This window comes from Medicago sativa, chromosome 6, assembly GCF_051527215.1.
Source record: "Medicago sativa cultivar Bolivia chromosome 6, Bolivia_mono, whole genome shotgun sequence".
Classification (NCBI taxonomy): domain Eukaryota; kingdom Viridiplantae; phylum Streptophyta; class Magnoliopsida; order Fabales; family Fabaceae; genus Medicago; species Medicago sativa.
Genome location: NC_140754.1, coordinates 44,849,010 through 44,916,131, shown reverse-complemented (window position 1 = coordinate 44,916,131; position 67,122 = coordinate 44,849,010). Strand labels below are relative to the sequence as shown.

The 67,122-nt window shown below is 35.7% G+C and overlaps 5 protein-coding genes, 1 long non-coding RNA gene, 1 other non-coding gene and 1 pseudogene across 10 annotated transcripts; 3 read left to right on the top strand and 5 right to left on the bottom strand.

The window, feature by feature from the left end:
• Positions 1–7,206: 7,206 nt before the first annotated feature.
• Positions 7,207–7,313, bottom strand: LOC146915437 (small nucleolar RNA R71). Its single transcript, XR_015017099.1, has one exon. It is a non-coding gene; the product is annotated as a small nucleolar RNA R71 (small nucleolar RNA).
• Positions 7,314–7,849: 536 nt separating this feature from the next.
• LOC146915436 (uncharacterized) lies at positions 7,850–8,572 on the top strand. The gene is made up of 2 exons (XM_085721350.1): positions 7,850–8,248; positions 8,429–8,572. Exons 1-2 carry the CDS (start codon positions 7,850–7,852, stop codon positions 8,570–8,572), a joined length of 543 nt encoding a protein of 180 aa, XP_085577476.1.
• Positions 8,573–34,668: 26,096 nt separating this feature from the next.
• On the bottom strand, positions 34,669–36,306 carry LOC146915435 (protein FAR1-RELATED SEQUENCE 3-like). Its single transcript, XM_085716416.1, has 2 exons — positions 35,108–36,306; positions 34,669–35,016 (listed from the first exon to the last, which is right to left on the bottom strand). The coding sequence occupies exons 1-2, from the start codon at positions 35,849–35,851 to the stop codon at positions 34,936–34,938; spliced, it is 825 nt and encodes a 274-aa protein (XP_085572542.1). The 5' UTR covers positions 35,852–36,306; the 3' UTR covers positions 34,669–34,935.
• A 1,288-nt stretch (positions 36,307–37,594) lies between these two features.
• LOC146915433 (uncharacterized) lies at positions 37,595–48,370 on the bottom strand (annotated as a pseudogene).
• On the top strand, positions 39,421–40,119 carry LOC146915434 (14-3-3-like protein C). Its single transcript, XM_085717773.1, has 3 exons — positions 39,421–39,459; positions 39,537–39,840; positions 39,948–40,119. Exons 2-3 carry the CDS (start codon positions 39,539–39,541, stop codon positions 40,117–40,119), a joined length of 474 nt encoding a protein of 157 aa, XP_085573899.1. The 5' UTR covers positions 39,421–39,459; positions 39,537–39,538.
• Positions 48,371–50,160: 1,790 nt separating the features above from the next.
• On the bottom strand, positions 50,161–53,670 carry LOC146915432 (uncharacterized). 4 transcript variants are annotated; one of them, XM_085717830.1, is made up of 6 exons: positions 53,384–53,670; positions 53,109–53,259; positions 52,515–52,911; positions 51,828–52,304; positions 50,789–50,834; positions 50,161–50,708 (listed from the first exon to the last, which is right to left on the bottom strand). In XM_085717830.1, exons 1-5 carry the CDS (start codon positions 53,415–53,417, stop codon positions 50,826–50,828), a joined length of 1,068 nt encoding a protein of 355 aa, XP_085573956.1. In that variant the 5' UTR covers positions 53,418–53,670; the 3' UTR covers positions 50,161–50,708; positions 50,789–50,825. The 4 variants fall into 4 exon arrangements, with proteins under 4 accessions (XP_085573956.1, XP_085573954.1, XP_085573955.1 ...); XM_085717831.1 differs by having other exon boundaries at positions 50,576–50,705; positions 53,384–53,567; XM_085717828.1 differs by lacking the exon at positions 50,789–50,834.
• Positions 53,671–53,955: 285 nt separating this feature from the next.
• On the top strand, positions 53,956–54,842 carry LOC146915431 (uncharacterized). Its single transcript, XR_015013332.1, has 2 exons — positions 53,956–54,303; positions 54,444–54,842. It is a non-coding gene; the product is annotated as an uncharacterized LOC146915431 (long non-coding RNA).
• A 323-nt stretch (positions 54,843–55,165) lies between these two features.
• On the bottom strand, positions 55,166–59,619 carry LOC146915430 (uncharacterized). The gene is made up of 4 exons (XM_085717827.1): positions 59,526–59,619; positions 56,857–59,197; positions 56,462–56,767; positions 55,166–56,376 (listed from the first exon to the last, which is right to left on the bottom strand). The coding sequence occupies exons 2-4, from the start codon at positions 59,193–59,195 to the stop codon at positions 55,539–55,541; spliced, it is 3,483 nt and encodes a 1,160-aa protein (XP_085573953.1). The 5' UTR covers positions 59,196–59,197; positions 59,526–59,619; the 3' UTR covers positions 55,166–55,538.
• Between the last annotated feature and the right edge of the window lie 7,503 nt (positions 59,620–67,122).

Here is a 67,122-nt window from a genome sequence, read left to right as displayed (position 1 = left end):
AGCCAAGTTATATAGGCAACTAAAGTGGGCACACAGCGGAACATCATCGCACCAACAATCACGCCAAAAATCAGTTTCAGCGCCATCACCCACCCCTCCTCCTAACACACGCCCCAAACCAGCCCTCTCCACCCTCACCTATCCCATCTCTAATCCTCACTATCTCCCCTCCACCAAGAAGAACAACTCCGACCCCCATCCTCCAAACCACCATCCGCCACACCATACCTAGCCACCAACATGTTACGCCACAAAGCTTCCCTATCTGTTAACAACCGCCAACACCACTTTCCCAACAAAGCTATGTTAAACCCTCTAAGCCTCCTAACACCCATACCACCATACTCTCTCACTCAACATTGAAATATCCTTACCATCTCCACACCAAAATATCCTTACGATCTCCAATCCTCCATCTACTTTCTTCTCTATGAATAAATTTGGATTTATAAATACTCTGCCACACATAGTTAGGTTTATAATGAAATGAGGAGTTAAGAAAGTTGAAACTCGGAAAATATTTGGCTTTATATATCTTTGATATAAGAAGATCATGATCTATCATGATTCTTTATTCAGGTTTTCCCAACATAGCCAAATCAAAAACAAATGAATTCTTAAAGCTCATACCTCCTACCTCTTTATGCATTCGAGTTTATCCTAAGAAAGCCAGTGTATGCCTCTATCTCGACCACCAGAGTGACCTCACATGAAAGAGTTCATCCTTTAATAAATATCAACGTAAAGAGATGATAGTAAAGTAAAGATTCTCATAAAATAAGTTGGGATAGATTGAAGCACATATTTTATTAGTACCTCTATCTCGATGATTGTTTCTTGTTTTTTCAAGCTAATGAGCAACAGGCGAATAGTATGAAGCAAATCTTGAATCAATATGAGGAAGCCCAGGTCAAGCTATTAGTCTTCCCAAGTCTGAAATTTTCTATAGCAGGAATGTTGAAGAACCGCTTCGACAATCTATAACTACGATTTTGGGAGTCAGAGCAGTTTTGGGGACTGGGAAATATCTTGGCCTACCTTCCATGGTAGGACGTAGCAAAAAAGCAACTTTTAGCTTCATTAAGGATAAAGTTTGGCAAAAGATTAGCAGTTGGAGTAGTAAATGTTTATCCAAAGCAGGTAGGGAAGTCATGATTAAATCGGTCCTACAAGCTATTCCTTCCTATGTTATGAGCATTTTCAGGTTACCGAACTCACTCCTGGATGAAATAGAAAAAATGATGAATGCTTTTTGGTGGGGTCATGGTGGTTCGAGTAATAGAGGGTTGAACTGGCTATCCTGGGAAAAATTATCCGTCCACAAAAATAGTGGAGGCATGGGATTTAAAGATTTAGCAGCTTTCAATGTGGCAATGCTTGGTAAACAAGGGTGGAAGTTACAAGTTAATTCAGATAGTCTCGTTTCAAGGATTTTTAAAGCCAGGTACTATCCTAATTGTTCTTATCTAGATGCAAAATTGGGGCATAATCCAAGTTTTGTTTGGATAAGTATTTTTGAAGCAAAAGTGGTAGTTAGAAAAGGAGCAAGATGGAAAATTGGTACAGGTTTTAATATCCCCATCATCAGCGAACCATGGATCGGTTCAGGTCTCATTATTCCACCAGTGGGGGATGATATGTTGGCTCTTCAACCTTTTTCGGTAGGACATCTTATTGATCAGGAAGTAAAAGCCTGGAATGAACCGTTGATTCGACATTTGTTTGCAAATGACACGGCACAAAGTATCCTAAATACTCCTCTACATAACCAAGTACAGATAGATAAGATGATCTGGAAAGCGGAGAGAAATGGGCAATATTCTGTGAAAAGTGCTTATCAGATTTGTATTGAAGAGGTTATAAATATTGATCACTTACGCAAGCCTGGGTTTTGGAGTGGCATCTGGCGTTTGAAAGTCCCTCCAAAAGTCAAGAATTTGGTTTGGAGGATTTGCAGAGACTGTTTTCCGACTCGAGTGAAGCTACGAAGTAGGGGTGTAAATTGCCCCTCAGATTGTGTCTGGTGCGACGATCCCCATGAAGATAGTTATCATATTCTGTTTCTTTGCCCGACAACGATTGAGGTCTGGCAAACAGCCAATCTTTGGCATCTGATTTCCCCATCCGTATCACAGCATGACAATGCTCCTGATATTATTTTTAACTTGCTGCATCGATTGACTGCATCACAAGTTGAGAAATTAGTGTCTTTAATTTGGAGTATTTGGAAAGCAAGGAATCTTAAACTTTGGCAACAGGTGTCAGACTCGACAGTTACTATTCTGGAAAGAGCAAGACATTTGCTAGAAGGATGGAGGAGTGCTAATAGCAAGCAAATTCTTAATCCGAGTTCCTCTCACAATAATGTGAATGTTAATTTAAGATGGAGGAAACCGAGTAGCGGAAGATATAAATGCAATATTGATGCATCTTTCCCACACAATTCTAATAGAATTGGGCTTGGAATGTGCATTCGTGACTCTGATGGGAATCATATCCGCTCTAAAACTATGTCTTTCACACCAGCTTGTTCTGTAGATGTTGGGGAAATTGGGCTTATATCATGCGATTCGGTGGATTCATGAACTTCAACTAACAAATGTTGATTTTGAGGTTGACTCTAAAAGGGTTGCTGATTATTTCAACAAAGGCCGTGGAGATGTCACCGAGTTTGGGTCTATTATGGATAGTAGTAGACACTTCTGTAACACTCACATAACAAACTCTCATGTCGAGTTTATTAGGAGGCAAGCAAATGAGGTTGCTCATACTTTAGCTAGGGTAGCCTCATCTAGTACTGGCTTCCAGATCTTTGATGATATTCCAACATGTATTGCTGATTTGATTCTTAATGAAATGATATAATTTATTTTCTCTCAAAAAAAAGAATTAATTTTTTTCCAAATTCGATCTTTGATGAAGCTAAGTGGACTTCTTACTTATTATTATCATCGAATGAAAACCCAAATACTTACTTGTTCCAATTTCAACTTGAACACTAAAAGTTGTGGAAGTATTTCTTTTTTGTTTGAGTATGTTGAACATTTCTATTACAAAGGATATTTGACTTCTGAAAGTTAATGGATTTCCCTAAAGTTTCTTCATAGGTATTGAGAATATTCTTCATTCTTATAGTGTCATTTAAGTTACCTCTAAAAAATAATATGTAAAATAGAAGTCCAATAAATTATATGAGCATTATTGCAAACCTTCACCACATGAGTATCACCACTTGATTCAGCTTTTTTGATTAAGGAATTAAGTCCTTCATCACAAACAATAAACATATATAGAGATAGTGGTTCTTCCTGACATAGTCCTCTAGCTGGAGTGATATGCTCGGGAACATTAATATTTGCTAGCACTGAGTAATCAATTTTTTCCACAAACAACATAATCAACTTAATCCACATTTTGCAAGAATTCCATTTTGACCATGATGCCACGTAAATATTTCCAATCAATTATATCATAAGCTTTGTTAATGTCCATCTTCAGAGCAATATCACTTAACTTTCTTTTCACTTGGGATTAAATATGGTGCACTATCTAAATACCTACCATTTCAATATCCAAAATAGACCACCCATAAACAAAATCTGACTAATTTTTAGAGAAACACTTATCAAAAATTATTTTATGATGGTTTGCAAGAACTTTTGCCACAAAATTATAGTAAACATTGCAAAGAAATATCGGATGCCAATCTTTCATTGTAGCCTGATTGTTCCCTTTTGGAATCAAAGCAATATTACTCATGTTCATAGAATAAGGAAAAACACCTGTAACAAGCCAATCACAACACTAATGGAAGATCTCATCACCACAAAGTGGACAAAAGTGTTGGGAACCTGGATTAAACCCATTAGTGTCTAGACATTTACCAAGTTTCATAGAAAAATTGCATGTTTGAATTCCTCAATTGTAAATGGGCTATAAAAGCAGGCCAATTGCACTAGGTTGCTCATGGAAATGCTCAGCTAAACTCATGAGCCACATTGCATAACTCGTCATTTTTATTGTCTGCGTTAAAGGAGTTGACATTGTATGCATCTACTTGAACTTGAAAACGAATTCTATCAAATTTCTTTATGACTTTAACAATTTCCCGTCGAGATGATGAAAATGATTCTTACTCTAGTCAGTAAGATCCAATGCACAAGCATCCAATTTATGAATACTTAGTTGATCTTCATAAGTAACCCATTTTTCGCAAACAAAGTTACCAAACCAGGATCGACAAGCCAAGCATTCTCAAACTTGAAGCAGGAATGTAGTCTCCTATTGCATGGTATTGGATCACATACTAGAAAAATAGGATAGTGATCGAACACATTTGACAATACGTTCTCCACCATAACATTAGGAAACATATTATACCAACTATCATATGTCAAAGCACGATCAAATTTTTCTTCAAAAACTCAGATTGTACCGAAACTCTTGAACCGTGTAAATGGATATGAATATCAACAAGATTAACATTCATAGCTGTTGCCTGAAATCCATCGATAAGATACAAAGATCTCTCTGAATCCTACCTTTCTTCTCAATAGGTGATATCATTGAAGTTTTCAGAAATACACCACAAATTGATTTGATAAGAAGAATATGTAAAAAACAAACATATGATGGATGTATAAATGTTAAATACAAATTTTTAATATAATTTTATTTTAGAAAAATTTACAAAACAAAATCATTTCATTCATTGGATTATTAGTACTCAATGACTTTTTATTTTTTTTATCGCGTTAAACTCAAATCACACATGAAATAAAGACAGAGCTAAAATGATCTTATAAAAGTGTCATGCTTCATCTTATAAATTGATTTGAATACTGCTCTTTACCCAACACATTTTGCTCGCGCCCAACTGAAATACTAAAAATACCCATACATGGGTTAACTCACGCATGTGTTAAAATCTGCGCATCTTAACATGCGTTGCGCAACTTAACTCTCGCTGGAATTAACACTTGCCTGAGTTAACTCACGCAGGGGTATTTTAGCAAGTTCAGTTGGGAGCGAGCAATAACTGTTGGGTAAAGAGCAGAATTCAATTGATTTTGTAAGGATGATTGTTATATAGTGCATCAAGCCCAACGACGATATTGGACGTGATTCACGTGAGGGGGTGTAATCAAAAAAAAATCTAAACCTTACATGGAATAAAAATAGAGTTGAAACGAGTTTATAAACAATATCACTTCTCATACCTTTTTTTGAAAAAGCTAAAATGGAATTTATTAAACTCACAATGAATCTTAACTAGCACAAGGAGTGCTAGGTTAGGAGTCTTAAAGTAGCAACATACAAAGGATAGATAAAGAGCCCATGATGAGTCAATGATGAGTCATTAATTAGTGTATTTTATTTAATATTTAAGTTTATTTTAATTAAATTCAATATGTTTTTATTTTCTTCAAGAACTATTTTACTTCAATTGCAAGTTATTATATTTCAGGAATGAATATTCAAAAGATTTTGTCTTGGAGCAAAAGAAAGGAGAATTGGAGCTTATTCATGCCAAAAATATGAAGATCTCATGCAAAAATATATTATGCAAGGATTCATGCCAAAAATATGAAGATCTCAAAAATATCCTGTGTAAAGAATTTGAAGATCCTTTACCAAAATATGAAGATTTGATGCAAAAATATGAAGCCAACCAATAGAAGCTTGGCACGCCTCCAATTTGCCTTTTGCTGCTTTTGCTTCTTCGACATGCTGCTTATTTTAGTTTATTTCTGACCTAAAGCCCATGGTTTCTTGTGCAACACTTTAGTGATTTATTTCTTAGGGCTTAAGTCATTGTTAGACTATAAATAGAGCAACCCTCAAACTTGTAATGCATCTTTTGTTCTTGGAATTCAATAGTGACAATTGTCTTTCTTAATAAAAGTTCTTCCTTTATTTTATTTTATGTTCTTCTTCTTCTCTTCTATGTCTATGATGAACATGAGTGAGTAGACTCTTCTTGTCTTGGGATTGTTGGATAAGTCTAATGACATAATCCTAATCAAACCAAGCCCTGAACCCTAATTTTGTATAAATCTACTTTCTAATCTAATTTCACCGTTTTTATAATGAATTAACAAATACCAAATTCATAAAGTGAACGCGGAGGGTTAGTATTTGTTAATTCATCATCACAAATATCAATTCATAAAGCGAACACGAAACTTTGATATTGGAACAAGTGAAATTAGACAAGGATTGTGAAGCATGAGAATAGTCTAGCAAACCTTGAGACACATAATGTTTCGTTCTTCAAGGATTCTAATAGCAATCAACCATGAGAATAGGCGTGGTTGCTAGAGGAACACACTCAATAACTTCGAGAGAAGCTTTGATACGCTTAAGAGAAACTTGTCTTTAGAAAGTAAGTCCAATATAAAGTTTAGGTTTAGGGTTTGTTTGTGAAGGGCTTGTCATTAAGATGAACCAATAATCCCAAGGCTCTTTTTATTATTATTTTCTTCCATTAAAAATCAAACCTTTTCAACTGAAATATCTTTCTAATCATCAATTAAAACTAATCAAATTAAACAACTCCTTGTTGGAACAATACTCTCTTTTTTACTACTTCGGTAGAACCGTGCACTTGCGGTTTTACTCATCAAGTTTTTGGTGCCGCTACCGGGGAGTTAACTAATTTGATTAACTTTTTCTTAGTGATTAGAATTTTTCCTTTTCTTTTTCTTCTTTCTTTCTGTCCGTTACCATTCACTTCTTGGGTTTTTATTCTTTTATGCGTAGAAGCAAAAGTCTTGGTGTATTCGTTCTCGAGATCGAAAGATTCTTACATAAAAGGAAAAGAGAGGCACAAAATAATATCGCTATGGCTGAACGCACTCTTAAAGAGTATGCGACGCCGTGTATGGATGAGCCACATGCTATTATTGTGTACCCAACGGTCGAGGGTGACAATTTTGAAATCAAACCTGCACTACTTAATTTGGTGCAGCAAAATCAGTTTTCTGGATCACCCACTGAGGATCCAAACCTGCATATTTCAACTTTTCTAAGATTCAGTGGAACCTTGAAAGAGAACCAAGAAGCCGTAAGGCTGCACCTTTTTCCTTTTTCCTTAAGGGATAGAGCTAGTGCTTGGTTCCATTCACTAGAAGTTGGTTCCATAACTTCATGGGATCAAATGAGGCGAGCATTCTTTACCCGATTCTTTCCCCTTCTAAAACTGCTAAATCAAGAGACCAAATCACACGGTTCAATCAAAAAGATGGGGAATCTCTTTATGATGCGTGGGAGCGTTTCAAGGAAATGCTTAGACTTTGTCCCCACCATGGTTTAGAGAAGTGGCTTATAGTCCACACTTTTTATAATGGCTTATCTTATACCACAAAAATGATTGTTGATGCAGCTGCAGGTGGAGCTTTAATGAACAAGAACTATACAGCAGCATATGCCTTGATCGAGGACATGGCTCAGAATCACTATCAATGGACTAACGAAAGGGTCATCACTACTTCTTCACCCTCTAAAAAGAAGGCATGTATCTACGAAGTCTCTCCTATTGATCATCTTGCTGTTAAAGTTGACACACTCACACTAAAATTTGATAAAAATAAATACTAGTGTTGTCACACCTTCATCTTATGTATCTCCTCCTTATGAAATTTGTGGTGTTTTTTTGGTCATATTGGTGTTGATTGTCAGCTAAGTGGTGCTATTGAAGATGTTGAGCAAATGAACTATGCTCAATACAACCAAAGGAATGAGGCAAAATCAAAACTTTTATAAAAATCAAAATTCCTATGGACAAGTAGCACCACGTGGTTATGCAATCAACCAGAGAACCCATCAGAGATCTAGTTTGGAAATTTTAATGGAAAGCTATGTCATGAATCAATCTAAACAACTCCAAGAGCTTAAAAACCAAACCAGACTTTTGAATGATTCTCTTGCCAAACTTAATACTAAAGTAGACTCTATTGCTACTCATACTAAAATGCTTGAAACTCAAATCTCCCAAGTGGCCCAGCAAGTGGCTACTACTTCTCAAACACCGGGAATCTTTCCTGGTCAAAACCAAGCCAACCCCAAAGCCCATGTTAATGCTATTTCTTTTGGGGGTAGTAAGTTAGAAGATACCATTGCTAAAACTAAAGACATTGAGGGAGAGAGTGTTAAGATTCTAGGTGAGAAAGCCATGATAGAGGGTGAGAAACCACTTGATAAAACCAAAGTCCCCTTCCCAATAAGGCTTGCTAAGCCTAACTTGGAGGCACAATTTAATAAATTTGTTAATATACTTAAGAAAATTTGCATTAATATTCCCCTTGCTGAACCTTTGTCTCGGATGCCTCTATATGCTACGTTTTTAAAGGAAATTTTTTCAAAGAAAAGGACAATAGAGCATAATGAGACAATAGCTTTGACTAAAGAAATTAGTGCAATCATTAAGAAATCGCCTCCTAAGCTTAGAGATCCTGGTAGTTTTGCCATCCCTTGTGTGATTGGGAGTGATACCAAAGATAGAGCCATGTGCGACTTAGGAGCTAGTGTTAGCTTGATGCCTTTGTCCCTCTTTAAGAGGATTGGGATATGAGAGTTGAAACCTACCGAGATGACCTTGAAGTTAGCTGATCGTTCTACTATCCAACCAGTTGGATTTGTTGAGGATATCCCCGTTAAGATAGAAGGGGTATACATCCCGGTTGATTTTATGGTTGTTGACATTGAAGAGGACCCTGATGTCCCTATGATTCTAGGAAGACCCTTCCTCGCTACTGCGGGAGCTATCATAGATGTTAATAATGGTAGGATTACTTTTCAACTGAGTGATGAGATGGTATGATTTGAGTTGGAAAATGTTATGAAGGTCCCGCTCTTTATTCTTGTTGCATGATTAAAGATCATGATGTGAAAGAACGATTCTTAGCGTCATCTACACAATATGATCTCTTTGATCCTTTCTAAGGACACTTTCTAACCGTCAAGCTAATGACTCTAAACGAGCGCTTCATGGGAGGCAACCCACGGATTTAATCGCTTTATTTTTCTTTGTTTTGTGTTGTTTTTATTTGTTTTGTAGGTTTTTGTCCGAATATGATGCGATAAAGGAGAAAATTTTTGACCCCCTTGACCAGTAAGACTGGCACGACCCGTGCCTGTTGTGGCATGGCCGTGCCAACCCCAGCCCTCCAAAAACCATAAAATGGCAGAAGTACAGGCACGGCCCGTTCTTGTAGAGGCACGGCCGTGCCTCTGTGATGCTCCCAAAACCCCATAAAACAATAGAAACTAGCGCACGGTCCATGCCTAGGGATGGCACGGCCGTGCGCGATAGCATGCCCCCTATACCTTCAATTTTTTTTTCTTTTCCTTCCCATTCTCTCACCACAACTCTTTCTCCTACCCAACTTCTCTCTAAAAACTCCATTAAAACCAAAACTCCAAACCTTCATAACTCCACCAAATCTCAACCAAATCCAACAATTTCTAACCCAATTCATCTCCAATATTCATTCCAAACATAAACCACCAATAAAAAACAACTTTCATCCATCCAAACCCCAAATTTCCCAAATTCCTAATCCATCAAAACCTAACCTAAAAACCACAAATTCTTCACCAATCTCCATCATTAAACCCATAAGCTTCACTTAAACCCCAACCCCATCACTAAACCAAACTTTACCACACAAAAACTTACCAAACCATAACTTCAACCCAAACTCACACCAAGTCAACTAAGGTCAATGGCACCCAAAAGGAAAGGAAAGGAGATTGAAAGCTCTGGAAGTGGTGCAGGGAAAAAGAAAGCAACAACCAAGAATCATGGCATCCATTTCAAAGATGACATGCAAATGAGTAGGTATAAATCTCTTATCTCTAGACCTATTTCTGCTTGTAGATATCCTGATGCTAATGCTATGAATAGACTAGGAATTGAAAATCATGTGATTAGGTTGTTGAATAACTTAGGGTTGGTCGAGATGTTGAAACCTATGAGGGGGTTTGAAAACTTCACCTATGAGTTCTTGAGCTCTCTTTCCTTTCTTAAGGATAGGTCAAAGACGGATAACCCCAACCATAGAGTTTCTTTCCGCCTTTTAAATATTGATTACGAGATGTCCTTGGAAGCTTTTTGTTTCGAACTTGGCTTCACAAATGCATATCCATGACTCTTGGGATCAACCTTTAAAACCGGCCGACTACGACCCTGTTGCCTTTTGGAAGAGCATAACCGGTTCCAACCAATATAATTCCCGCTCCAACAAGGCTAGTAACATTCACAACCCTGTGCTTAGGTACCTTCAAAGGGTTATGGCTTGCACCATCTGGGGTAGAAAAGAGGTAGGAATGATGAGGACTGATGAGTTATTTATGTTGTGGGCTATGCTTTATAACCATCCTATCACATTTTATTGAGGTAGGAATGATGAGAACTTGATTATCTTGGCTCTGTTGCTAACAAGAAACCGGATGATAAAAGTGACATAGTCGTAGGTGGTATCATAACCTTCATTGCTAGGAAGTTTGGAGTGAGTGAGAGCGAAAAAATCAATAAGATTGAGGGAAATATTTATCTATGTTTAGATACACTCACTTCTATGTTCTTTATTAAAACTCATGGTTATTCCCACAATTTCCAATATGAGTGGAAAGTCAATAGGGCTAATTGTTTGATTATTCTATCTAATCCGAACATAACTAACCCAGAGGTGGTGAAAAATTTGCTTTATGTTGGCAGTAACCCACAGGTACAAGATGATGGTGATGATGGTGGTGATGAAGAGGAGGAAGGTGCACACTTGCACCATGAACAAGAAGCTGGTGGGAACTATAATGATGAACGGTGGGCATGGATGCAAACCGAAGTTCAAAGAATAAGCACCGAGCAGCAAAGACAAGGTGTTGAATTGGCCGGGCTAAGAAATGATGTCCAAAAGGGCAATCGAATGACCGAAGAAAACAATCAAATGCTCCGGAACATGCTGCAACACCTTAACCTCCAAGGTCCACCATATGGACCTCAATAAAATGTGAGCTTTCCTCTTCCTCTACTCTTCTCTTCTTCTCCTTCTTCTTCTCCTTCTTCTCCTTCTTCTCCTTCTTCTCCTTCTTCTTCTTTTTCTTTTCTTTTTCAAATCATTGAGGACAATGCTTCTCCCAAGTGTGGGAGGGAGCCAATAAAGTGTCTTTTAATTAAGTGTCGTAGTGTTTCCAAACTCCCTTGAACTTTAATTCTTTTGTTTTGTTTTATTGCGAAAGGCATGTTAAGCAGCTTTTTTTTATTGTAAATTATGACATAAATTTTTTTGTTGTCTCTTCCCAAATGGTTGTTTCTTGTACATGAAAGTGACTTCTTGTGTTTTAAGTGTTCTTGCTAACCCACATCTTGTTTTATTGTGAAAATTCTCCAATGAGAAAAGCACAAAGTTGCAGCCCTTGAGCAAGTGTATGAATAGGTATTTTAAGGAACACATTCTAATTTTAGTGGTAAATTAACCCTTTAAAGTTTTCAGAGTAAAAGTATTATACGTTAGTGTGGGAAATAATAATCAAATTTAACGGGGGCGGAAGCAAATATATCTATAATGGGGACATCACTAACTCTGGGGGGAAAGGATACTCCCTCACTGACTTCCCACGTGAAGGTGGTGTTTTCCTTGACAAACAAAAGTCGCTTCCGTAACCCTTCCAAAAAATATGGCATCTAAAATATTAACCAAAGTAAATAAAGCAAATAATTGCTTTCCTTAAAACGAGGATGGTCACCTTACAACCAAAACGTGTTCAGATGCAATGGTGTATCGAGGGTAACCTCTTTACTAATGTATGCCCCACTCCCCGAATATTAAAAATAAATATGCCATAAAAATAAAGAATTCTCATCTCTCTTATATGAAATGAAGAAAGAACTTTTCTTGGTTGATTTAGTGTTAAGGTTAGAACCTGTTTCCTCATAATATCTATCTTATACAGGAGCAAGAAAAGGGCTGGACTACACACACACACACACACACACACACACACACACACACACTCACTTAAGACTTGTTGTTGGGTTGAATAGGTTCACAAGAAATGCTTGAAGTTGTGATTAATGTACACTTGAAATAAAGCCTTGGAGGAGACAAAAGTTTTTAATTGTGATTGTCATATGTTAATCTTGTTTATGATGCTATGTCTATGCCTTTTGCTTGAGGACAAGCAAATATTCAAGTGTGGGGGAGTTTGATGAATCAATAATGAGTCATTAATTAGTGTCTTTTATTTAATATTTAAGTTTATTTTAATTAAATTTAATATGTTTTTATTTCCTTCTAGAACTATTTTACTTCAATTGCAAGTTATTATATTTCAGGAACGAATATTCAAAAGATTTAGTCTTGGAACAAAAGAAAGGAGAATTGGAGCTTATTCATGCCAAAAATATGAAGATCTCATGCAAAAATATATTGTGTAAGGATTCATGCCAAAAATATAAAGATCTCATGCAAAAATATCTTGTGCAAAGAATTTGAAGATCCTTTACCAAAATATGAAGATTTGATGCAAAAATATGAAGCCAACCAATAGAAACTTGGCACGCCTCCAATTTGCCTTTTGCTGCTTTTGCTTATTTGACAAGCTGCTTATTTTAGTTTATTTCTGAACTAAAGCCCATGGTTTCTTGTGCAACACTTTAGTGATTTATTTCTTAGGGCTTAAGTCATTATTAAACTATAAATAGAGCAACCACCAAACTTGTAATGCATCTTTTGTTCTTGGAATTCAATAGTGACAATATTTTTTCTTAATAAAAGTTCTTCCTTTATTTTATTTTATGTTCTTCTTCTTCTCTTCTATGTCTACGATGAACATGAGTGAGTAGACTCTTCTTGTCTTGGGATTGTTGGATAAGTCTAATGACATAATCCTAATCAAACCAAGCCTTGAACCCTAATTTTATATAAATCTACTTTCTAATCTAATTTCACCGTTTTTATAATGAATTAATAAATACCAAATTCATAAAGTGAACATGGGGGGTTAGTATTTGTTAATTCATCATCACAAATATCAATTCATACAGTGAACGCGAAGCTTTGATATTGGAACAAGTGAAATTAGACAAGGATTGTGAAACAAGAGATTAGTCTAGCAAACCTTGAGACACATAAAGTTTCGTTCTTCAGGGATTCTAATAGCAATCAACCATAAGAATAGGCGTGGTTGCTAGAGGAACACACTCAATGACTTCGAGAGAAGCTTTGATACACTTAAGAGAAACTTGTCTTTAGAAAGTAAGCCCAATATAAAGTTTAGGTTTAGGGTTTGTTTATGAAGGGCTTGTCATTAAGATGAACCAATAATCACAAGGCTCTTTTTATTATTATTTTCTTCCGTTAAAAATCAAACCTTTTCAACTAAAATCTCTTTCTAATCATCAATTAAAACTAATCAAATTAAAAAACTCCCTGTTGGAACGATACTCTCTTTTTTACTACTTCGGTAGAACCGTGCACTTGCGGTTTTACTTATCAGCCCACAATGGAAAACCCATACACCCGTGAATTAAAGAAAAAAAATCCAAAAAATCTATAGGAACGCCTCCTAACAAAGGGCTATCTCCGAAACCAATAAATAGAAACACCAAAACAAAGCTAACACCACGATCAACGAAACAACATAAACAAAAGTTGTACCAAAATCCTCAAACATCGTCGCAACTGCCACAAAAACAACTTCCAACAGCCACATTCCGCTGCTCGCACACAACCCCCGAACAACAACTTAAAAATCTACACAACAACCATCAACCTTTGAAAAACAGTCGGGAATAAAACCCCAACACCACCATTAGCTCTCCCAAGCACCTTCATCCAAAACACACCTCACAAAGAACAGCAAAAGCCAAGCAAAAACCCTTGTACCATCATACATCAAGTAAAATACATAACAATCACTAACCACCACTATCCACCACAAACACCACCACAGAAATCAACACCACAACTGAAGGTGAGAAAGACACAAGAAGGGGGGGTTGAATTGTGTTAGCTTTTTCTTCGTTTTCTCCTAAGCTGAAATTACTGTTCAGAAGCAGATAGAGTTCAGCTTCTGAAGTAATGTTCAGGATCTAGTTGCAGCAGATAAAACACACACACACACACACACACACACACACACAGAGAGAGAGAGAGAGAGAGAGAGAGAGAGAGAGAGAGAGAGAGAGAGAGAAGAAAGACACAAAGCAATTATACAGGTTCCTTCCACAAACCGGAAGTATTCATGTCCCCCTTGCACTTCCAGGGAGAGTTCACTAAAATGTAATATCTGATTTTAACTGCTCACTGCTAAAACTAGCAAGAGACTTCGAACTACTCAAGCACAACTGCAAGAGATTTCCTATGCTCAAGAACAAAATCAAGCGACTTCCTATGCTCAAGCACACAAGCAAGAGACTTCTATTCAAACAAAAATACAATGAAATTTGTTTGAGGTTGAACACTTGATATACAATCAGTAGTGTTCACAATACAAATCAGATACTGACTCTTAGGACTCTAGAATTTCTAAGATATGAAAGTTGTTAAGAAATTCTAAATGAACTTTGATGTGGAACAATTTCAGCAGAGTTTTGGCACTAGTAAATTGTTGTAAGAGCCTTGTAATTCTTCAAGTTTTCACTCCTTTTGTGAGAGAGACGTTGTTGATTGCCAGCACATAAAAAAAAGTCGTTTGAAGCTTGATCAAATCACCAATGATCTTTTGCATGATTTGGTTATTGTCCTCTGAAGGATCAATTTCAAATCCATTCCAAGTTTGGAGGAACACTGGTGCAGGCATAGCTGTTGTTCTTGTCCTATTGAAGACACAAACCAGAGTAGTGGAGGTAGTGGTTGTACACTTCGTACAATTGTCCTTTTTCAACTCTCTCCAACGAATAAGCATCCAATGCCTTCAAATCCTTTTGAATTAGCCGTTGCTTCATGCTTCTAGACTTCTGCAATGTTAGGCGTGATTAAAATATATGAACAACCCTTGAAGCTTCAAATCTATCAGCTTCTGATGATCTTCCGCTCCTGACGATCTTCAGAACCTCTGATGACGTCAGCTTCTGGTGACCAGCTTCTGAGGAGAGTGCTTCTGATGACGTCAGCTTCTTCAGAACCTCTTGTCTTCAGAACCTCCTTTCTTCAAATGCTTCAAGCTTCCTTCTTGTTGATTCAATTGCTCTCGTTTGTTCTTCCAGAACCTATGCTTTAAAAAGACACTAAATTTTTTGTCTATGGTCCTGCACACTTGAACAAATATTAGCATATCCAATTGACAATTTTTAATGCCATGTTATCATCAAAACTCAAAGGGTAATGTTAAACACATTTTGTTCCAACAACTACCACCACCATCACAAAAACTGCCATTAACCACCACAAAAACCAACATTAACCCTCACCAAAGAGCAACATCAACCACCACGCGCAGTACCACCAAAAACCACCACGAGCACCACCACCAAAAATCACCAAGAGCCTCGCCACAAAAGACCCAAAATCATCACCACCATGAAAACCGCCATAAACCACCACAATCAAAGATCCATCGAAACAATAACAATTCATAAGCGAATCCAGATATGATCCATCACCACCATCGTGACCGATCCATCACCACCTATGTTGTGAGCAAACATAACCTCCACCACAACCAAGAGAGAAAAACGAATCAAATAGTCCGACATCTGCGAAAACTAAACAACCACCGGCAAGCATCTAGTAACACACCACGAAACCACCAACATCCCAACCAAACGAAACAAAAAAAAAACACCAAAAACACAAACCAACCTTGACAACGACAGCAACGCGCTCCTTCACCACCGGTGCAGATGGAAACCAATCTCAGACAACAAAAACCACCACAATCCTGTAAACGACGGCGATCCAATGTAACATTGATGTAATATTACATTATGTAATTTGATTATATATACATACACTTTTTTTTAAGGAATGTTATAGAGATAGCACTTGTGTGGCAACTTGAGACACCACCCACTAGTAAAAAAAAAAAAACTTGAGGCACCACCGTCTAAAAGGAAAAGTCGTAATGGAAGATGTTGCTCTTAATAATATATAGTTTGATAGTAGATTTTTTAATCAATTATATAAATATATATTTTTTCCACCACCGATTGAATGTCTATAGTTGTCAGTTTTGTCCCTCAAACATTTTTGTAACAAGAATTAAATTAAAAAAATGTTAAACAATTTAAAAATATTTTTTGAAGAAGTCAAACTAATCCATTAAATTAGTATGAAAAGAATTAAACTTCAGACGTGTACTAAAAAAAAATAAACTTCAAACTTTTTAAATAGCACATTCTAAAATCTCAAACCAACATCAACCATTTAAAATTATTTATAATATTTATATATTAGACAAACTTAATAAAGAGAGTGTGATTCATTAAAATAAAAAATGTCGTGATAATTTAGACATTATATTGCTGGTCTATTTTTGTATTTGTTTTATAGTTAACAAAAAGTAGTCTCTCAAATCTCAATGAGTTCATATCGATCACATGATATTGACAGGTCACGGTTATAATTTTTATTGATTTGCTTCCTTCCTCCCATATTTGTTTGTTTTGTTCCTTTTGATAGGTCACGATAATGCTTTGCTTCCTCCCATATTTGTTTGTTTTGTTCCATATTTAGCACAACCGCGTTTAGTTTTTATTTGGGGAGTTAGTCACTTTAGTTAGAATGGAATACTCACTTTAATCCATGAATGTAGAGAAATTGCAAAACAGTCTCTGAATGTAGATTCTGTTGGTCAATTTCATGAATTAAAGTGACTAACAGAGTCTACATTTAGAGACTAAATTGACTAACGGAGTCTATATTCAAGGACTAAATTGATTAACAGAGTCTGCATTGAAGGACTATTTTGCAATTTATCTGCATTTAAGAACTAAAATGACGATTCATTTCTTATTCTGAGACTAAATCTTCCGATTTATTTTTGATACACACTTAGTTTTGTTTATTTCTAAAAAGTTAGAAGAAAAGAAAACAATGATAACTAAAAGTGTAGCAAAGTACTTTATTTTACAGGTGGTATGTGTAGACACGGTAGCTGTAATTTATGGATCGCATATTTGGCTTTTTAAAAAGTTTTTAGTACCGTTTAACCGTGATTGGTCCACGACGTGAAATATGTAAAGAAAATTGTCTATCACACTTTACACAATGTTAAGAAACATTATGAAATGACAAATTTAACTTTAAATTTCATCAAAAATTAACGATCGTCGATTAAAATTCATCGGCAATTAACTTTCAATGAGGTTATATTGATAATTTCGTAGTGTTTCCTAACAACCTTTGATGTGAAAATATTAATTTTTATCTGTAAAATGCATGAGTAGGTTCAACATTTTCAATATTTTTTTTTTTGGATAAACAAGAATCATAGATCGCACCTCATACCAATACCGGCCAATTATTCTCAATAGTAGGGAGGTTTAAAACAAATTTTAATAAATGAGTGATTTTTTGTCTGGATATGTAACATTTTTGTTTGTAAAATCTAACATATTTAGGCCTAAAACAAGAATGTTAATAGCCATACTTTAATGGAACTTACTTTTGCCACCCTACGGCCTTCTCGCGCGCCCTGCGAAAATTCCAAATATACCCGTGGTCCGGATTATATACTCCGGACCAGATTGTTAGAGATTCCAGAAAACGAACTCCGGACCAGATGTTATGTGTTTTTTTGTGTCTTTCTTTGATGTGAAGAGTCTCTGTTGACCGTTATATGAACCCCACACAAGATGTGCATTGCAGGGTTCATAGGAACGGTCAACAATGACCATGACACCACAAACACTCCTACAAAACTTAAAATTTTTGAAGAGAATGGAAGAAAAGAGGTGAAGTGAAGAATGAAGGTATTTGTTGAAGATGGAAGCCTGTTTATAGCCTAAAACAAGTCCTAGGTCATTAATACAGTCAATGAAAACGTGTTAGTGGTTGTAACCGTCCAAACCCACATTAATGGCTCTCTTTCAAAAGTGCTGAATCATTCCGGATTATACATTCCGGAATGTCCTTAGCCCTACAAAGAAGTGCCAAGTTTCACCTCGTTCACCATAATCGCATTAATCCGAAAAATATAATCCGGAAACCAAAGGTGAATTCCGGATTGTATTTTTCGGACCGCGTCAGTGTCATGGCCGGTGGTCTGCACCACATGTTTTTTACAGTGGTCAAGTCAAAAAAAAACGTGTTTTACCATGTTTTTTGACTGCATTTATGGCTTCCCAACCATTTTTCACCCACCCCTCCCTATAAATACCCTTCCAAACCCCACCATTTCTCACACCATCCCTCTCCTCCTCTTCTTCCTTCTACAACCATGGTTTTCCATCGTTAGCCTTTCATAGATAAGGGCCTCGTTGAAAACTTTCAGGGTTTGTATGAACGGTCAAGGAGGATGGAACCGCGCTGCAAAGAAGGGCGGTTCATCTGAGGGTCATGTGGATCAGTGTGGTTCTTAGCTTCGCCGGTATGGGCGTAAGTCTGAGCACCCCCCACCTCCCTCAGGGGCATTGGTTTTTTCTTCCCGCCCTCCTCTTCCCCCCTCCTCCGGTTTTCCTCCAATAGCCAAGCTACTGCTATGTCCTATCACATAGCAGTGGTTAGGCTCTTAGGAGATTAGAATTAGGCTCTTAGGAGATTAGAAATAGATTTAGGATCTTATGTAATAAGCTTAAAAAGCTTGAAAATTATTGTAATGTATTGTTCATATATTAATAAAATGAGTTGTTTTTATGTTTGTGTCTTTTTATTTCTGTTTTTTATTTTATTCGCATTTTATTTTACGAATTGTAGAACTTAAAATTGCAAAAGTTCTGCTAAAATACTATTCCGGATTTTAAAATCCGGAAACATCTGAAGAATACTAACAATACGTTCCGGAATACGTAATCCGGACCAGGGGTAAAATTAGAAAAAAAAAATAGGGCGCGCGAGGAAAGGGATAGGGTGGGAAAAGTAATACTCTACTTTAATAGGTTTAAACTCATTACAACTTATCCAATTCATTAATGATATTATCATCTTTTAAACCATTTGTTGGGTTGAATATCTTTTGTACTATTTTTTTTTTTTGACAAAATCTTTTGTACTATTTAATTATTCATTTTTTTGCTTTTAAAAAGAAAAATGGAGTCTTTCTCTATATACACACTAAAAGAAAATTTGACAAAATCTTTTGTACTATTTAATTATTCATTTTTTTGCTTTTAAAAAGAAAAAATGGAGTCTTTCTCTATATACACACTAAAAGAAAATTACACATATACTTAATCGATATTTGTATAAAAAATAATGATAATATGAATGACAAAGTAGATCAATTTTCATGTTTGATCCAATTTGGCAATTTATGAGGTTATTTGAAGAAAATAAAAAGAAAAACTCTCACATATTTCAGCATAAGTAGGTTTCGGTCCTTTAACTTGTTGACAAAGTAAAACTTTTAATATTCTTATGGTTACACCACAATTCAAACTCTTCTTTCTTGTGATATTATTTATCTTCAAGGGCAGGAGAACTATGTTGGTTTTTTCAATTTTTTCTTAGTGTTTAAACTGGTTAAAGTCTGAAGTTTTAGTTCAGAGTCTGAAACTGAGTAATTAATGCAGCGGTCGAGAGAGAGAGAGAGAGAGAAAGAGAGAGAGAGAGAGATAGAGAGAGATAGAGAGAGAGAGAGAGAGATATTTATACAATTTCCTCTCACAATCTGAGAATAGTCTAGCCCCCTTGTATTTCCAAGGGATTTTCACTATAATCACTAAAAATTACAAATGCAAGAGACTTCTACAATCCAACTTAATCAAATAAAAGATTGTTTGAGTTTTACAATTGATATACAATCATATGTGTAATCAATGCAAATCAAATCATACTCTTAAGACTTAGGAATTTCTAAGATATAAAGTTTGTAAGAATTTTGTGATTTCGTGCATTAAGATTTTGATAGAGTAAGGACGTAGTTAAAATATGTAGTTTTATATATGTCTTCAAGTTTTCAACTCCTTATATAGGGAGAAATCTGAGAGACCTTGTAGAGGTGCCAATTCATTACTTTGAGTCCTTGAGAAGCTTAATCATATATGTTGGAGTGTTTTTTGATATGGTTAACATTGTTAAAATGTCATTTAAAATTCCTTTGCTTCAAAAGAAATTATTTGTTTCATTTCAATTATCCCCGAGTTCTTTGTTTGTGTCTACATGTGGTTAGAAAAAGACAAACAGTACTATCAGAGTCTAACAGCGGCCTATTCAAAAGATGATAAAACAGACCAGAGTCTTCTAATGTTGATGTGACCTTCATGAAGGTGAGAAAAACACAAGAAGGGGGGGGGGGGGGGTTAAATTGTGTTAGTTTTTACTTATTTTTAAAACTAATTTCAATGTTCAGAGTCTGATAGAGTTTAGAGTCTGGAACAGAGTTCAGAGTCTAATGCAGCGGATAATGTAAAAGGTGAGAGAGAGAATACAAAGACACAAAACAATTATACAGGTTCCTTCCACAATCCAGAAGTAGTCATGTCACCCTTGCACTTCCAAGGAGAGTTCACTAAAATCAATATCTGATTACAATTGCTCAAGCACAAAAGCAAGAGACTTCAAACTACTCAAGCACAAAAGCAAGAGGTTTCCTATGATCAAGCACACACGCAATAGACTTCCTATGCTCAAGCACAAAAGCAAGAGACTTATAAACAAACACAATTACACAGAAAAATGTTTGAGGTTGAACACTTGATATACAATCAGTGGTGTTCACAAATACAAATCAGATGCAGACTCTTAAGACTCTAGAATTTCTAAGATATGAAAGTTATTAAGAAATTCTAAGTGAACTTTGAAGTAGAACAATTTCAGCAGAGTTTTGGCACTTGTAAAACTGTTGTGAGTCTCTTACAATCTCGAAGTCTTCACTCCTTTATATATAGGTTTGAAAGAGACGTTGTTGATTTCCAGCACATCAAAAGAGTCGTTGTTGAAGCTTGATAATCATCAATTATCTGTTACTTGATTTGGATATTATCCTATGAGGGAACAATTTTAAATTCATTCCTTGAATAGAGAATAACCAGCGTAGACACAACTGTTATCATGTACTACTGCAGACATGAGGATTGAAGTAGTGGAGGTAGTGGTTGTACAATTGTACTATGTCCTTTTCCTGCACTCTTCAGTGGACAAACATTCAATGTCTTCTAATTCCTCTGAAATAGTTGTTGCTCCAGGCTTCCATTCCTTCTACAATCATGTGTATTCAGATTAACAAATTTTAACTAACTCCAACTTCCAGTCTTCAGACTCTGTTGAACTCCAGCTTTTGGGGCTCTTCAGACTCTCTGATGACGTCAGTTTCTGGCAGTCAGCTTCTGATGGTATTCAGAAGATGTTGTCTTTAGACTCTGTCTTCTAACTTGTAACACAAGCTTCTATTGTAGATTCCATTGTTCTCAGTGGAGGTAGTTGGTATACAATTGTACTATGTCCTTTTCCTGCGATCTTCAGTGGATAAGCATCTAACGCCTTCTAATTCCTCTGAAATAGTCGTTCCTCCAGGCTTATATTCCTCCTTCAATCATGTTTATTCAGAATAACTACTTTTAACTAACTTTAGCTTCCAGTCTTCAGACTTTCATGAACTCCAGCTTCTGGGGCTCTTCATACTCTCTGATGATGTCATCCTCTGGCAGTCAGCTTCTGATGGTCTTCAGACGTTGTTGTCTTAAGACTCTGTCTTCTAACTTGCACAACAAGCTTCTTTTGTAGATTTCATTGCTCTTATTTGTTCTTTCACAACCAATACTTGAGTTTAAGACTTATTAAATTTTTGTCTATTGTCTTGCACACTTGAACAAATATTAGCATATCTAATTGACATTTTTAATACCTTGTTATCATCAAAACTTAAGGTGGTAATGTTAAACACATTTTGTTCCAATAATTTTCTTACGCTCAGGCTTGGGCACCAGATAGCAGACATCATTTCTTTAAAATTGATTGAGTTCTTCTTGCATAGCTAGTATACAACCATCATTTGAAAGTGATTCATCCACAGTAGCAGGCTCTATCACTGATAACAATCCCAACACAGACTCTTCTTATCTGAAATATGATCTTGTTCTTCTGGGACTCTCTTTGTTTCCAATGATTAATTCCTCTGGATGTGAAGACTTGTACTTGTAAGTATTCTTGGATTGTGTAGCTTGCTAAGAACCATCTTGAGCTTCATAAGAAGCTTCTTCATTATGAGCGTCTGGAGTGGGTTCAACTTTTCATTAGACTCTGGAGTCTGGTCAGGTTCTGAAGTGGGTTCAGCTTTTCATTAGACACCTGTATATCTGCAAAACTTTTAACTAGCTCTGGAATTTCACTTCCAGGCTCTTTGTCATCAAATTTGATGTGCATTGATTCTTTAACATATTGTGTCTCTGAATTATACACTATGTATGCCTTTGACCTTTTAGAGAAACCTAGAAAGATTCCTATTTGGGCCTTGGCATCAAATTTCTTTCGGTAGACCTTGTTATTCAGAATGTAACATGTACATCCAAATTGATGAAAGTAAGAGATATTATGTTTTCTTCCTTTAAAGAGTTCATATGTTGTTTCTCCAATATAGGTCTGATATATATTCTATTTCATAACATGCTGTGTTTACTGCTTCTGCCCAGAAATGTTTAGCCAAATTATTTTCATGAATCAGGGTTCTAGCCATTTCTTGTAAAGTTTTGTTCTTTCTCTCTACAACTCCATTTTGTTGTGGAGTTCTACGAGAAGAGAATTCATGGACAATTCCATATTTTTCACAAAAAGTTTCAAATGGCTCATTTTCAAATTCTCCACTATGATCACTTCTGATTTTTAAAATTTTCATTTCTTTTTTAGACTGTATTTGAGTGCGGAAGTTGCTAAACACATCATATGCATCATCTTTAGTTCTAAGTAATTTAACCCAAGTCCATCTGCTATAATCATCAACAATGGCTAATCCATATTTACTTCCATAAATAGATGCAGTGTTAACTGGTCCAAATAAATCAATATGGAGTAGTTCTAAGGGTCTGGAGGTTGAAACAATGTCTTTAGATTTGAAAGATGATTTAACAATTTTTCCCTTCTAGCATGCACCACAAAGTGCATTTCAATGATGATCATTATCTAGTAAGCCTCTAACCAGTTGTAACTTACTAAGCTTAGAGATTAATCTCCAGTTAGCATGTCCCAACCTTCTGTGCCACAACCATTTCCTATCATTCACTGATAGAAGACAAACTACCTTCTGATCAACCAGTTCAGAAAAATTATTTTTATAGACAATATTTTTTCTCTTTCCCTTGAACACTATGGACTTATCATTTTTGTTGATTATTGTGCAGTTGGTCTTATCAAACATCACATCATAACCACTATCACAAAATTGACTAATGCTAAGTAGGTTATGTCTAAGTCCATCTACCAACCACACATTATTAATTGAGATAGAAGAGTTACCAATAGTTCTTGTACCAATGATCTTGTCATTCTGGTTTCCTCCAACTCCCACAGTTCCTCCCTCTTTCATTGTTAGGGTTAGGAACATAGAAATTTCTGATGTCATGTGTCGTGAGCAGCCACTGTCTAGGTACCATGACTTGTGATCTTCCATTACTCTTAGGCATATCTGCAGCATCAAGAATTTCAGACTTAGGTACCCATATCTTTATGGGTCCTTTAAGGTTAGTACTGAAAGTTTTATTCTTCTTCTTTTGTGCCTTGTGATTGAAGTTAAGTGGCTTTTGTTCATTCAATAATTTGGGTTTAACACCTTTTGGTTTTGAATCCCATGAAGCAATAATTGTGTCCATCCTCTGAAACTTAGGCTTTAAGACTACAGACTCTGAGTTCTTCAGAACCTGTGGTTTAGGTTCTGGTCTCTTCAGAATCTGAATCTTTGAAGTCTTAGATTCAGCGTTAGTCATAACCTTAGACTTAGAGTTCTTTGGCATTGAAACATTTACAATCTCAGAGCTAGAAGCTTCAGGTTCTGACTGGATTACAATCTCAGACTCAACATCTTCAGGCGCAAAGTAAGTTTTCAAACCTTCCTTAATGCTTTCACAACATTATTTAAGATTGATTCCATTAGGTTTCCCTTTTGAGAATACAACCCATTTACCATTGTTCTTATATATGCTATAAATCATCGAATCTACTTTGCTTCTGTCAATACCTGATATAATGAAATCTTCAAGAGCAATCTCCTGTTTACTTAAATATTTCCCTTTACACTTTTCTTGTAGTTTCTGACAAAGATACTTGAGTTTGTCTTCATAAGTTCTACAAATGAAGTCAAAACCTCTAAGTCCTTCCTCAGAAACTTTCAGATCCAATATAATCTTTTCTTGTTGTTTCATTAAATCAACATATTTTTTTTTTAAATCTTTCAACTCATTGGTTTTGTGTTCAAAGTGTGTGAATAGCTCTTTAAGTGATTCAATAAGTTCTTCTCTGGGAATTTTAGAATATACATCATTTTCATCCTAAGAGTCTGTTTCAAGTTTAACTTCTGAAGTCACTGTAGCTACTAATCCAACTGCCACATTTTCTTCGTCTCCAACTTCATCCTTGTCAGACCCTGACTCACTGTCCAAATCTTCCCAGGTGGCCATCAGACTCTGCTTGATCTGTCTTCTGCACTTGTTGGATTTGAAGGCTGATTTCTTGGATTTCTCCTTTGATTTCTCTTTCTGAAGATCAGGACAATCAACTATGAAGTGTCATGGCTTCTTGCAGTTGAAAAAACCTTTTTGATCTTCTTTTCTTGAGCCTTTGCAACCATTGCTTCTGCTGAAGAAATTCTTGTTCTTGCTAGCTAGCTAGATACTGAAATTTGTTGGAGAGCATATCCATTTTTTTAACAACAGCGGGATCTTCATCAGACACTCCAGTAGGAGATTCTTCTTCAGACTCATTATCTTTGAGAGCTTTTGTAGACTTCCCTTTAGATGTTAGAGCAATAATCTTTGGTTTCTTAGAAAATTCACGCTCATTTAGACCAATCCATGAACCTTGAGAGAGCTTATAAGATCTTCAACACTTAGAGTGTTTAAATCCTTAGCTTCCTCAATAGCAGTAACTTTAGGTCTCCAACTAGCAGGTAAACTCCTTAAAATCTTGTTCACAGATCAAAAGCTACATAGCTTTTCTTCAGAATTTGAAGTCCAGAGACTAATGTCTGAAACCTTGAGTACATAACTTCAATGCTTTCATCATCTTTCATCCTGAACAACTCATACTGATGAACAAGCATAATAGCTTTTTCTTCTCTGACTTTCTTGTTACCTTCATAGTTTGCACACAAGGAAGCAAACATTGCTTTAGCCGTAGATTTGTCACTCATCTTCAGATACTTCTTGTGAGGCAAAGCAACAACAAAAATGCCTCTAATATTGTGATGTTTCCTTTACAACTTCTTCTGAGTAGCAGTGTGTTTCTTTCTATCAATAGCAGCTCCTTCTTCATCTAAGGCCAAGTCACCAACACCTTCTTCAAGTACATCTCATAGTTCTTCATCTAAACCCATAATGTAACAATACATTTTGGTTTTCCACCAAGAGAAAGTCTTAGGATCTCCATTAAAACTTGGAGCCTTGTCGTTGGAATCAGATGACTTTTAATCAGAAGTACTATAATCATATTGTATGACAGCACCACCAGAACTGGAACCTTCATCAGATGCCATGTTTTTCTCAGATCTTTTTCTGTTACACTGTTAAGTGCTAAGACACCAGAACCGAGGCTCTTGATACCAACTGAAGGTGAGAAAAACACAAGAAGGGGGGTTGAATTCTGTTAGCTTTTTCTTCTTTTTAAAACTAAGTCCAATGTTCAGAGTCTGATAGAGTTCAGAGTCTTATGCAGCGGATAATGTAAAGGGTGAGAGAGAAGAGAAAGACACAAAACAATTATACAGGTTCCTTCCACAATCCGGAAGTAGTCTTGTCCCCCTTCCAAGGAGAGTTCACTAAAATCAATATCTGATTACAATTGCTCAAGCAGAAAAGCAATAGACTTCAAACTACTCAAGCACAAAAGCAAGAGGTTCATATGCTCAAGCACACACGCAAGAGACATCTAAACAAACACAATTACACAGAAAAATGTTTAAGGTTGAACACTTCATATACAATCAGTGGTGTTCACAAATACAAATCAGATACAGACTCTTACGACTCTAGAATTTCTAAGATATGAAAGTTAATAAGAAATTTTAAGTGAACTTTGATGCATAACAATTTCAGCAGAGTTTTGGCACTTGTAAAATTGTTGTGAGTCTCTTACAATCTCCAAGTGTTTACTCCTTTATATAGAGGTGTGAAAGAGACGTTGTTGATTGCCAGCACATCAAAAGAGTCGTTGTTGAAGCTCGATAATCAAAAATGATTTGTTACTTGATTTGGTTATTGTCTTATGAGGGAACAATTTCAAATTCATTCCTTGATTAGAGAATAATCAGCGTAGACACAACTGTTATCTTGTACTACTGCAGACATGAGGAGTGGATTAGTTGAGGTAGTGGTTATACAATTGTACTATGTCCTTTTCCTGCGCTCTTCAGTGGATAAGCATCTAACGCCTTCTAATTCCTCTGAAATAGTCGTTGCTCCAGGCTTCTATTCCTTCTGCAATCATGTGTATTCAGAATAACTACTTTTAACTAACTTCAGCTTCCAGTCTTCAGACTCTCATGAACTCCAGCTTCTGGGGCTCTTCAGACTCTCTGTTGACGTCATCTTCTGGCAATCAGCTTCTGATGGTCTTCGGACGTTGTTATCTTAAGACTCTGTCTTCTAACTTGCACAACAAGCTTCTTTTGTAGATTCCATTGCTCTTATTTGTTCTTTCAGAGCCAATACTTGAGTTTAAAACTTATAAATTTTTTGTCTGTGGTCCTGCACACTTGAACAAATATTAGCATATCCAATTGACAGTTTTAATACCTTGTTATCATCAAAACTTAAGGTGGTAATGTTAAACACATTTTGTTCCAACACTTCAGAGTCCATGTCTTTCAAAAGCTTCATTGCTTTATAGTCCAAGTCTTCATAGTCCGAGTCCTTAAGAGTCTTGTATCCTTTAGAGTCTTGTCTAGAACTTCAGCTTCTCTCAAAATCCAATTGCTCTTAAGTGCTCAATGTCTTGTCCTTTCATAACCAAAACTTGATTTGACGCTTTAAATTTTAATTATATGGTCCTGCATACTCACACATTAACATATCAAATTGTTCTTTTATACTTTGTTAGCATCAAAAGTTCAGCTGCATTCTACAAAACCAATTTTGGTTCAACAATATCAAGTAGATCATATTCATGAAATTTATACAAAAATATAAAATCATTTAGTATGTCATTGAGATATATCAAAATTAACAATTTATGCACTTTTATACAATACCATTAATCTTTGTGTATCTCAAGAGCATATCAAATGATTTTAAATGTTCGTAATTTTTTATATAAATGGTTTATATGATATAAATCTACAATTCAACAGTAAAATTTTAAAAATATATACAAGTAAAACAATATTTAACCATATAATATTATATCGATGTAATTTAATCATTCATATACATATACATGTGCATGTAAACAAATACATTCCTCTGATGTGATCTTTACAAATAAAGTAGTGGCTAAGACATCACATGGCATGACAAATTGTGCGATCGATATGCCTGCATATTTAAATTTTCCACCCACTTTTTATGGTTTGTTTTCTGCTTTCTCTATCATTTGGTACTTTATATTTTTCAAAATAGAAAATTATGTCAAACAAGTCAATGAGTATGTGTAATTAAGCTATTTCTATTTTCTTTGGGTATAGCAAACCATTACTCGTTTTGTATAAATATATATATTTTTTAATGGCAAAGATTAATAATTATTTATTAGATTAATTTTTTTCTCTTTTGTTTTGGTTTCATCAAGACCTCCAACTTCTTATCTTTCAACTCAAATTAGTTGAGCTACCAAATTCCCTTGATAAATATCCTTAATAGCTTATAATTCGATTGATTTATTTGAATTTACTATTTACACACAATTGCGAAACTTTTTTTTGTTACAATTGAAACTATTTGACATTAATATATAAACAACTTATGACATATTCATAAATTGTTCAGTTTATTTCCAAAAACTCTAGATTGAATATCCCGTGAAACAATTTATATATGGCTTAAGAGGATCTAAGATCCAAAATGGACCTTCCTAACTTTAGTAAATTTTAATAATATTACACTTGTCTTCTACTGTATTATTATTATTATTAGTATTTTCATAAAGTTTAACTTTATTTTATTTTTGGGAAATGTTAACCAGTGCCCCGGGGGCACTGGTTAGAAGAAAACGTATGCATAAACATTTTATTTTTGCGCATAAAATAGATACATTATATTATATTTTTTTAATATATAGAATTGACAAGAGAAACTTATTGACGAAAATACTATTATATAGCACCAAATACGTCGTTGTGTTACTCCAAGTATAATGTCTTGGGCAGGCATGGCAATGGGGCGGGGTGGGGACGAGTTTTACCTGCCCCGTCCCCATACCCGATTCTCATATACTTACCCGTTACCCTACCCATACCCAGCGGGGATGAGAAATTGAATCTCATCCCCGTCCCCGACGGGTTCGGGTATCCCCGCCCCATCCCCATCCCCGCGTTGAATAATTTTTTTTATTAAAAAATAGAAGTTTTTTGGCATCCCCAAGAGCAATGTTGCAATATATTATCCAACAATGCGCTCACTTTAACATTTGTTAGACGGAATGATTTAGTTGATCTTTAAATATCAATGGTAGTTTTTATTAATATGACAATTATCAAACAAAATAACATGACATATCAACATAAAGTAATTTTTTACATTTGGGACGGGTTTGAGTATGGGTTCGGGGTGGGTACCTATATACCCGTTACCCGTCCCATACCCGTGTTTTGAAATTGGGGAAAACCCATACCCATACCCAAACCCAGTCAAAACGGGGAAAACCCGTCAAATTGGGTTTGGTTCGGGTAGGTAACCGCGGGTATGGGTTTTGTTGCCATGCCTAGTCTTGGGCTATGAGGTCACTTGGTTTGATGAATCTTCTTCAATCTTTGTGGTAATTGGTTCGAGACTAGAAGCCGGAAATATAAGTATAATGTACACTTGCATTAAATTTAAAAAGATTGTAGGATCTCTTTTGCCAACAACAACAAAAAAAAGTATTTGATCTTCTTGTTTTTTTTTTTGGTACAAGTATTTGATCTTCTTTAATCTATGCAACTATGAATTGAAAAGCAAGTTATAATATTTAAGTTAATTTGTTTGGTCAACACTCAACCACCAACGTCAGTTGGCAACTGGTACAAAATAAAATTGTGGAAACATTTCGAGTGACATGATTTGAATACATTTGTATTGACAAAATCATGAACGATTTTGTTTTTTCTAGGTCATACTTAATTTTTTTTTTTTCAATCTATCCTTCATTGAAAATAAATATCCAATATGTTCTACTTTCCTTTTTTTCCTTACATGGTGCCATCTGGGATGACACGATCATCCTTCAATTTCGCTCCCTCTCAATTGGCACCATCCTACTATTTTTTTCTTTTCGTTTTTCATTTTGTTCGGCTTATTAATTTATACTTCCTTCCTCATGGCTCCATCTCAGTTGGAACCAACTTATTAGATTTTTTTTTTTTTTTTTTTATCTTTTTGGCTGAAAATTTATTATATAAATAATTAATAGAAAAATCATATTAACTAATAGTAGATATTAGTCAACATCAGTTGGCACCAACTTATTAGATTCTTTTATTTTTCTGTTTATCTTTATGGCTGAAAATTTATTATATAAATAATTCATAGAAAAATCATATTAACTAATAGTAGATATTAGTTAACATAAATAATAGAAAAATCTCAATTTTAAACTATTAGATACGATAATTAGTTAATTACCATGAAAATTTATAAGGAAAAAATGAATCTTATATATATATATATATATATATATATATATATATATATATATATATAGGGAAATGCTAACCAGTTCCTCATGTCACTTGTTAATGAAGCAAATATAGTAATATTGCATTCGAACTTGTGCAGTGGCGAAGCCAGAAAATATGAATAGTGGGCACCACTATATATATATATATATATATATTATTGAAAATATAAATATATATACATCACGCTAAAGTAAAGAACTCGCAAGAAAATGTAATTGCAGTTTCTGACACTTCAATTTTAGAGGGTGTAACACAATGAATCGAAACGAAACAACATTGTTGAGCAAAATTTTTTGTTATCAATAGTCTGGTTTCTAGTCATGCCAAACGAAGTGAGCATCTTAAGTTTTCCATCAACACAAATTTAAGCTGAACAAATTAATAAAATATGTTCGATCTCATTACATTAATAAATAAATTATAAATGTATAAGACTGGAAATTTACAATAGAGGTTTAACCTTTAAAAGATCTCCTTAAAAAAAACCTTTAAAAGATCAACAATTGAAGAAGAAACTATAAGTGAGTGAGCTTTGTTGTTTGTATTGTATGTAATGGTTGTGTTTCTTTAAATGAAATTTGATTATGGATGTGAGACAACTACAAGTGAGACAAAAACAAATGTTTGATCGAAATTATGAAAGTGTGTGTACGGTGTCTATGTGACTGGACCAGAGAAGTTTCTAACATTTCAATTGGATGATTGATGAATGGGGTTGCTTCGTCAAAATTTCAACATATAAACATATAGTACCAAGTTATTTCGTGTAATTAATTTCTCAAAAAGTCTCTTAGAAATAGTTTTGATGAGAAGTAGTTTTGACCAAACTTACGTACTTCATAATTGAGCTTGAAATCCGAATTACTAACATTTTTTTTTTGACGCAAAAGATCTTATTCTCTTGGAAACAGGAGGATCAAACTATTAAAAGTGTAAAGAAAACTTATTTCAATATAAATTTTTTACTTGTTTTTTTTTATCATAAAAAAATACAATTTCGGAAAATGCATGCCATGATCAGTTAATATACACCACAAAATTTATGTTATTTGTCATGTCGCACCAATTATAGTTCGTTAGACTCAGCATGACAAAATCGTGGGGAAGACATGTTTACTTGTTGCAATCAATGGTATAAAAAAGTCAAATATATTTCATTGATTGGTGGGCACGACCTTAACTGTGGCTAGTGAACACATACACCCTCTGGTATAGTAGTACTTTGCTCTATTTTGTTTTCTAAAAGGGTTTTCGTATCACGTGGAAACAAACCCTAGTTAAAAAACATATTACGGTTTTCATTTTGTAATGCTATCAAGTGCTTTAAAGGATGTTTTAAAAAAAAAAAGTGCTTTAAGGGATTTGGTTTAGGAAGTCCAAAAAGAAAATTACTATTAAAATATATATTTTTTTTATAAATTTTTTACAAAATTGATTCCACACATTTGAAGACATAATTACTAATAGTATCTGATAGCACAACACATAACTTGCATCACAAGAAATCAAATAGAATGAATGAAAACTATAGAGAAAAAAATGGAATTAACGTTTGTAACTAACTTTAGGAGTACTTTAAGGAAAGTACTTTAGAAAAATAATGAAAACTTGTTACATTACAATAAAAATGTTCTTGAAAATAAAACATATATTATTTCAGGAGTACTTTAAGTATAAAATTATTAAAAAAGGTAATCTAATTAAGTTTGGTTATTATTTATTTATATAAGAAATTTGTTTATTTTATTTTTGAAAAGGTAATGTAATTAAAATTGGTACAATGATGATACAATGATGAATATAATTTTTTTAATGCAGATACCATGATGATACAACAATGAATATAATTTTTTAATGCAGATACCATGATGAGATGATAATGTGGTCATAGTGTTTACATTATGTACTCAAAGTGGGTGCACACTACACTAGACTAGGTTGGAGACCAATTAATTGGAAAATGATCAATGGACCCAATATTCATTCTACACCTCACACGAAGAAAAAACAGAGACTAATGTGATAGATATGATATGTTAGTTTTGTGATATGAAGAGATAGATAGAAAAAAATTAGGTGTTAAACGATAGAATTGAATCACCTCCTGCACCATATATGTTCTGCCATCCTCCTGCCCTAATTCAACGGCTGAGAATTTAACTAAATAAAAAAATAAAATATAATACTTCTTTTGTTCCTATATGTAAACCTCCTTTGCTATTTTCACATTTATTAAGAAAAGTTGTTAGTGTAATTAATGTGTCTAATTTACACCCTCCGGTCACTATTATAAGCAAAACTTTGCATTTTAGATTCATTCATTAAATGATGTATGTGGTCTATAATAAAGACCATATACATCATTAATTGAATGTATCTAAAATGCAAAGTTTTGCTTATAATAGTGACCGGAGGGTGTATGTGTTAATATTACCAATTGTCCTTTGTTTGTATGTGTATTAAATTTGATTTTTCATATTTCAAAATAAGTCAATAGTATTAATTAGGGGTATGTTTAGAAACAAAATAATAAACACATCTAGTAATTTGAAAAAAAAAAGGGTTTATATTTATGTTAGAATTTTTAGTCAAATGAGTGGTGACATGTAGGGACGTGGGAGTAGTTTAATAGAGAGTGAAACAAAGGTGTGTTATCCTTGAGTGCATCTTTGCTCCATTTCACTTTGCTCAATTTACCCCATTTGAAGACATGGATGTGTGACATGTGGAAAAAATAAAATCAATGGCTGTGATTAAATGGTTTGGAAAAGCAATTTTTTTAATGAGAAAAAATCCTACGCGCTCTCTACTCTGAAACAAATTCCACGCGCTTGCAAACTCTCCTTCTTCCTTCTCAGATAGCACCTCTCTCTCCCTCCCATCGCCACCGCCGCCACTGCCGCCGCCGCCACCGCACCTCTCCCTCCATCCACTGGCGCACTCTCCCCCCTTCTGATTAAGAAAGAATCCATTCCATAAAAAAAATTATTTAAGAAGAATTGAGTTGCTTCATTTCATGGATTATGACTTTGTTCTCTGCAAAGTGACCTTCATTGGATTAACGCTGGCTTGATCCAATAATAATGAATCTCAATTCCCAATTTTGGCAACTATGTAGTTTGTCCCTAATATGGAATCCATATGAATTTTTTAACACTGAGCTAAACGATAAAATCTCCATCTCTTATTATTTGTGCTAACTAATGGATGGGATAAGATGTGAATTACTGCAATTGCAAACTATCTGATGCGCTGCATATTGTTCTCACTGTAAGGTGCTAGGTCACACTATACTACAATGCAAAAGACTGAATTCTGAAAAAATGCAATATGTTAAAGAGATTCATCAGACCAAATTTCAATCTCAGCATGCTAAGTCAAAAGTGTTCAGGTTCTGAAGAAGTTTTGGGGGGATGAAGTGGATGAGGACAGCTTTGAATCAGACTTTCCCACTGACAACACAGATGGAAGCAACAAATATTTTGAAGAAAACTTGGTTAAGGCCTGCTCCTCCAAAGCTAGCAAGCAGCAAAAGAAACAAAAGAGTCCTAGACAGAAACAGGACAATAGTAAGGAAGGGATCAAGACACATTCCAAAACACATGTTCTTTCCCATAGCTCTACATGAGACTGATGCATATCCACATTCTCATCACAATGGGGGAATAACCCTCCATCTTTTATTCTTCATTTGTTTCTTATAGATGGTTCTGGTTTGCCTTATTATAGGTTGTAATGTGATAACTTTTGTCAAGGGTTCAGGCCCAATCCTGTCAGTTTAATGCTTTTCATTGCTTGATCAAAAAAACAAAAACTATCTGATGCGAGCCTGAATCAAGATTATACTGATACAACAACACCAGCTCAAGGAAGTGCAATTGTCCATATTTTACGTTCTTAATTTCTGAACCCATACAAAAGAATTCATAATAAAATGAAAATGCTTGATTCAGTTTGCCCCTTTATGGTGGTTATGGTTGACAAGGCTTGTTTTAGATGTTATTAAAATTTTATGTTGGTCTTGGTTTGTAGCTGGAGCTAGAGTTAAAGATTGTTTTAATGTGCTCTAACCCTCTGTCCTGTCTTCAAATTGATTAAAATTATATGAACATACATAATTAATCATAGGTGGTTCTCCTTCACTACTCGAAATTTTCATTGATACGCATCACTACTCGAAACTGATATATTTCCCCTTATGAACAAACATATTTCTTGGAGTACATCAGTACTCGAAACTGATATATTTCCCTTTCTTTCCATTGATAGGCATCACTATTATGATAACAGTGTTAGAAAACAACATTCTGAAGTCGCAGCATTGGTTTTTTTAATTAGTAACGTCGTCGTAATTGGAATACTTCAACTAATGATAACACCGCAATTGAAAATACTAGCAGCGCATAATATCATAAGTAATAAAAACACCGCAACTTGACAAACGCAGCTGAACAGAAATTGAAAATAGCAGCAGCACATAATATCATAAGTAATAAAAACACCGCAATTTGACAAAAGCAGTTGAACAGAAATTGAAAATAGCAGCAGCACATAATATCATAAGTAAAAAAAACACCGCAATTTGTCATATAATGATTCAGGTTTTGAATTAAGGTCTTGGTCGAAAACTGTAAAAGCTGTTAGCAACATGTTGCAAGGCCATGACTCTTAAATCAGCACCCTTACAAAAACACCTATAAGTGTCCACAAAGGTAACGACATAGTAGAAGGAACAAAAACAGCCCAGCAAATAAAAACCAGGAACAAAAACAGTTCAACAGCCAATCGAATGTGAATGTATGTGTCAGCTTGACTTGGTTATGACTCTTGGATTGTAGCTTGATGTTGAGTTCCATTGCCAACTTGACTTGATTGTGTCGCTTGAACTGTAGTTTCTTGCTGCATAATGTAAGAAAAGATAAATAAATAATATGGTTTCCTACCGGTAACGACTTTACTAAAATTTAATACATAGATAAAAACTACTTACCGGTAACGACTGTACTAAATTTTCACCAGATCTCTTTCTCTTGGAGCACATCTTTGTCTTTTTATCTTTTTTCTCAATCCAAGATTTATATCGCTTTTTCCGCTTGCGTGAACTTTCTCGATTAGCTATGCCTTTTGCCATACCAACAGTGTCCACATTGTCAATTTCATCATTTGCAATTGATATGGATACATGAACCATGCCCCCTGATTCTCCATCCACGTACTTTTTGGCCAACATATCATCAATTATTTTGCTGGACTCTTCATAAACTTTGGACAAAAATGTGTAAGTTTCATGAGTTTCTGAAGCTTTGTTGGTTAACTTAACCATTCGAGGACATAACTCATTGTACCGCTTCATGAAATGGGCTTTTATGTCTAATTCAACATGCCTCCCTTTCCAATCTTGATCACTTCCCAACCTTGCATTTCTTGTCCATCGCTTAAGTATATAGGTTTCAGGAATTAACTTAATGTTCATGACATCTAAAACTTTCAAAGCATGACTGCATAAGATGCCATGTGTCTCAAATTTACGACAATCACATGAAACTTTTTGTTCCATAGCATTTCCCATAACTATCCTCTCCGTTGGATTATCATAGTTTGTGACAGCATACAAACCTTCTTTCAAATCTTTTACGCAAGCGTCTTGATATTCTTCATATTCCTCTTGGAACTCCTCAAATATTCTAGGAGTGTAAACATTTGCAGCTTGTATGAGCATACGAGCCTTCTTCATTTTCAATCTAGGCAGCTTATGTTTTGACTCATATTCAGCTTCTTCATTTCTTGTGATGCTTGTGTCTCAGATATGCGTCGATGAGAGCGAATCATATGAACATGCTCAGGTTGAAGTTGGTGGTTATGTTCAGCTATAAAGTCAACAACTTTATATTTCTCTATCTTCCGATCGAGTGAAATAACCATACGCGCCAAACATCCTGTTCTAATTTCTGCTCTAGGCTCCCCTTTTGGTTGACGTCTTTTGTCAACACCTCATACACCCTCTTTGTAGCATGTGAATCTTCTTGAAGTCAAAACTCCATCAACTCTGCTTTTATTTCCATATTCTCGACGAATACCAAATCCAATTCTTTTACTATACTCATTATAAAAGTCATAAGCCGCTGCCTCAGAATCAAACTTCATTTCCAAGTGAGGTACATTGTTGGCAATACTTCCTTGTCCGTGTTGCACATTTTGTTCATGAATGTTGTTAACCAATTTATTGACACAATCTGAAAAAACCAAAATTTACAATTAAGGCCACCATAAGTGACGATTTCAGACATAAACTTACATGAATATATGATAACAGTGTTAGAAAACAACATTCTGAAGTCGCGGCAACTGAACAGAAACAACATAAACAGAAACAACTGATGATTTTTTGACAACAATTGAACAAAAACAACATAACAGCAAAAAGCCACTAGAAAACTTAGACTGCATAAGAATTTGTTGACCATAAAGCTATCTATTACTATTAAAAAAACATTGGGGGAAAGGATGGTGATTATATAAAGTTACACACATAGTGACCATAAAGCTATATATATGTATATCATGTGAGTAATGATGCATCACGTAAGTGAACCTAGAAACTAATTTTTCATCAACACAGTAAAACAACATCATGTAATAAAGAGACGGCAAATAATAAAATAGAGAAGGCAAACTATATTACCTTGATCAACAACAATGGCAGCGGCGTAGGGATGGTCGGAGACGGCGGCGGGTTCGTTAGTGTTGGTAGCAGGATGATGGGGTTCGCTCATGACGTTGACGGAGGCCAAGAGAGAGGTGCAGCGGCGAGAGAGAAGGAGAGGTGACGGCGGAGCCGATGGGAAGGAGAGGTGGCTTCGATGATTATGGGGGAGGAAGGTGGAAAGTTTTCTGAGAAAGGAAGAGGAAGAGTTTGATAGCAGAGCGCGCGTATATATGTTTTCCTCATTAAAGAATTGATTTTTCCAAGCCATTTAATCACAGCCATTGATTTTATTTTTTCCACGTGTCACACATCCACGTGTCACACGTAGTCAAATTCTAGCGCGTAACTCCCTACTTTTGTAGTGTTAAATTAAACATCTAAAATTCTTTTTTAAAATTCAATAAGTTCTTAATTAATTATAAAAAAAGTGCTTTCGCTACTTTATTTAATTAATAACCTGAATTTTCTAAATCCAATATCGTTTCCGCTACTTCAACGCGTAAACAATATTTTTATGTTCCTACTTTCATAGTTAAGCTTTAAATTAAAAACAGAGTTTTCAGAATAACAACTTCATTCTAGTTATAGTCAAACAAGAGTGCAATTTATATAAATTGTGTCGGTACGACGATCCTCTTATTTTAGACTCAATTAAAACTACACAGACATAATTAAATAATTCTCCATACATGTCTTTGATATAGTCACTTAATTTTTTTTTTGAAGAAACTAAAATGGATTAAATTACTGAAAGAGTCAATTACAAGAATGCTAAAACGGCCAAAACAGGAACAAAAAAAGGCTACCCTGTAACATAAATATTCCCAAGCACGGTAAAGGGTTCAACCACCATGAATGGTAGGAGAAAACAAAACTTGGGCGGTTCGCTTTCAGCCACCAGTATGATTGAAGCTTAACTTTATCTAACAATTGATTAAAAGAAGCTTCTTTTTGGTGGAATATTTGAGCATTCCTTTCAAGCCAGATCACCCACACACAAGATAGCCAAATAAGATTAAGAGTTGAGCGTTTGCTGTTAGAGAATCCGCTAAAGGTGCCAAATTGATATAAATGATCTGACACATTTTCAGGAAACACTAAGTGGTAACCAAGCCAGTGAGAAATACCATACCAAAGTTTGCCAAAAAAATCACAAGAGATGAATAAGTGTTTTGCACTTCTATCATGCCGGATCCACCCACGCATAAATACGCATTCGGATGTAAAATGTGTCTTTTGATTAAATTGTCCGTTGTTGGTAATATATCACGTAACAAGCGCTAAGCGAAGAGGCTGATTTTCAGAGGCACTTCCTTGTTCCAAATTTCAATCATGTGTGTAATCGCCAAGTTGTTACTAGCGAATGTCAACAAATGATTATAAGCACTTGCGACGTTATAACTGTTGAAGGCATGCAAGTGCCAAATCCACCTGTCAGAATTAGTAGGTTGCAAAACAATATTAGATAAAATATCACAACATTCCCACACTTTTTCTTCCTCCCAAGCCAAGAAACGACGCCGCCATTGCCAAGCTTCACCCTCAACCCCTCACCCAAAAGAATACATTTCAGCCACCGTTGCCGTTTTATTAGTAGCAAGATAAAAAAGGCGGCTAAAACTATTCTTCAAAACTAACCCGTCAATCCAAGGGGCAAAAGTTATGGTGCATAAGTCCTTCCCTTATGCACCATGCATAAGCATATCACAACCGTCAGATCAGGGAGGGACACGTGTTATAATCTTATCACATATTCACCTTCTTCTCTCTTTCCCCTAAAGCCGTTCTCTCAAACCCTTTCACCGTCTTCTCCGCCTTTAATCTCATGGCTTCTTGCGACGACGACGATTTCTCTCTCCTCCACGACGATAACAACCACCACTCTCACCACCACCACCTCCACCAAACCTTCGCACCTCACCACCACCACTTCAGCTCTTCCTCTCTCAACCGACCACCTCCACCACACCCTCCATCCTCCGTCCACCCCATTGCCGAAACAGATCGGAAAATAGTTACACCGTCACCGGCTAACTACTCGCCGTCGCCGGTAAGCGATCAACATCTCTTTCGTTTTTCATTTCTTGCATCAACGCTTTTCATGCTTCTGCATTGTTTACAAATCACCTCAATCTGTTGTATCAATGAAAACTCCATTTTCAGATCTCTGTTTAATTTCCAATGCTGATGTTTTTGCACTGTTTTGATTCGATTCATTTCACAATCATGAGAATGAGATAATGATTTTATTCCGAAATCAATTAGCTTGTGCTGTAGGTGTTTTCATGTTTACAAACTAGTTGCTTTTTTAGCATCATTTCATGGCGCCTTTTTATCTAGGCTCTGTTTGCATAAACAACTTAAATTAAGCACTTAAAGCATAAGTGCTTATTTAGGCTCTGTTTGCACTTAAATTAAACAACTTAAATTAAGTGTTTATTTAAGCACTTAAATTTGTGTGTGCGAAATGAAGGTGATAAAGAAAATAAGTGTATGGTAGATTTTAATTTGAAGGTGTTGAACTTTTTTTTTCTTTGCTTTGGTTAAATGTGTTTATTATAGGGATGTTTTAAATTGTGATCGAGTCTGCTTCGTATACACCACCAAACTCGCTGAACAAGCCGAACGCTACGAAGGTAACATCTCATTTTCGCTTTTGATTCGTATCTTTTTTTTTTTTTGCTTATTTGTTTAATTGCTTTGTTTCTTTTAGAAATGGTTGATGCGATGAAGAATGTTGCAAAACTCAATGTTGAATTAACGGTTGAAGAGAGGAATCTGTTATCAGTTGCTTACAAGAATGTTGTTGGAGCACGTAGGGTTTCTTGGAGGATTCTTTCGTCAATTGAGCAGCGAGAAGAAGCAAAAGGGAGTGATGTGAATGTCAATCGGATCAAGGAGTATCGGAAAAAAGTTGAATCGGAGTTGGCTGATGTTTGTAATGATATTATGACTGTGATTGATGATCATCTTATTCCGAATTCTTCCGGTGAATCTAATGTGTTCTATTACAAAATGTAGGTTTATTTTTTGGCTTTGATTTGATTCTGTTTTGTTTTGTTTTTGCTCGCGATGAAATTTGGATCTTGAATGTTGTTTTACTTCGTGTTTGATTGTGATGTAGGAAAGGCGATTATTATCGTTATCTGGCTGAGTTTAAGAGTGGTGATGAGAGGAAAGAGGCTGCTGATCAGTCCTTGAAAGCGTATCAGGTATTCTACACAATTTTCGGGGTTGTTTCTCTTCAATGTTCTGTTGATTTCATTTCAGATTCACAATTGTTCTTGAAAGCTTAATCATGCTTGGTTTGAGTTACTTTACATTCATATCATTTCTGATTTTAGTATATATGCATTATATGCATTTGTTTCTTCAATAAAGCAGTCTGCGGGACTTGGCTTTTCGGGATCAGTAATGATTTTTTTTACATTTATAATATTCCATCTAATCTTGTTATAGGTCTTAGAGACATAAAAAAATCTTATGGCATGGCCAAAATTGCGTTTCTAGACTTTCTTTTGAAATATTGTTCATTACATAGAGGATACAGTAAGCGTAAGTTGTGTCTAATCATAATACTTTAGGACATTAGGGTATATAGATTCTCCACAATTGCAATGAGTGCCTTAGGAAGCAAGATATGTTTGTTTTCCTTGATGAAAGACAAAATTGACATAAGCTCTATCCAGAAGAATTAACTGAGATTTTAGAGACATATTACACAGTAAGTTTCTTGGTATGACATATCCAAATTCCTGGCTCCATTTTCTTTCTTTCATGTCTCATCTCTTTTATCCCTTAGTTTGGAAACACTGAAAGTATTAATGAAAGAGATGCACATATCTCAAACTACATCTTTGCTTTTAAATGCTAGCGATGTGTGCAGAGTGAAGTATCGACCTCTCAAACAATATATGTGAAATTTGATCTGCAATGTTGGCATGTTTAGGGTTAATTTTCTTTGTTTTTGTATAACCAGCTCACTCAAAACACATGAATATTGCATGCAGGTAAAATGTACATGTAATGACAATCCTTCAAAAATTCTTTAGAAAGGAGATGGTGGTTGGTGAAGCAACTGTAATTCAAGAATTCTTTAGAAATGAAGCTCTCTCAAAACCATCTTTTTACTATGACATCCAAGCTGATGCTGCGGAAGACATAGCTAGCATTTTTGACATAGCTAGCATCTTTTAGGAGCACTTGTTGTGGAGCACTTTGTTATTGGAAATTATAACATTCACATTCTTTGTTGTTACGTATTCATGATTATAGGTTGTTACAAAACCATTAGACAGTTAGTTTGGTTTCGCATAGAACACTAGCAAAACCATTGAACCATACTTATGGTTTCAGTAATTGTTTTTATTTAAAACCATTTATCAATAATAATTTTCACTATTCTTTTATTTTATTTACCATTTGACAATTATTTAATAGGTTATGAGTGTGTACTATTAAGTGGTTACTTAATAATGATTTTAATGTTTATCACATTTTTTTTTATTACAAAACCATACAATTAGACAATTATTTTGGTTTCACATTGAAAACTATCAAAATGTGTACTATTAAGTGGTTACATTGAAAACTAATTTTAATAAAATTGAACATTCTTGGGCCAAAAATTAAATAAAATGAACGGTATACTATGATAGATACTATAAAAAGACACAACCAACTGATTATGTCACTTTTCGTAGGAACTCGAGAGGTTTAACACAAAAACAAACATAAAATAAAGCAAAAGTATGTTTTCTTTTTCTAGAAGATAAATTGTTTAAAACAAATTAGTAATTTCATTTAAAACCATTAGGCAGTTATTTTGGTTTCACATAGAACACTATCAAAACCATTTAACCGTACTTATGGTTTCAGTATTCCATGCCCCTAATTTTAGTAAAATTAAATTAAATTGAACATTATTGGGCCAAAAATTAAATAAGATGAATAGTATAATATGATAGATACTATAAAAAGACACACCTAACTATCAAAACCATTAAACCATACTTATGGTTTCAGTATTCCATACCCCTAAGTTTGTTTCACCATAAACGTTTTACAAATCCAGAAATTCATAAACTTGATACAAACATTAACAAGAAACTTAACACTAATCTAGAAATCCAGAAATTCAATAAAAAACACATTAACGTGCTAGCTTTTGAATCAATTCTTCATCATCTGAACTTCCTTCATCAGAATCTTGTGCAACATGTTGCTGTTTCTTTATTTGATGCTTCTTTTCTTTACCCTTGGACTTTCTTGTTTTCTGCTCCTTCTTTTTACCACCATCAGATGATGAAGCTGTGTCATTCCTTTCCTCCTCATCCATTTGTGTTAGCCCAAAACTGAATGATGGCTATGACTCTAGCTTTTTAGTTTTTTTCACCTGCATGATCAAAGATAACCATTAAATCCAGAAATTCAATAAAAAAAACATTAACACTAATCCAGTCCGTTATCGGAGGTTATATATCATGTTGGACGTGCTAGCTTTTGAATCAATTCTTCATAGTATGAAGTTGCTGCCTTCTCCACGTAGTTTCTTTTGCAATTGCTTGAGTTGCTTTATATTGTTGAACAGATTCCAATTCTCAAATCCATAGTTTTTGCAGCCTTGTCATTCTTCCCATGGTTGCTCATTTTACAACCTAGATTCCACAACAAAATTTGTTGCTGAAATTTGTTAAAAACAGTTCCAAAGCAAATCAACACTCTGAAACCATTTCCACAGCAAAATGGTTTCAGAGTAAAACTTGCTAAAACCATTTACACAGCATATTGGTTTTGAGAGTAAAATGGTTTTCTATATGATTTTTAAACAAAACATACTATAATAAGAAACAAATCAACAGTATGAAACCATTTGCTGAGACAATTAAGATTAAGTCTATTTCACATACATGTAAACCATTTTAAATTCAGAGCAAAATAACACATTTTACAACTTAGATTCTAAACCAAACAAAGAAATTGTTAAAAACAGTTCCAAAGCAAATCAATGCTCTGAAACCATTTCCACAGCAAAATGGTTTCAGAGTAAAACTTGCTAAAACCATTTACACAACATATTGGTTTTGAGAGTAAAATGCTGAAAACCATTTCCTGAAATTAAACTATTTGAGTTGATTTTCCAGAAATTAAACCAATTCGAAATTAAACATTATGAAACCATTTCCAGAAATTACTACAACATAAACAATGATAAAAATGTTGCAATGGAAAGTACATTGAACATGCATTAGAAATTGTGCCTTGAAATCCAAACCTCAATCTCTAACGGTTTGCTGAAAACCACTAATTGGAACTGAAATTGAGAGAAAGTAAAGGAAACAAAAAGAAGAAAACTGAAAACCTACGAATGGTTTTTGCATGAACGATACATACCTTGTTCATCATCGAAATCCATTGGATCAACGGAAAGAGGCTTCGATGGGATTTGAACAACTGCACATAATCACCAGATTAACAATCGCAAGCAAGGAAATGAAATCGAAGTAAAAAGGAACGATAATAGAAATAGATCAATGAGTAACAGGCTTGGGGAACTCGTACTTGGAAATTGGAGAAGAACAAGGCTTGTATTTAGGGTTTACGAACCTTCCAATTGGAGATGAAGATGACGAGTTCAAACGGAGATGATGAATTCGATCTGAGATTGATCATAGATGAAGGATGACGAAGGAGGCAGATTCGATTTGAGATTGATCGGAGACGAAGGACGGCGAAGGAGGCGGATTCGAATGGAGATGATGAATTCGATCTGAGATTGATCGGAGATTCGATCGGAGTTCCGGCAGTGGTGGTGATGATGAGTTTCTGGCGGTGTGTTTCCGGCGATAATGAAAGGTTCCGGCGGTGGTTTCCGACTACGGGGGTGTAGAAAGGTTAAATTGTTTTTGTTGGACTAGGTGCTAATGGGTTGGACTTATGCATGACTTATTAGAATTAAGCTTTCACTTGGGGTGTAGAAAGCAATTATGTTGGGTGTAGAAAGCAATTATGCACGGTGCATAAGGATCTCCTTATGCACCATAACCACACCCAATCCAAGGATCCCACCAAAAAAAAGTTTGGGCACCATCTCCCACCTCCCGCCCAATATTATCATCAAACCAACTCCCACCTCCCACACCAGCCCCATTTTTAACATTTATCAAATTATTCCACCAAACAGAGTTAAACCGCCCCTCCTCGGCGATTTTACCTCCTACCTCTTCGTATCTAGCCAATAAAACTCTATACCACAAACTCCTATTTTCAACCCGCATCCGCCAACACCATTTACCACGTAAAGCTAAATTAAATTCCCGAATCCTTCGCACTCCTTAACCTCCCTCCTCCTTTTTGGAACAAATAGTGTCCCAGTTAATCCAAGAAATTTTCCTAACCTCCTCACAACCCAAAAAAAAACAATTAAATATAGATTCAATGGAAGAAATGATACCTGCGGGAGCTTTGAAGAAGGAAAGAAAGTAGATTGGAAGAGAGGACAAGACAGACTTTAGGAGAACTAAACGGCCACCCAACGAAAGATTTATACTCTTCCAACCCGATAATCTTGACTTAATACGGTCAATCAACGGTTGCCATAATTTTAGTTTTCGAGGATAACCACCTATAGGCAACCCCAGATAAAGGAAGGGGGTTTGCCCAATTTACAATTAAGAACAGAGGCTGCCTCTGCCAACCAAGAATCATGAATATTAACACCAACTAACATACTTTTGTGGAAGTTCACCTTAAGACCAGATGTCACCTCAAAGAGAAGAAGCAGAGCTTTCAGAGCTCTAATATTGGCCCAGCTTCGCTCGCCAATCAACAACGTGTCATCAGCAAATTGTAGATAACTTATGGAGACATGATTATTTGCTCCATCCTTGTAGCCAAAGAACAGGCCAGCCTCTACTAGAGGCTTCATCATGACATTTAGCCCTTCAGCTGCTATTAAAAATAGAAAAGGTGAAAGAGGGCCACCTTGTCTCAACCCCCGTACAAATTTGAATTCATCTGTTGGGCTACCATTAACCAGAACAGAAGTTGAGGCTGTACTGACGCATTCCATAATCCACTTACGCCATAAGGCAGGAAAATTCATTTTTTTTCATGACAGCTTCAAGGTAGGACCAATCAATGAAATCAAAAGCCTTCTCAAAATCAACCTTGAATAAGAGCAAATCATTTTTCAGGCGCTTAGCATCTTCCATAATCTCATTAGCGATGCAAATACCATCAAGAATTTGTCTACCATGAATAAAGGCTGATTGAGTTTCTGAAATAACACTAGACATAACCCTTCACAATCTATTTGAGATAACTTTCGAAAGAATTTTGTAAAGACTTCCAACCATAGAGATTGGTCTGAAATCATTCAGGCGCTGCGGGCACTCGGTTTTAGGAATTAAAGCAATAAAAGTAGTGTTGATGTCTTTTGACAACTTCCCATTCCTATGAAAATTAGAGAAGAAGCGCATAATATCATCACGGAGCTCCTGCCAAAACTCCTTAACAAACCCCATATTAACACCATCTGGTCCAGGACTTTTAAAACTGTCACAATCCCAACCAACTTGTTTAACTTCCTCAACTGAAAAAGGTTTGGTTAGCTTACCGCATTGACCTACATTAAGCATATTAAAATTGAGGTTCTCAATGCAAGGTCTTTCAACAGCCAAGAATTTAAAATGAGATGAGAAGTGATTGAAAACCAGTCCTCGAATACCTTCAACGCCCTCAACAATAGTGCCATTAGCAGATAAAGAAAAAAGAGAGTTTGCTCGCCGCCTAGAGGACATATTGTTATGGAAGAACTTAGTGTTAGCATCTCCCTCTTTCAATCAAAGTAATCTAGATTTCTGCCATTGCATGATGGTCTTGATACGAGATAACGAACGAAATTCTGCTGATAGAGAATAAAGCTCCTCAATTTTCTCCAGTAAAAGATCATCCTCCTCCCGTTTAGCATCTAAAAACGAAATTCGATCTTGAACGTAGCTTAAGCGCCCTTCAAGGTTTTGAGTGTGATTGTGATGCCAAGTGTTCAGGTTCCCCTTAATCAGCTTCATTTTTTCTTTAAGAACATAGCCACCCCAACCTTCAATATGATATGATTGTAAATTATCTCTAACAAATTGTTTGTAACCTGGTAAATCCCCCCAACACTTCAGCATGCGCTTAAGGCGAGGGCCCCAATTTTCTTCATCCATAGACAGTAAAATGGGGCAATGATCTGAAAGGCCGCGATTTAAAGCATGTTGCATCATATTGGGCCACATAGTACACCAGTCTTCTGACAGAAGAAAGCGATCTAAACGGCTCATAGAGACACCATCCTCTCTAAACCAAGTAAATTTTTTGCCACATAGAGGAAGATCAAAGAGAATGTGCAATATAGAGGAAGATCAAAGAGAATGTTACTATCAATGAACTGATTGAAATGAGAAAAATCTTCAACAAAAGTACCAACCACTCTTTTCTTGCATTCAGCGTGAGACCGAATAGCGTTGAAATCACCACAAACACACCAACATGTCTCTCTAAAATTGCCGATAATTCTACCAAGGTGAGTCCAGACATCTTGCCGTCGAAGGGGGTCACACGGTGCATAGACATTTGCAAGAGAAAAATCGGCCCCATTTTTCACCATTTTGCCTTGAATAATAACAACATGAGCAAAGCTCCTAGTAATAATAACATCAACTTCTGTCGAGTCCCAAATAGTTAAAATGCCACCGGAAGCTCCCACAGATGGTCTGTAAGAGAAAGCGTAATTTTGATTACCCCAAAGCGAAGAACAGAGAAAATCATTGATACTTTCCAACTTGGTTTCCTGTACACATAAAATCCATGGACGGTGAAATTTCACAATCTTTTGAATTTCCTTTCTTTTCTCAAAACTCCCAAACCCTCTTATATTATAAGAAATAAATTTCATTTTGACCACCAACAAGTAAAACAACACACAAATTAACAACCAACTGAAGAGGCCATAACATTTGCTTGGCTGCCTTCAACGCCATCATCAACCAACATTGACTTCCTCTCCAATTTATTAGGCCAAGAGAGTACTTGAAACATATTAGAACAATCACCCTTGAATTGTAAATTGATAGCTTTGCCAATATCTACAATATCTTTGCCACCTCCATTAGATTTATCATGCAAAGGAATCCAATTTTCCAATCTTCCCTGGATGATGTTGAAGATGATTTAGCATCCAAACATTCTTTGTTTTTGCTACAATAAGAACAAGAGGGGGCTGCTGATTTTTTGTTGAGTTTCTTGAGCATATGAATTAAATTTTTTCGGTCTTTGAGTGGCATACGAGCAATACGGCGAAGGTTAATAAGAGAAAGATTATGAGGAAGTTTATGTCGCTGATGCATTACCTTTTTCTTCTTTTTATGTGAAAAAACAACTCCAACGTCTCCTACATGATGATCTTTAATCCAATCGAAACTCCAAGGACCCGAAATTGATGTAGATTTTTTAGTGTTGGAACAAGAGGCCGCTTTTGTTGGATGAATTTTGCTTGCTGCACCATAACATACACCATTGTAAGGAGCACGACCTTCTAAATCATTTGGCTGCATGGGATCAAGAGGTGTAGATACCTGCTGCTGTTGTAAATCAAAAGAAGCCGATGCATAACTATTATGCGCAGCTGAAGGAGCAGCAGAGGGGGCTGCTGCTTGCTTATCAACTGAGTGCTCCCGAACCTCCTTGAGATCATGAACAAGGGCATTAACAATGGGTTCTTAATTATGCAATTCATCAAAATGTTCCAAGCATTCAGAAATGAAATCAGAAGTTTCTTCCTCAAAACAAATGTCACGAGCAAAAACCGCTTTTGTTTCCTCCATAAATTTAATTCTATACTGCTTGTCATCAATCAAAATATTCTCCACCTCATTGATAACATCAAAACAATTTGTGCTAACTAAAATACGAGCAAAATTGAACCTCTCCAGATTGGCAGTGCAAGGATCAATTTTTAACAGTCTTCCAATAGATGATGAAATAAATTCAAGGAATTTAAAATGCCAGACATGTAAGGGAACACCATAAATCTGAAGCCAGATACCTCTTTCAGACACAATATCCTCATCTAGGGACCAAGCACACATATTAGAAAAGAAACAGTTAAAAAAATCAGCAGTTTCAAGGTAAACAAACATCATATCTTCTTTGTCGGGACAAAATAAAACCACATTATCTCCTCCTCTAGGTAACACCCGAACATTATCGAAACCAGCATCAATGATTTTGTGTTGCACAATAAGAATATAGTCCCCATTCAGCACTCTTGCAAACGCCCCTTTACTTGCCCAAACAACATCTTCATTATCGGAAAAAAAACTTGAGTGTGACATTTGCACCACCACCGACGTGACTATTCTTTTTATCTTTGACAGAACAAGAATTGTCACCAACAACAACAACACTTAACCGAGCTTTCTCCCTTTCCTCCTCACTACCCTTAGCATTTAATTTAACCTGTTCAAGTGCCTTCTTTCTAGCCAACGACTCCGTATCAAGCATATTTTCTCCCTCATTATTTTTTCCCCTTCAAACAATTTTTTTACCTTCAAACTATTTTTCGGTTTTTTCAATTTTGGCGTTATTTTTTGACTTATTTTTTCCTCCCACTTCTGCCGATTTCTTACCATCCTCCAACTCCTTCAACAACTCCTTCCTAACCTATCCAAACCTGTCAAAGCGTGCAATATTCGCCCACACTTTATTCTGACCAAAAAATACATTATTAAGAGCTTTCTGCAATTTTACCGCATCTTTAACTTTGACAAAACGCACAAAACCATAATTTTGGCCACGGACATTCGTACTTCTAGCCACGTAGACATCCGAAAGAATACCATAAACCTCAAAAGCCTTACGGATATCAACATAATGCATATTATCTGGTAAGTTTGTGACATAGAAGGAAGCCCTAGGAGTATAATTATTACCTTGCGAAGTGGCAGTGGGTGCAATAGAAACAGAAACATGCCTGCTGTAGTGTTGTCTAGAATGTGCCTCATGTTTGCTAATAGAACGCCCACGATAGTTCCTGGAGTGGTGGCGCGGTGAAACAGGTCGAGAGTGATGCTGGTGTACTGAAGCAGGCTGTGAATGATGATAGTGCACTGATGGTTGCCACGACTGGCGATGCCTTGATGATGCCGGACGAGAGTGATGGTTGCGTGAGAAGCCTGGCTGAGAGTGATGGTAACTAGGCCGAGAGTGATGGTAGCTAGGCCGAGAGTGACTGGTACGATCATGATGTCTGTTGTCGTAACGTGGAAACCCTAAATTGTCAAAATCACGTGAATCACAAGAGAGATAGCGTGAGTCCTGAGAATGATCCTGATGGCGTCTTCCTGAAGAGTAGAATCTGTCCTCCCTGTAACCTCCATGCTGAGAAGAAAACCTAGGTCTGTCCTGTTCTCAATCACCCGGTCGGATCGCTTTTTGACGTTTGTAGCTCACCATAGTCCATTCCCCTGAATCCCCTCCCCTTTGTGCCACCCCGGCAGATGTCCCTTCCCTCCCAAAGGCCGGCGAGTGGTGCCGGCGCGGTTGCCTGAGGTTTCTCTCATGGATGCCGCTCCTCTCTCTCACAAACGTTCCTCTCTCTCTCTCCTCATGTTTTACGTGAAATTAAGCAGCACCGGCAAACAAATGAACAGTAAGTACACGCAAGCAAGAAGCGTGAATGGAAACATATTTTTCAGAACTGTATTGTAACACTACAAGAATTTCCCTTATTACTGGTGGAAATAATCCCCCAGTAATGCAAAAAATCCCTCAGTAATACGCATTACTGGCGGATTCGAGTCCCTCAGTAATATGAGCGTCAGAAATGTTACTGGCGGAATTTTCCGTCTGTAGTGTTTGGGGTGATTTGAGGAAACAATACTCAGGGATTTTTCCGCCAGTAATTACTGGCTGAATAATCCGCCAGTAATGTATTACAAGGTTTTTGACAAATAAATACTGGCTGATTTATTCCGACAGTAATGTTACGTCCAAATGTACTGGCCATTTTATCCGCCAGTAATTTCGCTTTAAAAATAATATTAAAAAGAAAATCCGCCAGTAATCAATGTGGTCCGCCAGTAATCAATGTGGTGAAAGACACTACTGGCTAAAATATCTGCCAGTAATTCTCTTTATATTTAAATAAAAAATAGGTCTAATTAATTACAGCACATCCTAATGAAATAAAATTAATTTGACAAATAAATTAAAGAAATCATTTTTTTTTGTTGGATCAACAATTTTCATTAGCATAGGAAGGTATAAGAACTACCAACTCTAGCAAAGTACACAAATACAAAGTTATAACAGCAGCAAGTTCAACAAGCAGCAAAAAACAACAAAATATAACAAGGGAAGCACACACAAACAGTCCTTGTGTGCTCCCTGATTCTGCACAGCTAAGACACAAACTGAACCATTCTAACAGCAGCAAAATAAAGACCAACCAACTAGTCTACAAAAAAAACAAAAAAAAACCACTGCCTAGTTCCCTAAACCACCACATCACAGAGAATTGTCAAAACTAATCATCATAGTATTGAGGCAAATTTGATCCGGATCTCCCACCTGATGATCTATTTCCTCCTCTACCCATATTCTGGGGATTATCTTGTGAAGCATTATCCAGAAAATTACTATAGTTTCGCAAAAATATTTCACCATCTGGTATGTTGAAATCAGCAGCATTGATAGCGGATCTCGTCGAACAAGACGTCTGGCGATCACCTACAGGAATATGAGGTCTATGATGCTCTTCATGATCACCACGCACAGGTTGGGGTTGTAGGCGAGGGCGTTTGTTTAAGTGCGGTATTATGCTCCTAACCATCGACGGCTGCTGTGATGATAGGAAAAGAAAATGATTATTTTGGAAATAAAAGAATTCCAGTGAAATATTGAATTCATATTTATATATACCTGCAAAAATCATATGTTTTTCCTGGAAAGCCTCGGACTAAATGTTCTGATTTTAGGAACAGAATAGTTTTCAGGAAATGAATGGTAGACCAATTAGCATAGAGTTTCTAAATACCAATTATTTGAAAAGAAAACTAATTTATTCATCTACCTAGAACAAGATTTTGAGCAAGGACAATGATATTAAAAGAAATGCATATATCAACTAAGGTTATGCGTGTTCTCTCAATTTTGATAACATATTTCAAATCTAAACAGTAATAAACTCAAAGGCCACCCACACAAAACAAGGACAGTTGCCACAAACAAAACTGCCGAAGCAGAACCCAGAATGACACACCAGAACAGCAGCTGACAGCAGGAAAAAATACCCCAGGCAAACACTCCCTTCCGACACTAACAGAACCGAGCCCAGCAGAAGCCAGCACAGACGGTGCACACCCAAAAAGAGAGTCCAGACAGCCTAAAAGAAGCACCACAGGACCAGCTGACAGCCCCCAGCAACAGGACGCAAGCTGCCAGGCTCACAACAGCAACAAACCAGGAACAGAACCACCAAAAAGGTAGCACAGCAGCAGAAAACCAGAAGGCAAGGCGCGGACACAAAGAGAGCTGCACCTAAACATCTTTATACCAAAACTATCTTGACAGACGAGAGACGGGAAAGCCTTGCCTTTTCAAATTGCTAAGATGTTCATCATAACCTTACCATACAATTGGACAAATTTAAGCGAGCTCACCATTAAAGCTCTCATGCATATCTAACTTATGACCCAATCAAATGCAAAAAGGATATGTCAATTAAATCACTCAACTAAAGGAAGCTATCTTATTGTATACAACTGTTATTTTCAAGGAAGCTATCTTATTATTCTCTACCTTATGTACTGAACGGATAAAGGAAAGAATGAATTAAGCAGAATATAATGTAGCCAGAATCCACCAGAAATCTTAGTACTAAATTGCTAATAAAACAGAACAAAAAAAAGTAATAAAACTTAAAAATAAAATAAAAAATGAATCAGATATAAGATCATACCCCAAAATCATCATATTGCGGTGTTCTCGCGTGATCATATGGTTCAAGTTGTGATGTATCCCCACGAGATCGCCGTTGTTGCTCTAGCATGGTTCTTTGCATTTGCATCAATTCAGCTACTTGGCTCTTCATTTCTTCTTGTGATTCAACAAGTTGTTCTTGTTGTGCCTTCAATATCGCATTCTCAGCCCTCAACTGCTCAACCTCAGTATAAATAGGATCGTCGTGTCTACGAGATGACCGACTTGTGCTACCATATGAGTTAAGGCGAGTATCTATAAATTTGCCAGATGAATCCTTTTGATATAACGAAGAGTTGCTACCAGCACCAACAATACGGCCCTTGTTCTTCCCACCCGTAGTCTCTATATATTTGTTCATTATAATTTCACTAGCAGTGTCGGAATCAACTCGATCAGAAGGGGAAAGACTATCCTGCTGACTTTGAAAAACTTCAATAAATTCTTTCATGGTCTCCTGCACATATATTCAAAATAAAATTGAAGTTATCTTGTCTAAAACAAACCAAACATCTGAACTGCTCTAAACGCAACAGTGAAAAAACCAACAGTCCAACTTGAACTATTGAGTGAAAGCCAACAGTGAAACCATAAAAACACCAACAGTGAAGCCATTAATTGATATATTTAATAAAAATAAAAATATTAATATTAATATTATACGTACATGTATGCTTTCTGATCTTTTATCACGAGGCAATCCATCTTTAAAATGAAAATAATCAAAAGTCTCCAATAAGGTTGGAAGTCGTCCATATTGTGCTTCGTGTCTGAAGCTCGATGTAGTAGCATTTACAGACCCCCCCTGAGTGTGTGTTGGTAACTGCCTTTGCTGAATGTCTATTAAGTTTATTCTGCGCACACTTCTTTTGGTATTCTGGTGTATTCCACTTCTTACACAACTCAGGCCATGTGCCTTCGCCAATCCATTTTGGACGATTTTCATCGTTCGGTCCACGCTTGTTGCGCGCAACCAAAAGCATGCTTGAGAGGCGCGTGCAGCATGCACTGTCAAAAGCTTTACTAATTTCACGATCCTCATCTTTTTTCCAAGTACATTTCTCCTGCAAAAATAATAACAGTAGCCAATTACCAAAAAACACTTACTTAAATAAATGTGATGTTAAATAATAACAGTAGCCAATTACCTAATATCTTTCTTAAATAAATGTGATGTTAAAATATATTTAGTTAAAATAACAGCATGCTTGAAAGGCTTCCATAAAATATATTTAGTTAAATATATTAATTTTTAACTTACTTTGAACATATTCCAAAATTCATCCCTTGGCTTGTTGTTAGCCATATTCTTGCCTTCATTAATGATTTCACCCCATGATAGCCATGGTTTCTGATATCTGGCTTCAATAACTGCTGTGATCGACTCCGTGGCCAACCTGTTAGGCAAAAACCTAAATGAAAAAAAAAAAAACTTAATTGTTGATCAACATTAGAACACATTAGGAACAACCAAAATCTTACAGCATTACCAACACATTAGAATCACATATTAGGACCAAGATTATAAACACTTACGTCCCAGAGACGGCGGTAATGACATATCGGTCATGTCGATCAACTAAAATCTTCACATTAGGATCAAAGATGTCTAGACGTGTATATTCGAATTCCGGAAGATTAGGATCAGCAGGCGGATCTAACTGTGGTTGTCCATCGGGTCGCTGAGTCTGTGGCATCGGAACAAAGGAAGAGTTGTGGATTCTTATTTTTGGTCCTCTCCTATTTGATCGTGGCTGTGGTGGCAGGCGTGGCTATGGTGTTTGTAGTGGCAGGGGTGGCTGTGGTGGCTCTTCTCCCTCCGTCTATATATAGCAAACGAAAGAAGAAAAGAAAATGAATTATAAGAACATATAAGAACAGAGTTGAAAAGAAATATGAGATTAAACCAACAAATATTGCAATTCTGTAAGGATGTTGGTATCACTAGTACAGAAAACATTTATTGATACAAAGATTTTAAGTGGGTAGCCATCCACCAGACTTAAAAAGCTAGGTGGAGGGGAGGTTTTTAACTTTAAAAGATATTAAGTTGTTTAACCCCACTTGAAAACAATTATTATTTCTTTAAAAAAAAAACAATTATACATCAAAAACTCTTGGTGGTAGTATCGCTATTCTGAAATATTTTATGCAGTTTGTAAGATGTATATTATACATGTATATGAACACTACATAATTATAGAAACTACTCAAAATTCATGACGAATACATAATCATTCATAAACAGTCTTGGTGTCATAGACAGGACTTAGAATCCCTATATTAACTTAAAAAGATCATAAATGTTCATGACGTAGATATTCTGGTTTGTTTTAAGGCAGAAATGCTTAACGTCTTAACAGAAAACCGTAGGTATAGTTTGATGGATTTTTTTGGCATTTCAGCTGGTACTCATGGGGGCAATATAATAGCATTGTGATACCTGCTATAGCACGGTATATATATCAACGGTGTATTGGGGCAAGGGAAAAAGTGTAACTTGATTACTCTTCTAATCTTTATTGATGTAGTGAATGCCATCTGTATCTTTATTGATGTAGTGAAATTATCTTTAAATTATTTCAAGTGATTGCAGGGCAATGAGTGGGAAAGTTGCTGGTGGTGGAAGAATTGAGAAGCCCATGTTAAAGACTGGGAATGCTTACCACATGTTTAAGGTGAAGGTGATCTACTAGCCTAAGGTTCGCTAGTGTTGCTATAAATCCACTTGAGGATCCTCATGGAGGAGGTAATCACCAACATATTGGACATACCAGTACTGTCAGACGTGATGCAGTGTCTATGTGTGTGTGATGTTTCGGTCTAGAGCTAAATGTTGCTTAGAAATGACTCTTACCTTGTTGTCTACATGCAGTGTGTGTGAAACAATGATAGTTAATTTTTAGTTTGTATCTAGATTTATGGTATTAATGAATGATTTTGTAATTTTGTATTTGCTTAGTGTTCGATATGAAATTTGGTTCAATGATATTTTGGTTTTTCAATGTATTTGCTATAAATCAATTCTCAATGATATTTTCAATGAAATTTGGTTCAATGATATTTTACATGAGGAAAGAATACACGGATTGAAATTGTTTTCATGGATAACCAGTACAACCAGCACTTTCCAATCAAGAGACAACATTCAAGTGCACTTAAATATTGAGACAAAAGGTATAACAAGTACAACCAGCCTAAACAAACTCTATATATACGTTTAACCCTAACTAACTCAAATTGAACAGAGATTTAGGAATTGGGCTAACAATCCCCCGAATTCTAAAACCATAAAAAAATATTCTAAAACTCTAAAAAAATCCCAATTCAAAACCCTAAAATAAGAAATTGGAGAATGAATGAGAAATTAGAGAATCGGTTGGCTTACCATGGCTTAAGGAGATTGAGAACTGAGAGAAAGAATCAGAGGAGGCGAGCAGAGGAGAAGCGGCAGCGGCGGTCAGCGATTTGTTTGTGAGGCAGAGAACAGAAACACGATTGCTTCAGTACTCACATGCGTGAGTAAAACACACTAGGTCAGCTTATATACTCTTTTTTTTTTGGTTTTTTTAATAAGTGTTATGTCAGTATTTTTTTTAAGGAAGTGTTATGTTAATATTGTCACTAATTATTACAAATATGGTATTAATTTAAATTTATAACAAAATAAAATAAAATAAAATAAAATGCATTATACATCCCAATCGTCTTCATCTTCATCCGCTTCTTCATCTCTATTTGTCGCGACCTCTTCTACCACTTCTTCTACTTGTTGGAAGTCGTCTTCTTCTTCTTCTTCTTCTTCTTCTTCTTCTTCTTCTTCTTCTTCTTCTTCTTCCTCCTCAGGTACCACTTCTTCTAATTCTTCTCCATTAAAAAGGCGACTAAAAGGCTCAACTTCTATCACATCATCTACATTAGACATCTCATCCTCCTGATACGGTTCATCTGTTTGGTTTGTTCCATCACTTTCAATTCGACCCCTTGGCTTTGTTTTTATTGCGACACACCAACCTCGTTTGTCTACTTTTGTGAATGGATAAGGGATATAGTACACCTGTCTGACATTATGTGCCATAGCAAATGGATCAAATGCCTGATATCTCCTATTCATTTTAATGTCTATGGTGTTAGTCTTTGGATTTACCTTTGTAGTACCCCTAAGTGATGGATCAAACCAATCACAATAAAATAACACTACGGTTTTCTCATAATCGAGGTAAGTGTATGAAATTTCTATTATGTTCTGAATCACACCGTAGAAATCATAGTTATCACCATTTTCGCCAACACTTTTCATACACACTCCACTATTTACTGTTTCTTTTCCTTCAGTCCAACTATCTGTATGAAATTTGTATCCGTTGACAAAGTAGGTGTGCCATTGTCTAACACATGATTTTGGGCCATTAGATAACTTTCTTAGATGTTCGATGATAGGAGTGGTTGGTGCCTGATATACTTGATGTCTGAACCATGATGGAAAATGAGAATGTATTTGAGCAACATAATATTGTTGATTGAATGCCCTAATATAAAATATAACATTTATTATAACTAATTGTGATTCAAGTGTAATTTAAACTAATTAAATTAGCATGTATAATTACTTACTGTAAGTATGGCTCAACTTCATTGCAGTTAATAAGCACGTGGACATGTGCTGCATTTAAAACCCTATCACCTGGAAAAAGTGTCGTACACGCACCAGCAGGGCGTCCAAGCAAGCAGAATACCGATAGGGCTAACGGATGACGTCTTTGATCACCATAAGTTTCATTCCTACGGTGTCTTGGTGTCAATGGATGTATGAAATAATGAGAAAGAAAGCGAGATGTTTCCCGTTCTATGTATGATGCAACAATTGATCCTTCAACTCTAGCCCGATTTTTAACCGATCGTTTTGAATCACCCATGAACCTGAGTATAATGAAAATCAATAAGCTTAATTAAAAAAATAAGTGTGCCATAATTTATAATGATATTCAATATATAAAATCATTATATACCTTTCAAATGGGTACATCCATCTATATTGAACCGGTCCACCAAGACTAGCTTCATATGCAAGATGAATTGCAAGATGTTCCATAGAATCAAAAAATCCAGGGGGAAATATTCTCTCCAACTTGCACAATATCATTGGAATCTCATTTTCCATCTTTATAAGATCATCTTCTCTCAACGTTGCTGAACACAGATTCTTAAAATACTGGCTTATTTCAATAAGTGGATTTAATACATGTGGTTCCAAAGCACTAAATGCCGTAGTTATTAAACACTCCATAAAAATATGAGTATCGTGACTTTTCATTCCATGCATCCTTCCATTTTCAACATCAGCACATCTTGCTAAATTTGATGAATAACCATCTGGCATCTTCAATTCTTTAACCCATCGATAAACAGCTTTTGCTTCTTCAATGGGTAAAGTGTAGTTAGCACAAGGTTTCAAAAACTTCCCATTAGACTTCCCCACCAACAACAAATCCTTCCGTCTGCAATACAACTCAATGTCTTTCCTAGCTTTCTCATTGTCTTTAGTCTTGCCTTTCACATTCATGACAGTGTTAAATATATTGTCAAAAAAATTCTTCTCAATATGCATGACATCGAGATTGTGCCTTAATAGATTATCTTTCCAATATGGCAAATCCCAAAAAATACTTCTTTTTGTCCAATTATGTGTTTGCCCGTAACCAGAAGGTTTAGAAGCAACACCACCCACAATCTGCACCTTTGGCTTTTTTTTCACTTTGTTCCAAACTTGTTCTGATGTCAGATTGGGAGGTGGTCCACGATTTTCAGTTTTACCCTTCAGAAATGCATTTTTATTCCTTCTAAATGGATGATCATCAGGAAGCCACCTACGAGTACCACCAAACCATGTTGTCTTCCCTCCATGCTCTAATCTGAACGCGTCAGTATCTTCCATGCATATTGGACATGCAAGTCTACCATGTGTCCCCCATCCTGACAACATCCCATACGCTGGAAAGTCATTAATGGTCCACATCAAAGCTGCCCTCATCACAAAATTTTGTTTCCGGGAAATATCATATGTGTGAACACCATTCCATAGCCTCTTTAAATCATCAATCAAAGGTTGCAAATATATATCAATGCCTACTTTTGGATTATTTGGACCTGGTATTACGGCAGCTAAAAACATGTATGGTTTCGACATGCACATATCAGGTGGAAGATTATATGGAGTGACAATTATAGGCCAACATGAATAAGGTTTACCCGAACCTTGAATGTGTGGTGTAAATCCATCAGAGCATAGACCCAGTCTTACATTGCGTGGCTCTAAGGCAAAACTGGGATGTTTCTGATCAAAATGCTTCCATGCCAGACCATCAGACGGATGTCGTAGCTCACCTGAATTATTTCTTCTTTCGTAGTTTTGAGAATGCCAAGTCATTTTCTCTGCAGTTTGCATTGATGCATACATCCTCTGTAGTCTTGGTATAATAGGTAAGTAAAACAATGCCTTTCTTGGAACGGGTTTTCCCTTGCTTGATCTAGAGTGTTTGCTTCCTTTATACCTTGGTTCCTGACAAAATTTACATTCGACTAGATGTCCATCTTTTACACCAAATTCGTTGTCGTAGAACAACATGCAACCTTTAACACAACAATCAATTCTCTTCACACCAAGTCCTAACTTCGACACTAGCTGCTTCGCTTCGTAAAAACTTTTTGGCAAGCCATCAGGTATGGGTGTTGAATCCAACATCATTTTGGTCGTCAAATCTAAAGCTTGTTCAGGAACATGAAATTGAGACTTTTGGGCTATAAGTCTTGCACACATTGATAACTTTGAATGAGGAGACCCTGGGAACAACGGTTTATTTGTTTCTTTCAAAATATTATAAAATTTTTGGGCCTCTTCATTTGGGGGTTCATCTACCTCGACATCATCCTGCACCTCATCATATTCAGCATCTAATCCAGCATTAACTCCAAGAGCATCCACTATCATATTATCCATCATTTCAAATTGAACATGTTGGGTACCACTTGATGAACCTACTACATGACTCTCTTGGACACCTACATTAACTATCGGAGGTGCCACAAATGACGATTCACCATGACTTGTCCAAATCCAATAGTTAGGTCTGAAACCTTTACTATATAAATGCAACTTAATTTCGTCTTCACTGCGAATGCACCTACAATCACAAACCACACACGGACATCTAATTCCCCCTTCATTTATGACTACAGGCTTAACTTTTACTATACTGAAAAAAAGTTCAACACCTAACTTAAAAAGCTCCTTAACTTGCCCTCTTTTATCATGATGATTTCTATCATACATCCAACTACGATCACCCATACCTGTAATGCATATAACATGGTCAATATAAAATAAAGATCACTAAAACACTTTAATTTCTACTTTTTTTAATTTATTTTTGAAATTGTTTCAATTACTAAAAAAATTTAATTTTTAAAATAAATTCACACACATACAAATTGAAGGAGTCAATAAATTATAAAATAAAATTTTACAAAATTTCATCTTTAGACTCAAGTTACAGTGATAACACTTAAAAAATCACAATAACACTAAAATATATATTAAAAAATAACAATTATTGAACAATTCTTTAAAAAAAATATTATTAAACAAAACAAATTGTACAATTTTAATTTGACTACTAACCTTGTGTCAATTAGAGTCTCACTTTAAGAATTGCTCCCATCAACACCACCAATAAACAGCTAAGATCTATAGAATATCAATAACTATATAAAAATTTAAAATCTATCAATATCAAAATAATTAAGAAAATAAATTCAATACATCTAACATTAATAAAAAATATAAGTCTTTACCTTGATGAGAAAAAGAATTGTGTAGAAAAACCTTGAAGAAATTTAGTAGATGGTAGAAAATTGTTTTAGAAAGATAATGGTTGTTTTTTTTGGAAGGAAGAAAGAAAATGTTTGTTGTGAATGAGAGATTGAGAGCTGAGAAGGAGTATACATTCGGCAAAAAAAAATTCAGACTGCATAACATTACTGGCGGATTTGGTATCAGTACTGGCGGATGGGGCCACCGACCATTACTGGCGGATAAGGGGGACTACTGGCGGATTGTATGCTTTACTTACTGGCGGATTTTATTCGTTACTGGCGGAATATTAAATGACAGTATTACTGGCGGATTACTTTGCATTACTGGCGGACTATTTAATTCATTATAAAATTACTGACGGATGTATAGCCCTCAGTAAAACAAAGTCATGTTGTTTACGTTATTGGCGGATCACTTCCGCCAGTAATAATTCGATGGTTCATTATTGACGGATTTATCCGTCAGTAATGTAAGTCATGGAATTATTGAGGGTTTTTTCCGTCCGTAACTTTACTGAGGGTTTTTTTGATGTTATTGGAGATTTATTCCGCCAGTAATTACTGAGGGTCTAAATCCCCCAGTAATGCAATTTTAAATTGGCTAGTATATTGAGGAATTCTTGTAGTGTAAATTACGGTAGCTAGGGTAAAATACAACTGAATATCTGTGTTTTTATAGTCTAATTTTTTTTAGCAAAAAAGCCTTAAACGGTTGACCTCCGTCATTGTTGGGTTGGTCATGCCTTTTTTTTTTCTTCAACTTTTTACCAGCAGATACCATGCAAAACACGACAAATGACCCTAAAACAAATGAAAAATAAGTTATTAAACAGTGTATTTTGTGTGTTATTACACTTTAAAATCATAATTTGAAAGACATTTAAAGGGCTATCTTGCCCTTGCATAAATAGGGACTTATTAAAACCGTTTCACTTACACATACATTTAGGCTTACAATATTACGGACACATTCACAAATAACTTTAAAATGATCAATTCCCTCAACCACGTGAAATTGTCCAAAAAACAATTAAAAATAAATCAAGTAAGGAGGTTCTAAGGAAAATAAATTAACATAATAATAAAAGTGTTGTAACACAATTCCCAACAATAAATCTCCAAGCACTAGACCAATAAAGTATTCTAACAACACAGAAATCTCCAAGCATCAATATCGCATAGAGAAGTGTCCTCTAATCTTCACTTACTTCATGTGGAATGTCTGCATAAATCGCAAGCACAAAAATACGAGTAAACGAAAGAAATGAGTAACCGTGTTATGTAATGTACAATTAAAAATGTGAGAGATGATGGAAGCTAAATTTTTTGTTGCCCAAGCTCGTGAGAAAAATTTAAAAAAGGAAAATGATAATTTGAAGAAGAGATTTGAAAGTGAATCTAAGGTGTCTAAAGACAAGATCACATCGCTAGAGGGGAAACTGAAGGAATCACATAGTGCTCTTAATTAATCGAAGGAAGAAAAGAAAAAGGTTGACGAGGAAAAGAGAAATGTAGAAGAAAAATATACCAAGTTTCAAGAAAATGCGACAAGTGCACTAAACCGTTTTCAAGTGATAAATAAGATCGCCTTCACATGAATTGTCGTTTCTACTAAACAACTAACTAAACTTATTAAAATAAATAAAAGCAAATAAATTAAAGGGTTAATATAGTGTTTTTCCCTGTAAAATAGATCATTTTCGATTTACCTCCCTAAGAAATTTTTCGGTTTCGAATTCGTCCTTTTTTTTCTTTCCGGAATACCCCCTAGGCCATCTGACTATACAAAATCGATGATCTGGCAGGGGGTAAACCAAAATTTACTCAAATTACTAGGGGGTAAATTAAAATTTTCTCAAATTACAGGGGTAAAATGAAATTTCCTTGCCATGAAGGTCCATAACAAAATAAAATAAAATTTACAAGGACGAATTCCAAACCAAAAATTTCTTTAGGAAGTAAACCGGAAATGACCTATTTTACAGAGGAAAAAACTTATATATATATGAGGTGTTTTCCTTAAAAAAAAAAAATGTATATGAGGTGTTTAGTTTTGAATTAAACATTGCCTTGATATTAGGAACCAGTAGAATCGCTCCCTTGACACTATGAATTAGTTACACAGAGCTTGTACTATTCGTATGATAAATAGCCACCATTTGTGGGGAATAGAACACATTGAATTTCTCTTTGTTTTGTGACTTGATGAACAAAATGATGTTTACACCAATTGTTGCAATTAATTTCTTTTTGAGAGGAAATGTTGCTGTAATTACTTGTGGCATCGGTTTTTTTTTCAACTGGCTTGGTATCTTTGTGGCATCGAATTGCAAATGTTCTGAGGGCTGCCTTTTGCATTTTCTGCTATTATGGGTGACATCGATTTTCTTATTCTTGTTGATAGCTTTCAGGCTGCATCTTCTTGATTCCTTTGGATTTTCACCTTTTATAGTTGACATCGGTTTATGTTTATTTTTAATTTTATTTCTCATGTTTGTATGAAACACATTGTAGGATAAGTGTAATAATTTCGTTTGTGGAATGTGGTTTGTATGGAAGTATCCTGCTTCTTTTCATTCGTCAATGTCAATTTAGTTTTCATTTGATTTTTTTTTTTTTGGGAAACAAAGAGACCTAAGCCCGAGAAAAGAGAAAACTAAATAGAGACGAATCTAGGGGTCGTTATCCCATAACATCAGCTAACACCAGAGAACTAAGCCTATCTGGGCACTGCTCATGCACACGCAACCCCGGCGCATGCTCACAACCCATGTTTGTAAGAGCGTCTGCACACGAATTCGCCTCACGATATGACAAATCTTCACTTCCCACTCCAGAGTAAGCAATCGACGAATTTCTTGGATGAGACGCCAACCAACAACCCTTCCATCCTTAGTTGTCTGCAGGGTGTACGCCACTACACTCGAATCAATGTGCAACTCAACCTTCGAAAAACCTCTATCTCTAGCAATTTGGAGACCATCAAAGACTCCCTTTCATTTGAATTGGCTAATGTATCATCCAATGTAAAAAATAGATTTCATATAATCTATTTGTTCAAAAAAGATTATTATAATCTACGTTTCTCTATTCTATTTATTGGAATCACTTTTAAAGTATTTTATCTAATTAAATTAAAAGTGAAAACTACTATTATTTAATTTACTAATATGGGTGGAAATAATAATTTGGCTAGGTGAGTTGAGGAATGATTTAGGCTTCACTTCGCAAACTTGGATCCACCCCTTCTGTATTTACTATTGGCCACACCCAAATATTCTACATGAGTGTCACCCTATCCTTCGTCCCTCACAGACCAAAATAAATCAGAAAACAATATCTCCATTTATTATTTCCATAAATAAGTTTATAGTTAGCCTAGCATCTCACGGAGAAACACCGCAACGCTGAATGATAAGTCATGTGCATGTCTTGCACAAGAGCGTACTATGTCCTATCCTTGTCGTTCATATCATCTATACCAGACTCCAAGATTGGTGCCGCAAAATCCGGAGGCGGTTAACGCTCTCCATGGCTATATAAGCGTGACGTTGAGTCACGTTCATGTACACATTCATTTTTCACCCCTTTTCACACACTTTTCCACTTCTTTCATACACTGATGTGAGCATTGAAGTGCTAATGTACCTGGAGCTACAATTCTCCTCTGACGATAAAGCTTGCTCTTTCTCTCACTGGAGCACAGTGAACCATTATGACAGCAACTGCCGATCTCAGAGCTTCACCACAACGAACTATCTGATCTCACCGGACATATCGATTTGCAAAAGCAAATTTTTATGCATGGATATGAAAAAATTGATATGATAAAATTTTGAAAACTCACGACTTATTTACAAAATATCAACTAGTGTTTCTTTTAAATATTTATTATTTTACAAGCAAAACACCATTAAATATTTGCATCACTTGTTGAGGGCAATTTATGTGCTTATATTTACATAAGCAAATTTTTATGTATCGATATTAGAAAATCGATATGATAAATTTTTTATGACTATTTTCAAAATATCAACATTAATATAGTATTTTTATTAAATATTTTTTATTTGATACGCAAAACATCGTTAAATATTTGCATTGCTCATTGAGGGTAACTTATGTTATTATATTTGTATAAGCAAATTTTTATGTACGGTTATGAGAAAATCGATATGATAAAATGTTGAAAACTCATCACTATTTTCAAAATATAAACATTAATTTAGTGTTTCTATCAAATATTTTATTATTTATATGCATATTGTAAATTTTCTATCTTTGATAACAGTTCTGCATGATTTGATCGCGTTGTTGTTATGATCTATTTTACATATCTCCAAGAAATGGTTGCATCTCCACTTGTAAATAAGTAACTTGTTTGTGATTTACCATTATGAGAATCTGACCAAAAACCTACATATGCATAAGCAATTAACTCTAGTTTGAGTATTTGGGATAAAATAAACCCATATCCATTGGACCTCGAAGGTAGAGAACTCGATAGGTGGCTCAAAAGTATAGTGTTATTTATGTTCCTCAATCAAAAGTAAAATCACCAAGCAAAAGGTAGGAATTGGGCACCGGAGAATGGAACTTTGACAATCTGGATGTACTTCTGCTGTCAAAATGATAGTTTTAGGCACCTTCTGGGTGATGTCGAAACCATGTTCTATAAAGATCCCACTACAGCCATTCCAGGCATCAGCTTAGGCGCGAGTAACAGACCCCTATGAGGAAAGATTCCTAAATAAACTCTTTCGGCCGGCTTAGGTACCTATTGATAAAGAGATGCATACATTCCCAAAACTATGCCGATTCGATTTCTAGATCCTAGAAACAAGGGATTCTTTCTCTTGGGTCTTAGGTTCAGAATGAGAATCCAGTCGAGCAATAGGTGCTTTCAGAAGAGACTTCTCCCGGATCAACATATAAGCTGAGTCAGTGTCATACTATTCATGATCAATTCAACCAGGAAGATACCTAATATGGTGAAAAATACCTTAATAAAGGTCTATAGGCTAGGCTAACATAAAGAGGAAGAATCGTACTACCCACATTGTTTGACCCCGTTCCAATGCCTTCGAGTAGGTGAAGAGCTATATACCTTGATAATAGATTGATAGAAAATGATATATCAAGACGCATATAATTAGCAAGATACATTAGTGCTCCTATTGCACTTAGATATTATGGAGTAGTCAGGCAAATTATATCCTTCAAGGAACTTCATGAAAATGTCACTATCAAAAGAGTCATACAAGTAGGATGTGACAACATCCATCATGTGTCAATTCATCCCTTCATGTGCTATAAGGCTAACTAAGTATCGAAAAGTAGTTGCATCAACTATAGGTGAATATGTCTCAACAAAATCAATTATGGGTCTTTGTGAAAATCCATGAGCAACGAGTCTTGCTTTGTACCTAGAAAATTCACCATTCTCGTTTCGTTTTCTCACAAAAACCCATTTATATCCAACTGGCTTTACGCCTTTAGGTGTTCAAACAACAGGTCTAAAGACATTTCTCTTGTTAAGCGAGTTTAATTTTGCTTCAATTGCATCTTTTCATTTTGGCCAATTCTCGCTTTGTTTACAATCTTGAATAGTCCTTGGTTCATGATCCTCGTTATCATTTATCACGCTTAGCGTTATATTATACGCAAAAATATCATCAACATTGATTTCACGTCAGTTCCGTTGTATTCCATTTGTGACATAATTTATCAAGATCTCTTTATTTTCGTGAATTTCACGTACTTGACCAGTTTCTTCTGGAACTGAAATATCAATTATGTCATAAGAATCTTTTTGAATTTCCATACCCTCATTTGGGTCATCTTTACTTTTAGCTCCCTTTCTTATTCGAGGATTTTCATCTTTGGAACCGATTGGTCTACCACGCTTCATGCGCGGTTGAGACTCATTTCCCATATTAGATTGTCCAATAGGGACATCCATTTTTATTGGAGCATTAGCATCTGATATATATACGATTTAGTAACACTTTTTGGATCAATGAATGCATTTGGTAATTGGTTTGTCAATCCTTGCAAATGAATTATCTTTTGAACTTCATGTTCACACTGTTAAGTTTGAGGGTCTAGATGAGACAATGAATATTAATTCTAACTGATATCTTTTTTCAGCTGTGTGTTATCTCCCCCTAATATTGGGAAATTTGATTCATCAAAATGACAATCAACAAATCGAGTTGTAAATAAATCTGTTGTTGTTGGTTTGAGATACTTTATAATAGATGGAGACTCATATCGAACATATATTCCCAACCTTCTTTGAGGACCCATCTTAGTGCATTGTGGTGGAGGAATAGGAACATACATCGCACATCCAAAATTCATATATGGGAAATATTAGGTTATTAACCATAAACCAATTTCAAATGGGAAGATTTGTGATAACTAGTTGGCCTGATGCGAATCAATGTTGCGGCATACAGAATTGCATGTCCCCAAGTGAAAATTGGGAGTTTGCTTCCCATTAGAAGTGGTCTTGCAATTAACTTTATACCCTTAATAAATGATTCTACAAGTCCATTTTGTGTATGAACATGTGATGCAGGATGTTCAATGTGAATTCCAATAGACACACAATACTCATTAAAACCTTTAGATGAAAATTCAGAAGCATTATCAAGACATATTTTCTTGATAGGATAATCAGGGAAGTAGGCTATTGTTCGAATTAGTTAAGTTAGCAATCTCGCAAATGTCTGATTGCAAGTTGATAATAAACAAACATGTGACCATCTAGTTAATGCATCAATTAATACCATAAAATATCTAAATGGTCCACATGGTGGGTGTATTGGCCCACAAAGATCACCATGTATACGTTCTAAAAAAATTCGAGTTTCACTTTCAATTTTTGTCGATGATGGCCGAATAATCAACTTCCCTTGTGAACAAGAGGTGCATGAGAATTTATTAGATTGAAGAATCTTCTGATTTTTCAATTAATGACTACATGAATTTTCAATTATTTTTCGCATCATTATAGACCCGGGATGACCTAATCGGTCATGCCAAACTATAAATTTGAACCGTCAATACCTTCCTAAAGACTTAATGACTTCCGGAAGGTCCAGTCCCATGTTGTCATATCTTCGCCTTGTCCCAAGACTCGTGCTTGGGGGGCTGTGAACCGTCATAATATTCCTAAAGGCTTAGAAGCCCTCCAGAAAGGCTCTAAGACCTCCAGAAGGGCTCAGGCGCCCTCTAGAAGGGCTCCTGAGACCCTAGCGCACTCGCCTTGAGGCACCGCCTTTCTAAGCTTCTAGAAACCTCTAGAAACCGCCTAAAATACACAAATACCCATGTTGCTTGGGAACCAAGCAACCAAAACCCAAGCCCATAGCAGACTATAAATACTACTCTTGAGA

Excerpts from the sequence above, each read along its gene's own strand:
- LOC146915435 (XM_085716416.1), bottom strand. The coding sequence starts at position 35,851 with ATGAAGAAGGCTCGTATGCTCATACAAGCTGCAAATGTTTACACTCCT. Across the intron at positions 35,017-35,107 it reads ATTTAGTACAGTCGTTACCG|CAAGAAACTACAGTTCAAGC; the intron begins GTAAGTAGTTTT and ends TACATTATGCAG.
- LOC146915436 (XM_085721350.1), top strand. The coding sequence starts at position 7,850 with ATGGAAAGCTATGTCATGAATCAATCTAAACAACTCCAAGAGCTTAAA. Across the intron at positions 8,249-8,428 it reads TTGCTAAGCCTAACTTGGAG|AAATCGCCTCCTAAGCTTAG; the intron begins GCACAATTTAAT and ends GCAATCATTAAG.
- LOC146915430 (XM_085717827.1), bottom strand. The coding sequence starts at position 59,195 with ATGGGTGATCGTAGTTGGATGTATGATAGAAATCATCATGATAAAAGA. Across the intron at positions 56,768-56,856 it reads TGGATGTACCCATTTGAAAG|GTTCATGGGTGATTCAAAAC; the intron begins GTATATAATGAT and ends CATTATACTCAG. Across the intron at positions 56,377-56,461 it reads GAAGTTGAGCCATACTTACA|GGCATTCAATCAACAATATT; the intron begins GTAAGTAATTAT and ends ATTTTATATTAG.
- LOC146915432 (XM_085717828.1), bottom strand. The coding sequence starts at position 53,417 with ATGACCGATATGTCATTACCGCCGTCTCTGGGAC. Across the intron at positions 52,912-53,108 it reads AATTTTGGAATATGTTCAAA|GAGAAATGTACTTGGAAAAA; the intron begins GTAAGTTAAAAA and ends TTATTTTTGCAG. Across the intron at positions 52,305-52,514 it reads AAAGATCAGAAAGCATACAT|GAGACCATGAAAGAATTTAT; the intron begins GTACGTATAATA and ends ATATATGTGCAG.
- LOC146915434 (XM_085717773.1), top strand. The coding sequence starts at position 39,539 with ATGGTTGATGCGATGAAGAATGTTGCAAAACTCAATGTTGAATTAACG. Across the intron at positions 39,841-39,947 it reads AATGTGTTCTATTACAAAAT|GAAAGGCGATTATTATCGTT; the intron begins GTAGGTTTATTT and ends ATTGTGATGTAG.